The following is a 72,089-nucleotide window of genomic DNA, read 5'->3' on the forward strand; positions in this document are numbered from 1 at the left end:
ACAGGGCAGAATGTGTTTGCCCGAATGTGTCTGTCTAGTAAACTCCCTCCTGACATACTGGGTGATAATTATCTAAATAGACCTCCTCCAAATAAACCCAGGTTGCCGGAGGAAACACAGGCCCTCCCTAGCAAAGGAGACGCTGACTCACTCTCTCACTGTTCCTTTTCCTAAAGGATGTGGGGGCTTCTCCCTCACTCATTTCCTGGGTTAATGGGTATAATTGGAGCCAACTGTGGTTAGTCTACCTCGGGGTGGGGACCTTAAGGAATATTCCCTGAAACTCCGTCTTCTCTGGCCTGACATGGACTGCCTATTCCCCCTTGTTGGTGGGAAAACATGGCGTCTGCTCTTCTGTTGGAGTTGATGAGTTCTAGAACTGGGGATCCTTTCTCTGCCTTCTGGCAGCACTCGGCCTCCTCCTGTTTCTGCACCACCTTGGGTGCGGCCTGCATAACTGGCTTTGGTACCATCCTTGGTGCCTCAGGCACCATGGCTCCTTCTCCCCTCACTGTCAAGGAGCAAGAAGAGCACCCCCTGGACCTAACACCACCACCCACTCCAGATTTCCCCACTAGTATCTAAGGTAAAAATTGACAATGGGGAGGATCCAGGTGAAACATAATTCAGTATTTAAACTAAGTTCGTTGGTTTAATTTAAGATAGACATGTCTTTAAAGTTAACAGCTGTAAATGTGAAACTTATTCTATCAAGGTTTGCTGAGGGTCAAATAAGCTCATATTATCTCTGTTGAAATTTGTTAGCAAAAAGATGACTAAAATGATGGTTAATTGTCTGTCTTATCAAAGTTTTCATGGGTAATTGTTAAGCGAGCTTTCAAAGTCTTTGGTAACCTGAAACCTTAACGTTTTGCTTGGATGATAAATGGGATTGAATTTGTTGGATAATGTAAGTCTTTTCCAAATAGGATATAGTGCCTAAGCATTGATTACTCGATGTAGGTTTGTGCTTTTGATTTTTTTTTTAATTTTTTTTAAAGATTTTATTTATTTATTTGAGAGAGAGAATGAGAGATAGAGAGCACGAGAGGGAAGAGGGTCAGAGGGAGAAGCAGACTCCCCGCCGAGCAGGGAGCCCGATGTGGGACTCGATCCTGGGACTCCAGGATCATGACCTGAGCTGAAGGCAGTCGCTTAAACAACTGAGCCACCCAGGCGCCCGCTTTTGATTTTTTTTAAAAGATTTTATTTATTTATTTGAGAGAGACACAGTGAGACAGCGAACACAAGCAGAGGGAGAGGGAGAGGGAGAGGGAGAAGCAGGCTCCCGGCTGCGCAGGGAGCCCAATGCAGGGCTTGATCTCGGGACCCTGGGATCACGACCTGAGCCGAAGGCAGATGCTTAACAACTGAGCCACCCAGGTGCCCCTGTGCTTTTGACTTCTTATTGCAAAGAAACTAAGGATATTTGGGTCTGTTGGTAAACATGCTTTGTGCTTCATTGGTTCATAAAATTGCCATCTAAAGAATTCTGGTGTAACAGTTCACAATTGATTACTACTTAGTTTTCACTGGAGACTAAGGTGTTTCAAAGAGTAAAAAATTCTGCTAAATATAATTAAGATTGATGGAAATAAGAAAAACAACTCTGTATGTGTAAGAAAGATAAAAGGAATGGGAATGCATCTTTGTTGAAAGCAAAAGAAGGTAATTTTTAAAAAGATTTTATTTATTTATTTGTCAGAGAGAGAGAGAGAGAGAGCTAGAGAGGGCAAGCCGGGGGAGCAGGAGAGGGAGAAGCAGGTCCCCACTGAGCAAGGAGCCCGATGTGGGACTCGATCCCAGGACCCTGGGGTCAAGACCTGAGCTGAAGGCTGACGCTTAATGACTGAGCCACCCAGGAGCCCCAAAAGAAGGTGATTTTTGTCCTAAATAAGACTGGTTGTTTGGAGGAATGGTTTGGAACAAAATCTGAAAGCAAAGGAGACTTGCAGAAGGTTTGTGGTGGGAAATCTTTGGAAAGGATTTTTATGTATGGTCAGGACAGACTAAGATTGAAATGAATGGATTTTAAAGTTCACTGGTATAAGATTGAAAGTCTTTCTCTCAGTTAAAAAGACAAAGTTTCCTTGAATTGTTGGTCTGCTCTTGATAAGAAAATGTCAACAGTTGTTTTCTCTCTGTCTACCCAGAAAAAACAGTTTCTATGTTTTGCTTTTATTAGGTCCTTGTTGATCTGTAATCCTATTTAGACATGTTCCTTAAAACTTTCTAAGGTTTTAACAAACTTCCCAAACATTTAAATTTTTAAATGAAGTTTCGTTGACTAATTAGGCTTGTTTGTTTGGTATGTTACCTTCTGGTATAAGGTCATCACTGATGTGGGAAACAAAGGCAGAAGAAAAATTATTAAATTTCCTTACTACTTTACACTATCCCTAACCCCCTCTGAACTTAAAAATGTTACAGGATTTTTTTCTCCATCGGTACCCAAGGTTCTTGGTCACGCTGCTTCGAAGAATGAAGAGGTAGACCAGATAGAATGGTGGGAAGCAAAGCAAGGTTTGTTTGTTTGTTTTTAAAGATTTTATTTATTTGGCAGACAGCACAAGCAGGCAGAGCGGCAGGCAAAGGGAGAGGGAAAAGCAGGCTCCCTGCTGAGATCATGACCTGAGTGGAAGCAACCAGTTGAGCCACCCAGATACCAAGCAAGGTTTATTAATTGATAGCAAAGTAATAGTACAAAGCTCCAGAGGAGGGAGGGGACCCGAAAGGGTTGCCACCAGAGGGTCTAAGTCTAGGGTTTTTATGGGCTTGTTGACAGACTGTATTAATCTGATTAACCCTCCCTGTGCCGTCATCCAATCAGGTTTTTGTCACCTATCTATCATATGGGAAAGGGTGGAGGGCTCCTTCCAGGGTGGTGTAAAATCCTTTTAAGGGTGGTTTCCTCTTGGGGGGAGGGGGCGCTTGTCCCTGCCTGCCTGCCATCCAACTATCCTTAATAAAAAATACATAATGGGCCAGTCCTCATGACCCAGGACAGCTCCTTCTGCCCATAGGTCTTGTCCCTGTGCTTTAAATAAAATCACCTTTTTGCACCAAAGACGTCTCAAGAATTCTTTCTTGGCCATAGGCTTCGAACCCTAACATTCTTTCCTACATCAATCATCACCTGATGCTCTGATTATTTTTTTTTAAAGATTTTATTTATTTATTTGAGAGAGAGAGAATGAGAGAGAGCACGAGAGGGAAGAGGGTCAGAGGGAGAAGCAGACTCCCTGCTGAGCAGGAATCTCGATGTGGGACTCGATCCTGGGACTCCAGGATCATGACCTGAGCCGAAGGCAGTGTCGCTTAACCAACTGAGCCGCCCAGGCGCCCCTGATGCTCTGATTATTGAAGTGTTATGTGTCACAGAAATAACTGAATTTCCTTGTCAATTGCATTATAATGAACTCTCATATCGGATCATTAACAATGTCCATTTTTGAGTTTTTGTCATTGTTCTTATTGTCTTGCAAAATGAGCTTCATCTTCAAGGAGGTTCATATAAAGGACTTTTAGGACAAATACAGGTATTCAGTATCTTTAAAATCATAAACCTGAAATGGGTAAGAATTTCCAGAACTACTAAAAAAAAAGCTGCATTCAAATTAAACAAGAATAAGTAACATGGGACTAAATGAACTAAAAAGATGATTATAGTTTTGTGACTCTTGTTTGAAACATTCCTGTTTCTCTGCTGTTTGCCCTTCCAGATTAAGGAAACTTTCTCTTAAGGTATCTATCACTCACAGAAATGTGATAAAGTAATCATTTATGAACAAATTGAAGCATTTAACTTTTCTCTCTTCCTGAACCCTCTGAAATTCAAAAGGTCTTAGTAAGTATTCTTTCTTCCGTGGCCATCATAGTCATTTGCATAAGTTCAATAAGAATCTGTTCTCCTTGTAACAGGACACCATTGGAAACATTGGTTATTTTACCAAAGCCTCGACTGGAATGTCACATTTGAGAGACATGCGTAGACTCAGATATGACCAAACAGCTTTAAGGAACTAAGGTTTACTTTATAAACCGTGGAGCCATAAAGCCCCTTGGAAATGTTGCCCTGATACCTTGCTTACTGAATTCCCAGGAGCCTCCCCAGGTGAGTAGAGAGTGTCACTTCCTGGCAGGTGCAGGGACCTCAGGCTACTTTGGGAACCTCGAGAAGAGGAATTCGCCCACATCTACGGGTATTGCAGGCATGTCTGATGGCAAGCGCTTGGCTTGGCTTCTGGCCTGGAGAGGCTACTAAAAGTTCAATCTAGGTGCCTTATAAAAAGTTCCAGCAAAGCAGATTCTTGCTATCTCTGGAAACAAGGGTTATTTTAGAGAGAAAAATGATGTTTCAGTAACGATCTTTGTGGATGTTAAATCCTAGTTCTGATTGTCTAAATGTTTGTCGTTTCCCTAAAGCTAGACAACTTGAAGGAAACGTCAGAGAACTTGCCACAATAGCTTATATAGACAATCTTCATGCTTTTTATTCTGTGGGGATAATAACAGGAACCCATGGGCACATGTTTATTTAAACAACTGAAAAATGGGTTGATTCCCCCAACAACTGTATAACTCAGCTATCACCGTGACCAATTCTGTGTGGCTGGGATGACAAAATCGCTCCTTAAAAGCCAGAGCATACCCCACTCCATAGGGTTAACTAAGGACTTGTGGAGATAATGGATGACCCCACTTTCCTTATAACTGAACTGGATGATGTACTTGGGGAGGCTGTCATCTCTTGAGACAAGTCTTCTCCCACTTGCCAGTGATTTCTTATAATTAGGATACTGTTAAGGCTGGACCTTCAACAAAAAGAGCTTCTTCTTGTTTTTGATTGATTGATTGATTGATTGATTGATTGATTGATTTATCAGAGAGAGAGACAGAGAGAGAGAGGTAGCGAGAGAGGGAACACAAGCAAGGGGAGTGGGAGAGGGAGAAGCAGGCTTCCTGCAGAGCAGGAAGCCCAATGTGGGGCTCCATCCCAAGACCCTGGGATCATGACCCGAGCTGAAGGCAGATGCTTAACGACTGAGCCACCCAGGTACCCCTATCCTTGTTTTTCTGATAAAAAATAAAATAAAAGCTATGTGCAGAATTCAGCTGCTGCTACTCTCCCTTGCAGAGGCAGCCCTGCACAGCCGCTCAGATTGGTGTCTGAGAACTTTATTTCAGTGCGAGACGACCAAAACAATGGTGGATATGTTCTGTGTCTCAGTGGTATGACCGCCTAACACTTATTTTTGTTGATGGATGATGTTGTTTGGCACATGGAACGTCTTTTTTTTTTTTTTTTTTGAAGATTTTTATTTGAGAGAGAGAGAATGAGCAGTGGGGAGGGGCAGAGGGAGAGGGGGAGAGAGAGACGCAGACTCCCCACCGAGCAGGGAGCCCAATGTGGGGCTCGATCCCAGGACCCTGGGATCACGACCTGAGCCAAAGGCAGATGCCTAACTGACTAAGCTGCCCTGGCACCCCTGGAAGGTCTTAATAAGTACACAGTCAAAGCCCTAAATGATACTCTACAAAATAGAATGGCGTTAGATGTTTTAACTGCTACACAAGGTGGAACTCGTGCTAGCATAAAAGCAGAATGCTGTGTATACATTCCAGGTTACCACAAAATATTTCTGGGTTTCTGACATGGATACTCAAATTGGCACTTTAAATAATCCCTCTCTTTCCTTTAATGATTGGTTAAACTCCTGGACTGGAAGATTTCCTTCAACTATCAAAGGACTCTTATTTGGGCTTCTTTTTTTTGTTACACTAGTCATGTTTTGTTGTTTTCTGCCTTGTCTCTCCACTTGGTACCGAGACCCCCTCACTGCCATACTTCAAGCCAACAGATGATCCTTTCCACTCGGGATGATCCACACATGCAATCTCGCTTGGATTCAACTGCCTTTGCCTTTTGTAACTCCTATATCTATATAAGCCCCAACTGACCAATGTTGACCTATAGGTAGAGACCTCTCTATGCCCGTATTCAGCAGGATGACATTACAGGAGGTGAGACCTTCCACCCTTAGCAACCTTAAAGATTTAAGGGTCAAAATTGTTCAGGGAGGAATGATGTAGGAAACAAAGGCAGAAGAGAAATTATTAAATTTCCTTACTACTTATAGCCCATTGACAAGTCCTTGAAACAGGCAGAGTGACATTCCTCTAGGGACTCAGCTGCCTCAATGTTAATACTCTGCTAAGGGCAAAAAGCAATCTTAGCCCAATCTCCAGGATCCTTAAGTCTACTTTAACATATAAAAATTCCTTTGGGGGGGCTCCTGGGTGGCTCAGTCGTTAGGCGTCTGTCTTCGGCTCAGGTCATGGTCCCAGGGTCCTGGGATCGAAGCCCACATTGGGCTCCCTGCTCAGCAGGAAGCCTGCTTCCCCCTCTCCCACTCCCCCTGCTTGTGTTCCCTCTCTCACTGTCTCTCTGTCAAATAAATAAAAAATCTTAAAAATTCCTTTGGAAACTTCCTTTATCTCTAAATCCCCCCAAGATACATGTTGGCAATCATCCCCCAAGCATGTGACCCACCAAAACACATCTGAAGGGTCTCACAACTCAGGTTTTATTAGACAATAAATGCCCTTTCCCAACAATAGCTAGCCCCCTCAAGGTCCTGGAAACCTCACTTCCAAAATTCCCTAGAGACTTATGCTATTCCCTAACCCGCTTCCAACTTGAAAATATATCATGGGCCCCTCCTCATGGCCCCAGAGCAGCTCTTTCTGCCCCAGGGTCCTGTCCCTGTGCTTTAACAAAACCACTTTTTTGCAACAAAGATGTCTCAGGAATTCTTTCTTGGCTGTCGGCTTCGAACCCTAACGTATTTACTACATCAATGAAAGTTTTTATTATCCCATTATGGTTTTTTATATGCCTCATTAGAATATGTTATGGGCTTGTGTTTGCCCCCAAAATCTGAAGCTCTGACCCCCAGACCCTTAGAATGTGACTATATTTGCAGATAGGGCCTTGAATGAGGGGATTACTTTAAAATGAGGCCATTAGGGTGGGCCCTAATCCAATGTGACTTGTGTACTTATAAAAAGAGGAGATAAGGACATACACACACACACACAGAGACGACCATGTAAAAATACAGAATAGCCATCTGCAGGCCAAGGAGGGGCCTCAGAAGAAGCCAGCCCTTGGGTACCTTGACCTTGGACTTCCAGCCTCTAGGACTGTGAAGAAATAAATTTCTGTTTTTGTGCCACCTATGACTGTTATTTTGTTATGGAAGAAGCCCGAACAAACTAAGAGTATGTTAAGCATTTAATTATATATAGGCATACCTCATTTTATATTGCTTTGCTTTATTGCACTTTGTAGACACTATGTTTTTACAGATTGAAGTTCTGCGGCAACCCTGTGTTCAGCAAGTCTGTTGGTGCCATTTTTCTAACAGCATTTGGTCACTTCATGTCTCTATGCCACCTTTTGGTAATTTTCACAATATTTTAAACTTTTTCATTACTCTCACATTTGAATTGCTGCAATCTCATGATAAAATTTGAATGGATGAGGAGTTACTTCTTATGGATGAGCAAAGAGGGTGGTTTCTTGAGATGGAAGCTGCTCCTGGTGGGAAGATGCTGTGAAGACTGTTGAAGTAACAACAAAGGATTTAGAATATTACATAAACTTAGTTGCTAAAGCAGTACCAGGATTTGAGAAGATCCACTCCAATCTTGAAAGTCCTAATGTGCATAAAATGCTATCAAACAGCATTGCATGCTACGGAGAAATCATTCATGAGAGGAAGAGTCAATTGATGTGGCAAACTTCATTGTCTTATTCTAGTCAATTGCCACACCCACATCTACCTCCAGCAGTCACCACTCTGATCAGTCAGCAGCCATCAACATCCAGAAAAGACTCTCTGGCAGCAAAAAGATGACAACTTGTTGAAAGTTCAGATTATGGTTAGCATTTTTAGCAATAAGGTATTTTTAATTAAGGTATGTATACTGTTTTAGACATAATACTACTGCACACTTAACAGAGTACAGTGTAGTGTAAACATAAGTTGTAATATGTACTGGGAAACCAAAAAATTAATTTAACTCACCGTATTGCAATATTTGCTTTATTATGGTGGTCTGGAACTGAACGTGCAATAGCTTTGAGATATGTCTGAATAGTTATTTCCTAACTACTTCTGCTAGTAATAAGACATTAAAAACTTTTTCTTTTTTTTTTTAGTAAAGTCTATGCCCAATGTGGGGCTTGAATTCACAGCCTGAAATCAAGAGTCACATGCTCTATGGACTGAGCCAGCCATGTGCCCCCAAAATAAAAACTATTTTGAAAGGGCTCCCACTGGGAAGATTTGAAAAATTTTGAGTATCAAAATCAACAATGGAAGCAACAGCCTGTTGAATAATATAAGAAACCAGGAGCCAAAAACCAATAGGAATAAATAAAGAGGAAAAGGAAGGTCTTCTACACACCAGACAGCAAACTAAAGAATGGAAAAAAAAAATAATGGTGTTAGAAAAATCCCTTCATACATGTCATACTCATAATGGATTCAGGCAAGTGCCATCAACAAATATTGAAAATAGTTTGAAGGGGCGGCTGGGTGGCTCAGATGGTTAAGTGTCTGCCTTTGGCTCAGGTCATGATCCCAGGGTCCTGGGATTGAGTCCCGCATCGGGCTCCCTGCTCCTTGGGAGCCTGCTTCTCCCTCTGCCTCTCTCTCTCTCTCTCTCATGAATAAATAAATAAAATCTTAAAAAAAAAAGAAAAGAAAATAGTTTGAAGAGAGGAGCCTGGCTGGCTCAATCGATGGAACATGGGACTCTTTTTTTTTTTTAAAGATTTTATTTATTTATTTGAGAGAGAGAGAATGGGAGACAGCACGAGAGGGAAGAGGGTCAGAGGGAGAAGCAGACTCCCCGCTGAGCAGGGAGCCCGATGCGGGACTCGATCCCGGGACTCCAGGATCATGACCTGAGCCGAAGGCGGTCGCCTAACCGACTGAGCCACCCAGGCGCCCGGAACATGGGACTCTTGATCTCAGGGTTGTAAGTTGAAGCTCCATATTGGATGTAGAGACAACTTAAAAATAAAATCTTAAAAGAAAAAGTTTGAGGAAATAGGATTTTCATAGTCTCAACAAAGACAGGCTGAGAAACAAAGATGAAAATGATATTTTAAAAATAGAAATAAAAATGATCAAAGAGAAGGTAGTGGAAATGAAAGACAAGAAAAAATTTGCACATTATCAAAATTCCTGAGGAAGAAAAATAAACAATGGAACAGAGGTGATAGAATGCAAAAAGACTTTCCCAGAAATAGAAAAAGACATGAATCTGCAAATTGCAAAGGCCATTGGGTAAATTAACCTAGAGTGATCAATTCCAACACATAGCCAAGAAAAAACATTAGATTTCAAGGATAAATTTAAATCCCTAAGACTTTAGGCAGAAGGAGGAGGAGGAGAAGAAGGAGAAGGAGAAGAAGAAAGATCAAATAGCTTACTTACAAAAAGCAAAAGAGACTGAAATCAGGAGTTTCAAACTAACATATAAAAAAGGCAACGAGACACCATTTTTAAAAGAACAACTTAATGAAAATAAGTGTGAGCCAAGGATTCTATATCCAGCCACGCAGTCCTTCAAATACCAAGGCTACAAAAAAGCATTTCAGCCTACAAGAACTTAGGGAAATCTGCCCCCTTTGGCCCCTCTTGTGACCCACTAGAGCATGAACTTCATATAAGCAAGTGATATCTGAGAAAATTCAGCCAAGGCACTGATGGTGAGTATTTTAAAAATACATAAATATACCTCTAATAATAGAGCAAAGGTGGAAAGGGGGTAGAAGACTAGGTGCAAATGTTATGGATCATGACAAAGAAGAAAGAATGCAACTAAAATGTGAGAAAGGAGATGAGAAAAGGAAGTAACAGAACTCACTGATGCACAGGCAATAGGAAGACACTAAAGCATACAAAAGTAACCCTGATAAATCAGATAGTAAAAAGATAAAGAAAAAATACAGAATGAAGTGCTTTAAAAATGTATTAAGGGGCGCCTGGGTGGCTCAGTTGGTTAAGCGACTGCCTTTGGCTCAGGTCATGATCCTGGAGTCCCGGGATCGAGTCCCACATCGGGCTCCCTGCTCAGCAGGGAGTCTGCTTCTCCCTCTGACCCTCCTCCCTCTCATGTGCTCCCTCTCTCTCATTCTCGCTCTCTCAAATAAATAAATAAAATCTTTAAAAAAAATAAATAAAATAAAAATGTATTAAGTACAAAGACAACAGCCAGAACAAAAATTACAAACATTGTTAAATAGCAAAAAGGGAGTATTAATAAGAGAGCAAAGTATAGCTTTCTGGTAGAGGAAGACACATAGCAAATGATACAAAATATATGTAATTATAAGAAGTTATAATAGCCTAGAACCAATGGCACTCCAATAGCCATAAGCACACCCAGTGCCCAGATCTCGGTTTCTCAAACCATTCTCCAACAGAAAGAATCACGGCTCCCTGGAGAAATTACTGATTCTAGGACTGGGGCAAGAAATACATAAGATGAGGAGAACCTGGAGCAGCATGCACAGCCAGTAATTATAGAAGTGCCAAAAAACAAACAACAAACCACAAAGTTGGAGACATGTCAAAAAGATATGGGAAGCCAAACAAAAGGGGTCCCCACTGTCGACCTCTGAGAGTCAGGGACCTGGGGTGGCGAAGGAACTGAGACAAAGAGACAACAGTATAGCGAGGCACAGGGGACCCCGAGCAATCAGCCCAAGGCGCCGAGGTTTATTTTCCATACTCTTATATACCTTCTACAGCGATATAGATCTATAATGATTTACAGCAGGGGCATAGTAAGGCACATTCCTCCACGTACCCAGGATTAGTCAAGCACGTAAGAATCTTTAAAACAGAATAAAGGAACAAAGAGGGGGAGTGCCCAGTGTGCTGTTTACAGCTGGCTTCCTATCTACTAAACACCTTCTGCTGCGTACTTTAGAACTGACCACACACCACGTTCCAAGGGCATTTCACTCTGATCTTTTCAGGTTATTTTTAACACTGCAATCTCGAGTTTTCTCAGAGATCTCGGAGTCTGAGCGAACATGCACCAGTGGTGGTTGTGGTGTTCTGTTTCCCACAGCTCCACCTTTCTTTTTTCAAGTTAGCTGCTGTCTTAAGCACTCTGTGATGGAGATTTGGGGCACTCATTTGTTTTTTGAGGGTCATCTTCATCGCTGGTCCTGGGCCAGACTTTCCAAAGAGGTATCCAAATTGCTTGACTGGATCCATCTGAAATGACACAAGCATAACCAGGGCCTCGGGTAATTAATTTCCCGGGCAACCAATTATTTTCCTCATTTTTTATCCACACAGGTGCATCCTGAGTTGAGATTGAGGCTGGCGAGAAATGTTTGTCAGCTCTAGTATGTGGTTCTCCTTGGGGTAAGTTTAAAAGGTTTGTGCCATGACGTCTCAGGGGTGATTCCCCCTTTCGTTTTAGAAATAGTTTTAGGCAGTTATTTCTTAATGGTGGCATGCGCCCTTTCCACTACAGCTTGTCCCTGAGGATTATAAGGAATACCTGTGATATGCTGTGTTTGCCATTCTGTAAGGAATTCTCATACTTTTTTTGCTAGTATATGCTGGGCCATTATCTGTCTTGATACAAGTAGGTAACCCCATAATAGCGAAACATTCAAGCAAATGAGAAATAACATGCCCAGCCTTTTCTCCCAATGGAGTAGCATGAAGAAATCCTGAAAAGGTGTCTATTGTAACATGAATATACGAGAGACGTCCGAAAGGTGGGAAATGAGTAACGTCCGTTTGCCAAATACAATCAGGAGCTGTGCCTCTGGGATTGACGCCCGCCGGATGCTCAGTTAAATGTAGAGGTGGACAAACAGGACAGGAAGAGACAATCTGCCTGGCAGAGCGCAAGGGTATTTTATAGTGTGAATGAAGGCAGTTGGCGTTGGTATGAAGATGGGCATGTTCTCCCTGGAGTTTCAAAGATAGGAGTAGCCAGTAAATCAGCAGATTGATTCCCTTTTGTAAGAGGTCCAGGGAGGTTAGAATGAGAGTGGATATGAGTAATGAACAAAAGGTGAGTTTGAGATTGAACTGAAGCAAAGGGTTAATGATAGAATGAGTTGTGGAAATGAGAGCTGTTTCTAAAGGCGCAACAATGCTAACTACGTAGGCGGAATCAGATACGATATTTATAGGATGATGAACATTTTGTAATAAGAACAATAAAGGGGCAAGTTCGACTGTTGAGCAGAAGTGTAAGGGGTTTTTATGGAGCGCTGAATAGCAGGGCCCCAGACTCCGGCCATTCGAGAGGTTTGTCTTCTTGTGCTATGACAGCAGTCGGAGAATGAGGGGCAGGGAAAGTAAGAAGCAGGAGGAGAGAATCATCATACCTGTAAGCAAAGGCAGCTTTTAATCGCTCCTCAACAAACTGCAGTTCGGCCTCTGCCTCTGAGGATAAAGCGCGAGGACTATCTAAAGCAGAGTCACCTTGTAAAGTGTTAAATAAATTTTGTAATTTATAAGTTGGAATCCCCAGGAGAGGGCGAATCCAGTTAATGTCTCCTAGGATTTTTTGGAAACTGTTAAGACTTAAGGAGGGTATCCCTACGAATTTGCATTGTTTGAGATTTCACTGTGGTTCTATCTACCACAGGGCCTAGATACGAAGCCAGAGTAGTTGTTTGGATTTTCTCCAGGGCTATTATGAGACCGCCGGAAGTCAAATGTTGGGAAGTGGCCTGATACACATTTTGTAATTCGGTTTCAGTTTGTGACGCCAGCAAAATATCATCCATATAATGAATAATGTAGGACCAAGAATAATGCTTTCTAACAGGTCGGAGGACCTGGCCAACATAATACTGACATATGGTAGGAGAATTAGTCATACCCTGTGGCAAAACTGTCCAGTGATATCGTTTCATTGGTTCCTTGTTGTTAGTGCTTGGAACAGAAAAGGCAAATTCCTCCCTATCCTCAGAGTGAATGGCTATGGTATAGAAACAATCCTTAAGATCTATTATTATCAATGGTCATTGTTTGGGAATGGCTGTAGGAGTAGGTAACCCAGGCTGCAAGGCACCCAGAGGCTCCATGATGGCATTAACATTCTGAAGGTCCAGTAAGAGCCTCCACTTACCTGATTTTTTTCTGATAACAAAAACGGGAGAGTTCCAAGGAGATTGTGAAGGCTCTGTATGTCCTGCCTGCAATTGCTCTTGAACAATTTGCTCTAAGGCCTGCAATTTTTCTATGGGAAGGGGCCATTGAGGAGTCCAAACTGGGGAAGTTTTCCACGTTATTTTAATAGGGGCAGGCCTCTTTTCCTCAATGGCCCCTAGAAAAAAGGGTTGGCTCTAGGTTGGGGGGCTTTATGGCATTCCTTCTTGACATGTCCTATTTTCCCACAATTATAACATTTTATATCCTTTTGTTTTTGTAGGGCCATGAGTTGAAGGGAGGCTATTCAGGCTTGATGTGTAAATGTGCCAATATTTCTCCAGAGACAAAGATAATGGAGAATGTTTCCTGTTTCTCTATGTGGCCAGATGGCTGCTTGGCAGTCCTCATTAGCATTTTCAAAAGCAAGCTGTCTTAGCAAAGTGGTCTTTGGCAGGTTTACTATCGACTCGGCGGTCAATAGCCATTTCAAGCCGAGAAATAAAATCAGTATATGCTTCTGTAGGCCCTTGAGTAATTTTTATATAACTTTGCCCCACTTCCACTGAGGGGGTTAGCTTTTCTCAGGCTGCGAGGACCATTTCAGAGACCTGCGCCGTGGCTGCAGGCGGAGTGTTAACCAGCTGCTCTCAAACATCTGAAAAGGGGCCAGAGCCAGTGAGCATTTCAAAAGAAATATGATGCATGGCTGGGTTAACCCGATTCACCTGGGCTTTCATATAGCCGGCATCCGATAAACACATTTTCCATTGTAATAAATCCTGTGGCTTAAGGCAAGCCCGTGCAACTGTATGCCAATCATGAGGGATCTATTCCCCAGAATGTGCCCAAGCTTTCAAAATCTCTATAGTATAAGGGGCTGTGGGTCCATACAAGTGGCAAGCCTTCTTTAGTTCCCTTAAGGTATTTAAATCTAATCCCTCATAGACGGGACCAACAGCCTGTGTTCGGTCTATGGGGAAAGCCATAAACAAATCATTAGCCCCTTGCCATCGGAGTTCCTTTTCAAGAGGTGAGAGAGCTAGACAGGATCGTTTAAGAGGAAATAAATCTACTGTGGAGGGAGGTTGATCATCTTCAGTGGGGTCCTCCGTTAAAAGCGAAGGGGCCGTGGGTGATGGCTGGGACTGTGAAGCCACAATTTTTTTTTTACTTTCAGTCTTAGCCTTTTCTAAAGTCTCATCGTTTAGTTCATATGTATGTAAAGAGTTGGTGGTTTCCTTAGCGACCTCAGCCGGGGATAACTTATCCCCGGTTTCCACAGTATTGATCACCAGTCGTACTAAAGCCCAAATGGGCCAGAAATCAAGAGGAATCGTTTCACCCTGTCTCGTAGCCCTCAAGACGTTAGTTTTTACTCGGACCCAAGTCTCCTCATCTAAGGAGCCTTCTTCCGGAAACCAAGGATTATATTCAACTACTGTTTCCAAACACTTTTCTATGAGCTGCTTAGTAACTTCAGCTCCATGTTCTTTAAGAAAATGACGTATCAATGCAGCAAAACCTGATGTTTTTTAATTTGATTACCCCATAGCCCTGTAATAAACTTTCCTACTTAACCACCTTCTGTAGGGTTCCTAGCGCTGGCCGATCACTCCTCAACGGGGGCTTCAGGTCCCTGTTTGGGTGCCACTTGTCGACCTCTGAGACTTGGGGACTTGGGACGGTGAAGGAACTGAGAAAAAGAGACGACAGTATAGCGAGGCACAGGGGACCCGGAGCAATCAGCCCAAGGTGCCGAGGTTTATTTTCCATACTCTCATATACCTTCTAAAGCGATATAGATCTATAATGATTTACAGCAGGGGCGTAGTAAGGCACATTCCTCCACATACCCAGGATTAGTCAAGCATGTAAGAATCTTTAAAACAGAATAAAGGAACAAAGAGGGGGAGTGCCCAGTGTGCTGTTTACAGCTGGCTTCCTATCTACTAAACATCTTCTGCTGTGTATTTTAGAACTGACCACACACGTTCCAAGGGCATTTCACTCTGATCCTTTCAGGTTATTTTTAACCCTGCCATCTCGAGTTTTCCCAGAGATCTCGGAGTCTGAGCGAACACGCACCAGTGGTGGTTGTGGTGTTCTGTTTCCCACACCCCATAATCAAAGCTGGAAAAACTTGAGCAACAAAATACATAATGAAGCTTTGGATTATAACCCAAAGTATAAAATATCCATGAGTTCATATCAATATAACTAATTGCATAAATATATAAAGGGGTAAATAGGCAAAACTCCTATGCTGAAGAATTCAAGCAAACTCATTTAGATACTCAAGCCCTCAGCCACAACTCCCCACTCCGAAGTGAAGCCTAAGTGACTTGCTTCCAAAGAGTACAGGATGGAAGGGCTTAAAGTTTACAGTGGAGACACCTGACAAACATACCTCAGCCAGGTGACCAAGGTCAATGACCTTGATAAGTCATGTTGGTAGCATGTACTCTTGATATGCTAGGATGAAAATGGCTAAAACTTGACCTCTGTGGTCTTCCTCCCCAAACCCCATAACCCCACTCTAATCATGAAGAAAAATATCAGTCATATTCAGTAGAGGGACACTCTACAAGATAGGTATTTTGCCCAGTCCTCCTCAAAACAAGGCCATCAAAGACAAGAAAAGGAAAGTCACAGCCCAGAGGAACCTAGGGAGACATGATGACCAAATGTCATATGGGGTCTTAGATGGGGTTCTGGGACAGAAAAAGGACATCAGGTGGAAACTACGGAAGTATGAAAAAGCATGGACTTTAATTAATAATTATGTGTCAACACTGTTCATTGATTCTAACAAATGTGCCAAAATAAGATAAAATATTAATCATAGGACAAACTGGATATGGGGTATACGGGACAATTCAATAACATAATAGGGTTGGGCGCCTGGGTGGCTCAGATGGTTAAGCATCTGCCTTCGGCTCAGGTCATGATCCCGATGTCCTGGGATCGAGTCCCGCATCGGGCTCCCTGCTCCTTGGGAGCCTGCTTCTCCCTCTGCTTCTCTCTCTCTCTCTCTCTCCCCCCCTCTGTCTCTCATGAATAAATAAATAAAATCTTAAAAAAAAAATAACATAATAGGGTTACAAGCTTTCCCTGCATTTCCCCTGTGTTCCCACGGTCAGACACGCACATGTCTGTACTCTATCCAGACAGAGATCAGGACTATTGATCTAGCATGAAGACAACACAGACAAGTACACTGAAGTGCCTGCCAAATAAAGGGAAATTGATCCTGACTGTATCCACTAGCGGGATGAGCAGAAAGCATTTGCGAACCCAAAAGCCGTCCGTCAGACGCCAGGAGCCTGGTTCATCTGCACCAGCAAGGATGCCACATTTGAGCCACAGCTGTGATAAATAAACCAAACTGCATCTCTGAGTATCTGGATGGCGGTACTAATATCTGACACCCTCCATGAGGTGCTACTTCAGCTTTACAATCTCAAGGAGCAATTGTGGAAGTATCCCTTTGACCTTCCCCTAGTAATAAACCTCAAGGAATGAGTTAGGAAATCAAAGCTGCTATTTTCTAGTTAATATGTACATCTATTCCCATTATCCATTCTGGGCCCAAAGAACTAACCTATTCTCACATTTTTATTAGGCATTTGTAATTTATAATTTTTCTAACTTTCTGTGCATAACCGTTGCACATTTTATCAGATTTCTACATTTTGCACTTGATTTAGAAGAACTCTTAAAAATATTAATGATAGTGTCTTTTGTTACTAAAATATAATTAAAAACATTTCCCAGTTGGTATTTCTTTCATCTTCCACTATTAGACATTTTAACTTTTTTAAAAAATATTTTATGTATTTATTTGAGAGAGAGAGAGAGAGAAACAGCATGAGAGGGGAGAGGGTCAGAGGGAGAAGCGGACTCCCCGCTGAGCCGGGAGCCTGATGTGGGATTCGATCCCAGGATTCCGGGATCATGACCTGAGCCGAAGGCAGTCGCTTAACCAACTGAGCCACCCAGGCACCTCTTAACTTTTTATTTTTCAAATAATCATAATTTTATTTATATTTTTTCTTTGGATGTCATGAATTTCACTTCCTAAGTATAGAGAAATACTGGTTTTTCTTTTATTTATTTATTTTTAAAGATTTTATTTATTTGACAGAGAGGGACACAGCGAGAGAGGGAACACAAGCGGGGGGAGTGGGAGAGGGAGAAGCAGGCTTCCCACTGAGCAGGGAGCCCGACGCGGGGCTCGATCCCAGGACCCTGGGACCATGACCTGAGCTGAAGGCAGACGCTTAATGACTGAGCCACCCAGGCGCCCCTGGTGTTTTCTTTTAGGATTTTTGTTTTCTTATGTCTAAATTTTTAATCCATCTGAAACTTATTTGGCCCTCTTACTAGAAGAGAGGGCTATAAATTGAATCATCTCTTGCCATAAGTTATATATTTTATTATATATTTTTTAAAGATTTTATTCATTCATTTGAAAGAGAGAGAGCACGCACACAAGCAGGGCAGTTGCCAAGGGAGAGGGAGAAGCAGATTCCTCACTGAGCAGGGAGCCTGATGTGGAGCTCGATCCCAGGATCCTGGGATCATGACCTGAGCCGAAGGCAGAGGCTAAACTGACTGAGCCACCCAGGTGCCCCATATTTTCTTATATTCTTGAGTCTTTTTATACAGTTCCAAGGACTTCTCTGTTGCAGAATTTCCCAACATTGGCATTATTCACATTTTGGGTCAAATAATTCTTCGAGGGGGGGCCGATCCTGTGTATTTTAAGATGTTTACAGCATCCCTGGTGTCTACTTACTAGATACTTTTATCTCTCCCTCTTCCACATCCCCAGCAGTGACCCAAAAATGCCTCCAGATATTTCCATATGTCCCTGAGGGGCAAAATCAGCCCTGCTTGGGAACTATTGGTCTCTTATAATGGCAACAGACCATTTCAATTATTTGTACTTATTATTTTAATTGGTACATCTGATCAGAAAATTCTTCATTCTTCATTTACAATATTTGCCTAGCTACTCCTTGCACTACTTTTCAGAGATTATTTTTTTTAAGATTTTATTTATTTATTTATTTGAGAGAGAGAGAGAGAGAATGAGCCAGGGGGAGGGGCAGAAGGAGAGGGAGAAGCAGGCTCCCCGCGGAGCAGGGAGCCCGATGAAGGACTTGACCCCAGGACCCCAGGATCATGACCTACGCCAAAGGCAGAGGCTTAACCGACTGAGCCACCTAATTTCCCATACTTTCCAGAGATTCTTTTAGAATTATTTTATTATGAAGCACAGAGAAGTCCCTGATGAAAATTTCATTGGAAATTTCTCTAAATTTTATGGCTGTGTTTAGAGAGATGTGCGTCTTTGCATTGAGAAGTCTTCAATCCCAAAGTTGCTTCTGTATCATGAAAACGACACCTCTGTCACTTCATCAGGAAACACTTGTAATTGTTCTTACACAGATCCTGCATGTGGTGTTAAGCCTGTTCCTCAATATTTTATACATACATATGTGTGTATATATCATGAAAATGCAATTTTAGTCCAATAACACATCATCTATTGTAAATAATGTTATCTACTAAATTGACTTTTTAAAATTTTACTTATTTGAGGGCGCCTGGGTGGCTCAGATGGTTAAGCGTCTGCTTTCGGCTCAGGTCATGATCCCAGGGTCCTGGGATCGAGTCCCGCATCGGGCTCCCTGCTCCTTGGGAGCCTGCTTCTCCCTCTGCCACTCTCTCTCTCTCTCTCATGAATAAATAAATAAAATCTTTAAAAAAAATAAAATTTTACTTGAGAGACAGAGTGAGAGAGAGACCACGAGCAGGGGGAGGGGCAGGGGGAGAAGCAGGCTCTGGATTGAGCAAGGAGCCCAATATGGGACTCAATCCCAGGATCCCTGGATCATGACCCTAGTGGAAGGCAGATGCTTCACCAGCTGAGCCACCCAGACATCCCTACTAAATTGACTCTTTCATCAGTTCTAACAGTTTTATAGCTGTTTGAAAACGTCTTTAGTTTCCTCAAGAAAGCAAAGCTATCCCCTCTAACCTCCACACCTGCTTCGGTCCTGTTGTTTATATTGATCATCCCTATGGATGCAGAGGCTTGGGAACTGAGGCGCCGCTACACAGACTGTCCACAAGGCCACCGAGGGGACAAAGAATATAAATGGAACGTTGGCAGGAAAAACCCTGATCACGTATTAAAATGGCAGAAATGAAATCTTAAAGCAGCAAATCAGATTCAGATGTTTTAAGTGTAGTTAATACAAATGTTTAAAAACCAACAGGTTTTGGGGCGCCTGGGCGGCTCAGTCCGTTAAGCGTCTGCCTTCGGCTCAGGTCATGACCTCAGGGTCCTGGGATCGAGCCCCACATCCGGCTCCCTGCTCAGCGGGGAGTCTGCTTCTCCCTCTGCCGCTCCCCCTGCTGTGCTCTCTCTCTCTCTGGCAAAAAAATAAATCTTTTAAAAATAAATAAATAAATAAATAAATAAATAAATAAAAACCAACAGATTTCGAGATCAAACTAGCACAACTGTGTTCCCCCTGAAAATTCGGCTCTGAAACGAGTTTTCAGGGTAGGCGCCGATATACTAGCAGTGGTGTCCCCCAAGGCCGCGGGGCCGACCCCTGACTCCGGAGACCCCGAGCCCTCCAGTCCCGTCCCGCTCCGGGCAGCGGGCGCTCAGGACCTCCCGGCCCAGGAGGACGACGCGGGCGGGGCGCCGCGCTGCGGACAGACGCCCGGCGCAAAGCGGGGCGAGCGGGCTCGGCTCGGAGCGCGGACCGAGGCAAGGAGGCCAGGCAGGGAGAGGGCCGAGGGGCAGAAGAGTGGTTCCGTCCAGCTCGGCCACGTGACCTCCACCCCGCCCGCCACTCAGACTGCGGGGCGGTGCAGACAGGAAAATCGACCAATCAGAGGCGCCGCGGCCAGGGGCAATGTCGAATCCGGAGCCGCGGGAGAGGGCGTGCCCGGAGCACAGTCCAATCAGCACTGTCCAATCGCGCCCGCGTGGGACGTCGCTCCCCGCGCGCCGCGGGCTCCTGCGCAGCCGCCCCGCGCGGCCCCAGGTGGCCGGTGCACGCCGTTCTGCCTCGTCCGAGCCGCCGAGGCGCGGGCGGGGCGCCTGGGAGCCTGGGTCGGGGCCGCGAGATGGTGAGTGTGTGGGGCCCGGCCGCGATCCGGAGGGGCGGGCGCGAACCGGTTGGAGGCGGCCCGAGTCCGCCCCCGGCCGGGGGGTGGGGTCCCGGGTCCGGCACACTCCGTACCTAGGAGGCGTCTCGTGAGAGGGATGGATGCTGGTGCCCACGGACTGAGTTTCTCCCGTGGGGAAAGCGAGGATCAGGGGCAGCACTTGAAGTTCAAGGACAGAGAATGAGTCGGGATCGCATCGACTGTGTGGGTGAATTCGAGGTGGGAGTCACATCCTTCCCGAATTGCGCTTTCCGGTCCACGGACTTGGTATGTCTCTTTGGATTGAGAAGCAGAACCTCTGTTGGGGTTATTACCATGCATCCAGTATTGGTGCTGATTTAAATGGTATCTTTTAAAATACTGTTACTGGTATATATAGAAGCAAATTCACGTTTGAGCCATATTCGTTTAACCAGTGTCCCTGTGAACTGCAGGTGGAGATGTTACGTATTAACCATCTGTAAATTATTTGAATCTTATATGCAGTATCTTACCTGCACATGGTGATAGTTCAGTCTTTTTCTTCTATCATTTTGCCTTTCATTTCTTGTTCTTTACTGATTCACCAGGGCTTCCATCCAGTTCGGTGTCCAATAAGGAACGCCGTGTGGCTTGCCTTCTTGACAAGGGAACTGTTTTTACTACTTCAGAATTTTCACTCAACATTGCAGTAGGTGTTTTGATGCACCAGCTTTCACAATTAGCCATGTTCCTTCTAGTTCCAGGGTATTAAATGCTGCTATACATTAATAACAGTAATATAGCGCTCATTGCTTAAGATGTAAGGACATGAATTTTGATTTTTCTATATTTTCTATTAATGGAGTAAAATGCACTAAATTGAGGGGTCAATTTTTAGACATTCTTGCATTCCTGAAATAAAATGAGTTTGCAGCTTGGTTTTGATTTATTATGCACATTATTCATTACTCTATTTAGGATAGTAATGTGTGGTTTGTTGTTTTTTTATAAACTTTTGCCCTTATATTTGTTAATGTTAATATTTACCTCCCCTCCCCCAGTTATATTGCTCTGCTCTTGGCATATCTCTGAAAAATGAATTATTTTCTAGAGGTAGAATTATTAATCCCTTTAGTATTTAGTACAACTGGCCTGTAAAACAATTTGGGATTTTTGTTTTCTTTCTGTGAATATTTTAATACACTCTTTTAGGGGCGCCAGGTGGCTGAGTCATTAGGCATCTGCCTTTGGCTCAGGTCATGATCCCAGTGTCCTGGGATTGAGCCCCACATCAGGGTCCCTGCTCAGCGGGGAGCCTGCTTCTCCCTCTCCAGCTCCCCTTGTTGTGTTCCCTCTCTCGCTGTCTCTGTCAAATAAATAAATAAAATCTTTAAAAAAATAAAATAAAAAATAAAACACTCTTATTTTCTTTAAGCTACTTTAACTTTCAACATCTGAATATCACAGAAGTACTCAGAATTTTGTTTATTTATTTTTAGAGATTTTACTCATTTATTCACATATTTATTTGAAAGAGAGAGAGCCTGCGAGCAGGAAGAGGAGCAGAGAGAGGGCGCCTGGGTGGCTCAGTCGGTTAAGCGACTGCCTTCGGCTCAGGTCATGATCCTGGAGTCCCGGGATCGAGTCCCACATCGGGCTCCCTGCTTGGCGGGGAGTCTGCTTCTCCCTCTGACCCTCTTCCCTCTCGTGCTCTCTATCTCTCATTCTCTCTCTCTTTCAAATAAATAAATAAAATCTTTAAAAAAAAAAAAGAGGAGCAGAGAGAGAGGGACAAGCAGACTCTGCGCTGAGCGTGGAGCCCGACATGGGGCTGGATCCCACAACCCTGAGATCATGACCTGAGCCAAAATCAAGATTTGGACACTTAACCGACTGAGCCACCCAAGGTGCCCCCTTGCAGTACTCAGAATTTTAAAATGTTAGATCATTCCCCTCTTTTTTTTTTTTAAAGTAAAATGTACTAATTGATGGATCAATTTTTAGACATTCTTGCGTTCCTGAAATAAAATGAGTTTGCAGCTCGGTTTTATTTATTATGCACATTATTCATTACTCTAATTAGGGTAGTAATGTGTGTATATATATTTTTTGAATTCCAGCTTTTTTTATTTTTCCCCTTCAAAATGATTCCATGATGGTTTAACCCAGGAAGCCAACAGTAAGAAAGTCACTATCAGATAGGTGAGCAGCAGGCTGTGGACTTGCAGTCCCACCCAAGCAACTGCAGCAAGAGAAACAATCATGGTCATGAAGTACATTTTAGGCTTTTCTTCCTGTAGTGTAAAGAGGTGTTTCCACCAGCCCACAGCTCTGCGTGGAGTTTTACCAGATTGCTACAGATTTCATGGAATCTTTGCTGTTGCTCAGGATTCATTTATTGGAGCCAAAAATTCTAGGAGCCAGAATGGGAACAAGGTAGTCAGCCAAGCACAAAAACATAACAAAACAGGAAACACTGGACAGAACAGACGGATCTAGATATTAGAGAAACACCAAAGAAACCACACCTACGATGCAGGTGGAAACCAGGCTCTTTCCCATCTGAGGACTTTATCAGCCATCAGCATCGCTTCTCCCCATCCCTGCGGCTGCTCGTCCAGACTTGCAGTCTCTGCAGCCTGCTGGATGGTGTTGCGATTATCTCCTTCCACCATCGTCCCTGAGGTGCTGCCCTAGTGAGTGCAAGCCACCCGCCAAAGGAGCTTTCCACCGAAACCCACCCACACAGCGACCCTAGCACCTCAGGAGATACATTTTTAGCCTCCTTTTTATATCTTTAATTTTGCCCTTGACATTTCTTTCTACTCTTTCTTCTTTTATGCAGTTGCTCTTTTTTCAAACCCTTCAGCTCATTTGTAGCCCATTGATACGGATGATCTTTCTGCTCTTGGCTCAGGGCACTTTGATTCCAGTGCCCCCTGGACCAGACTTATTTGATTCCAATGTCTCTCTGTTGGGACATGGTGAAGTTGACCAGCACTTGAAATCTTTCCTGAGACTTTGTGAAATTGTGACATTCAGTTTCTAATTCTTAGAGTTGAAAAATTTAGTGGTATTTAAAAACAAATCAAGCCAAAAAACAACAGTCAAGTCAAGGTCTCAATTTTTAGTGTTACTTAGATGGTTATTTTATTGTTTTGGGTTTTTTGTTTTGTGTTGTTGTTGTTTTTAAAGGTTTTTACTTATTTGAGAGAGAGAGTTAGTGAACAGAGAGAGCACAAGGGGGGGGGAGGCAGAGGAAACAGACATCCCTCTCAGCAGGGAGTCCAGTGTGGGGCCCGATCCCAGGACCCCAGGATCACGACCTGAGCTGAAGGCAGACACTTCACTGACTGAACCACCAGGCACCCGTTGTTGTTGTTTTTTAAAAATTCTATCTATCTATCTATCTATCTATCTATCTATCTATCTATCTATTTATTTGAGAGAGAGAATGAGCGGTGGGGAGGGACAGAGGGAGAGAGAAAAGCAGACTCCCTCCTAAGCAGAGAGCCTGATGTGGGGCTCAATCCCAGGATCCGGAGATCACGACCTGAGCTGAAGGCAGACATTTAACCGTCTGAGCCACCCAGGCACCCCATCGGTTTTTTGTTTTGTTTGTTTGAGGTTTACCACATAGTGATTCCACAAGTCTATATGTTATGCTGCGCATTATGTTATGTTCACAAGTGTAGCCACCATCTGTCACCGTATGAAGCTATTACAATACCAGTGACGATATTTCCATGCTGTACCTTCTAACCCCATGAGTATTCTAGAAGCCTCTACCTCCCACTCCTCTTCACCCATCTTCCTACCCCCTTCCCCTCTGGCAGCCATGAGTTTGTTTTCTGGATTTATGGATCTGTTGTTACTTTTACTGTTTTGATTTTACCCTGCCCCAGTTTGACTCACTTACCTTCTCATTCCATATGCCTTCACTGTCTGTATTTTATTTACAGCAGTTACCCTTCACCTAGATTATAGCAGATTTCCTTATTTTCCTCCCCCATGAGAATTTAAGACAGAAGTGGTTCAGAATTTTCCTCTTTTTTAAAAGCACTGTACTTTTATAGCTGCATGTAGTAGGAATTACCACCTAAACAAAGGCATAGCTGAGCATGTTGCAACAGAAACCACATGGCTGGAAAAGCCTAAATGATGTACTATCTGACCTTTGTATACAGCTTGCTGACCTCCGTTGTAGGTCGTTACGCATGTTGAATAACAGACATAATCATATCGTAAGGTGTATGTATGTCCAGAAATGCAGCTACTAGGACTTTAGGCTTTGAAGGCAAGCCGACTTACAACATTCAAATTGGGTAACGTTGAGTGTGTTCTTTTTTTTTTTTTAACATTTTATTTATTTATTTGAGAGAGAGAGAACAGCAGGGAGAGCAGCAGAGGGAGAAGCAGGCTCTCTGCTGAGCAGGGAGCCCGATGCGGGGCTCGATCCCAGGACCCTGGGATCATGACCTGAGCCGAAAGCAGACGCTTAACAACTGAGCCACCCAGGCACCCCCACATTGAGTGTGTTCTTGACTGTCCTTTTAGCTTTCCCCTGTTATATACTGATTATAATACCTACTTGGCAGATTTTTATTTTTATTTTTAAGATTTTATTTATTTGAGAGAGAGAATGAGAGAGAGAGAGAGAGCACATGAGGGGGGAGGGTCAGAGGGAGAAGCAGACTCCTGCTGAGCAGGGAGCCTGATGAGGGATTCGATCCCGGGACTCGATCCCAGGACTCCAGGATCATGACCTGAGCCGAAGGCAGTCGCTTAACCAGCTGAGCCACCCAGGCGCCCTTGGCAGATTTTTATGAGAAACAAATAAGCTAATAGTTGGAAATCTCTGTGTAAAGTATTTCACACATCAGGGATGCTCACTAGTACACTGTATTGTTAAGATTGACTTGAGGCTGTTGTGGGCTTTGATGGCTTTAAAATATCACCTGACACACAGCAGTGGAAGAGTTGATTGAATTTGTCTGTGGATAAAAATTTGTTGTGAGACAACATGAGACACTAGTGTACTGAGTAACTAGGAGACCCAATGCAGCTTTACTTACTGACCTCACAAGAAGTGTGTTCCCATTCTGGAGCCTTCTAGTTGTGCTGCTGTTTATTATTCAGGCAAATTGTAGCACCTGTATGGCAGTGAGGTAGCCTATATTCACAGCTGTGCACGCGGAAGCCAGTGAAATGATGCACTTTCTCAAAGGCCAGGCTTCCTGGGGATCCTGCAGGCCAATGGAATCCATGTTCACGGGCTGGGCAGTTATGCTTGTCTGCATGCCAAAGGGTGTGGAATGCTTATTGTGTGTAGAGACCCAAGAGGCTGTTGTATAAAGCAGTGCCTCTGGATTTTCAGACAGTGGGAACAAATGTTCTGGAGGAAGGTGCTGCCTGATCCTTTATGAATTTTATGATCTCAGCAAATTCACAGGCAAACCCTTCTGGACTTCACTTAATTCACTTCTACATGGAACTCATAACTGCCTCTTCACAGGCAGAAAGAACCAGGGCACACTTTTCTGGGACAGACAAGGGTGTTCTGGCATCTTGGGATGTCAGTCTGTGTGTTGAGGAAGAGCCATCACCCAGAACTGGTGGTTGTCAGCACCCACACCATGAATGCAGGCCCTATGGTGAGGTCTGAACTGCCTAGCTCGTTTGTCAATACACTGCCTGTCTCCTAGAGAGAATGTAGAAAGGGAAGCATTGCTGTTTCATAGAAAAACAGGAGACAGATAAGTAAATATTAATGCCTCTCATAAAAAATATTATTCCACGAGGTGGACCTGCCAGTTTATAGTGCATTGGAGTTTAAGGAAGTATATCTATCAGGGCCTGGGTTGAAGGTTGGGCATAACCAGGCCCCTTAAGAATCAAATTGTTGGTGAGCAGAAAAGCAGGAAATGCTCCCAGGCCCTCAACATGTTTTCATTCATTAAAACCTCATCTAGGCCCAACGTTGGCTTCATGTGCTGAGGCCTGTAGTGGACAGTGAAGAAAGAGAAGAAATTCTTTTCATCACAGGAACTGATGTTTTTAAAGAGGAAATCCTTGTTTTATTTGTATAGTATTTCTTTCATATCTCCAATATATTGTGGACTGTTCTGGACCCTTCGGATGGAGGGGAAGAGTGAAAATAGTCACAAACTGTGGCAGGATGAGATCATTAGAGATGCTGTAAAATCTGTAAGGCCAGCTGGCATCCCTGAGGATGTGAGTGTTTAATACAGGGGAGGAGATAGGATGACAAAGCCCGAGAGTGGATGGGGGGCCACAGAACCATGCGTCAGCTTGCTGTGAATCAAGCTGTGCTTCCCCAGTTAGCCTCCTCCTTCCTCCTGCACACACTGGTGGAGAATGGTACTTGTTGAACCAGAATTTGTGGGATGTTTCAGGACTCAGTGGTTTTTGAGGATGTGGTTGTGGACTTCACCCCGGAGGAGTGGGCTTTGCTGGATCGTGGTCAGAGGAGGCTCTACAGAGATGTGATGCTGGAGACCTGCAGGAACCTGGCCTCACTGGGTAAGCATGGCTCCACCCCTTCACTTGCTCTCTAGAGTATAAGTACCTGAGCTCGTTCCAAAACTTGAGCTGAACAATGGGAATTAATTGCTAAGGAAGACAGACAGACATAGTCACAGTACTAGAGCATATAGTCTAATAACTTTCTAATGTACATATTTGAACCTGCTACTTTCTTTCTTAAATGTTTTTAGCCTCTGTAAGGATTATAACTCTGTGCCTGAAGAGGAACAAGCATTACAATTGGAAATATTAATTAAAAAATACATTACTCTTCTTCCTGAGGAAGTTGGATTTTGTCAGATACCCTAGCGTCTTTTTTTTTTTTTTTTTACTTTTCATCCATCCTCACAAAGGTCCTTGTTCACACTGAAAAACCTCCCATACTTTCTCTTTTAAAGTTAGTATTGAGCATGTGCGTTTTGTCCAGTTCCTTCCCATGTTGCTTTCCTGACAATAGGGCATTTATGTCACCATAAGTCTCAATCTTCATGGAAGTATTTCCAGTAAATTGCCCACCATTTTGGTCTCTTGTCCTTATTGTTGTCAATGTCCTGACATAGCCAAAACTCTTCAAATTTTGTTGTGTTTTTTTGTTCAAAAGTACATTCTTCCTTATAATATTTGTTTAATTTTTGGATCACTATTTGAAAAGAAATGAATGTTTCCAATTTATTTTTTCGACTTCATCTCACCAGTTCTTTCCAAAGAAAGTAAGTAAATTTTGTTGCTATTTTTCATATTATGACACTGAAAATCAGTAAGTCGAATCCTCTATAGCATGTTTAAGGAAGAAATATGACATGAATGGAATATAGTAAGATTCAGAAGAAATATTCCTGGTTCTTCATTGTAGGTGAAAACTGGAAATGCCCTGGCATTGAACATCAGCACAAGAACAAGGGGACATGTATGAGGTGAGTGGCATAGACTTGAGAGAAAGCAGGTCTCAGGAGAGAGTCTGAGTTTGCCATGATAGTAATGTATGTGTGTGTGTGTACATGTGTAAGTATACATCAGATGTTAGGTATTCAGAAAATTTTTACCAATTTTATAAAAGTGGTGCACATGTTGATTATTTGAGACAGTTCCACTGTAAACAGCTATCAGGAAACAAAATCCAGTATGTAAAAAACACTGAAATGGTACAAGGGATTGAGCCCTCAGTCAGAGCATTCAGCTTATATACCACTTTAGAACAGTTCTGACAGGGCAGAAAATGTACACATTCACTGAAAATGGTAAAAATGTAATCCTAGTAATCATTAAAAGCCATCAGTGAATTGTTAGCTAATCATTGGTAACATGATGCCTATTTTTAACAGGTGTCATGCGGTGGAGATGCCCTCAGAAAATAATGGAAGTAATCAATGTGGAGAAACCAATCAGATTTCAAATTTTATTGTGCATAAGAGACTTTCTACTGGAGTAAAATCCTGTGAATACATTAAGTTTGAAAAAGCCATCATGGATACTACATCCCTAAAGAGTCCCATAACATCATCTCAACATGGACAGAAACCCCATCAATGTAAGGAATGTGGGAGAACTTTTATTTGTTACTCATCATTTAGGGCACACATAAAAGCTCACACTGAAGAGAAACCCTATACATGTAAAGAATGTGGAAAAGCCTTTATATACTTCTCCAAACTTAGGGTCCATATAAGAATCCACACTGGAGAGAAGCCTTATGAATGTGAAAAGTGTGGGAAAACCTTCAGATCTCCCTCAAACCTCTGGACACATAGGGAGACTCATACTGTTGAGAAACTCTATGCCTGTAGAGAATGTGAGAAATCCTTCTCTTCTCCCTCGTCTCTTAGAAAACATGCGAAGGTTCACAGTGCAGAGAAAGCCTATGAATGTAAGGAATGTGGGAAAGCCTTTCTTCATTCTTTTTACTTGATCATACATGCAAGAATGCACACTGGAGAGAAAGCGTATAAATGTGTGGAATGTGGGAAGGCCTACAGTTGGCCCTCTGACCTTAGGATTCACATGAGAACACACTCTGGAGAAAAGCCTTATGAATGTAAACAGTGCCAGAAATCCTTCAGTTCCCCCTCATCCTTTAAGGGACATTTGCGAACTCACACAGGAGAAAAACCGTATGCATGTAATGAATGTGGGAAAGCCTTCAGTAGTCTCTCATACTTTAGAACACATGTGAGAATCCACACTGGAGAGAAACCCTATATATGTAAGCAATGTGGGAAGGCTTTCAGTTGGTCATCATCATTTCGAGGACATTTGAGAACTCATAGTAGAGAGAAACCCTGTAAGTGTAAGGAATGTGGTAAAGTCTTCAGTAGACTCTCATCCCTACAAAGACATATGAGAAATCACAGTGGGGAGAAACTCTAAATGTAAGCAGTGTGGGAAAGACTTCTGTAGTCCCCTATCCTTAAAAAAAAGACAGGAACTCCCACAGGAGGGAAACCCTATGTCAGTAAATGTGGCAAAACCATGTAAATTAACATCACTTATTGTGTACAAAAAATTGCATACTATTAGACAATTTTTATAAGCATCTTATATTGTTGGCTTTATTAGTGCCTTATACTTAAAGTAGGCTCCTATCACATTATTTACAATTTTTTTTTAAGATTTTATTTATTTGACAGAGAGCACAAGAAGGGGGAGCAGGAGAGGGAGAAGCAGGCTCCCCACTGAGCAGGGAGCCTGATGCGGGACTTGATCCCAGCACCCTGGGATCATGCTCTGAGCTGAAGGCAGACACTTAACCAACTGAGCCACCCAGGTGCCCCACATTATTTACAATTTTTCTGAGAAATACATTTAGGAGATAAATATTCCTTTAAGTATTACTTTGCCAAGGCAGCCCCAACAAATTGCCACAAAGTTGATAAACAGAAATTTATTCTCTTCCAGATCTGGAGGCTAGAAGTTGGAAATCAAGGTGTCATTAAGATTGGTTCCTTCTGGGGCTCCTGGGTGGCTAAGCTGGTTAAGCGTCTGACTCTTGATTTTGGCTCAGGTCATGATCTCAAGAGTTGTGAGATTGAGCCCCATGTGGAGCTCCATGCTAGGTGTGGAGCCTGCTTAAGATTCCTTAAGATTCTCTCCCTCTCCCTCTGTTTCCCTACCCCTCCTCCCGCTCATGCTCTCTCTCTATTAAAAAATATATATAGGGGTACTTGGGTGGCTCAGTCATTAAACATCTGCCTTTGTCTCAGGTCATGGTTCCAGGGTCCTGAGATCAAGCCCCAATCGGGCTCCCTGCTCAGCAGGAAGCCTGCTTCTCCCTCTCCCACTCCCCCTGCTTGTGTTCCCTCTCTCGCTGTGTCTGTGAAATAAATAAATAAATAATAAGTAAATAAATCATCATATATATATATGTATTTCCTTCTGAGGGTTCTGAGGAGGAACTTGATCCATGGCCACTTTACAAGCTTCTGGTGGCTACCACAACACTTAGTATTCCTTGGCTTACGGACATTCCAATTTCTGCCCTGCCTTGACATCACCATTTCTACCTGCTTTATCCCTTTTTCTTGTAAGGACATGTGTCATAGAATTCAGTGCCCACCCTAATCCAGGATGATCTCATCTTGAGATCCTTATTACCTCTGCAAGGACTCTTCAAGTAAAGTCACATTCATGGATTCAGAGTGGACATATCTTTTGGGGGGCCACCATTTTACCCACTATATACCCTCTCAGCCAAGTTACATACCTTTTGATATGTAGTGTTTTAATTATGAATTGTTTACATAGAAATTATTTATCCTATAAGTCTTTTGGACCAGATCTTTTGAAGTGTATTTTTAAATATGTAATCTTTGGGATTTTAGATCCATTTTATATCTAATTTTCATTGGGTTTCAAGCATGTGGTTATTATGATAATGATACTTTGGTGTCATTGGAATTTTGTTTCTTGCACATACTGGGACTTATATACCAGACATCTATTCTCTCTTTCCTCCTTTCTAAGAAAAACAGTATTTTTGAGGTTCTCAGTCTTTTGTATTAAAAAAAAAAAATGTATGTTTGGCATTTCTTCTAGTTAGTGGACACAATATTTTATTTTCTGGCAGAGATTCCTCAGTGTAAAGCTGTTGAATGAAGACACCATCATCTGATTTACTTTCCTCTTTTGCTCATTTTTGCTCACCCTAGCTCTTGGCGGGAATTGGATACAGAGCTTTGAATTAAAAAGAGAGACCTTGTTACTTGAATATGATAAAAGCTAGAGTAGCTATTTTGTGATAGATTGTGATGTATCAATATGGGTAAGCCTGGGAACATTTCCCAGAATCTTTTCCCCATATTGTCCCAGATTAGAGATGGTAAAGAGGCAAACTTTGCGTGAGATCAGGAAGGCAGAAATGAACAATATGTCATACTTAGTTTTGTGAACTATTGTACAGTAAAATATATGCATCAGAGCCTCGTGAGCACCAATTTCCAGCAGATTTTCCTGCCTTCTGGGCCCATTAATCAGGAGTGTCTGCAAACCAAATAGCAGTTATTTGACTTCATCAGAGTTGGTGTCATCCACAGGCATCTTCCATAGCTCTCCTGTCATGGATCCACTTCCATTCTCACATATCCATAATTTAGATCTTTCCTGCAAGCTCCAATACGTCCACCCAGGCCACTGATTTGTTTTTTGGTTGGTGACCTTTCCTGACACTCCCTCATTTCTCCAATTTTACCATATTTGTGTTAGGTTGAATTTGTGTTGTAAATATCTTCCTATAATATGTCCAGTGGCCCTGTGTACCTGACTCCACAGGAACTTCTGAAATTTATAATTGTGTCAGAAAACACAAAGGACTTTGTTTCCTGATTGCATTGTCAAGTGGTTGCATTTACCCTGTACTTTTTGTTTCTGGACAATTCTATATGAGAAATAGGTACCTTGTAAATACACGAAGCAGACTGTGGGAATTTTTTGCTAACAGCTGAATGCGATCTCTAAATTATAATATGTGTTCAATTACAGTTTTTATGTTTGCAAAATAATTTGTGCTTTTTGGTCAAACAATATTTTGGTACTTAATTCTTGGAAGAATCCTAGTGAAACTGATTTTATATTTTCTGTATATTTAAAACATTATCTTTCATGTAATGAAAGGGTATGTTACCATATTCCAATACAATTATGGATTGTCAAAACAATACTGTAAATTTGTCTTTTTAAACATACATTCTGAGGCCATAAGACACATTTTAGTTTTTTGTTTTTTTTAAAAAAGATTATTTATTTGCCAGGGAGAGAGAACAAGCAGGGGGAGGGGCAGGAAGAGGGCGAGGGAGAAGCAGGCTTCCCGCTGAGCAAGGAGCCCAATGCAGACTTGATTCCAGGACTCTGGGATCATGACCTGAGCCGAAGGCAGATGCTAAACCAACTGAGCCACCCAGGCGTCCCCATATTTTAGTTTTTTTATGTGAATTTTCATATTCTTACAATTTTAAGCAATTTCCCCTTTAAAACTACTTAATCCATTTGTAAGAATAAAAACTTATATATTGGCTAGGTCACTGCCCACCAGCCAGCACTCATGAGAAACATGTGCAGTTGAACAAAATTCCTGCAGTTGGGTGACCGCTTAGCATGAGAAACAATAGAACATCTCAGAAATTGCATAGTAGAAAGAACTTAGAGGAAGTGGATTTATTTCAATTGATTTGGGGGAGGGCATCACAGAAGCAGGCTTTGCACTGGGTTGGACATTGTCAGGAAGTGTACAGTAGAATGTTAATTCAGCAGGCTTTGGTTACTCAAATTCTGCACTTTACAAAGAAAACACTAGCCCTTGACCAGCAAATTCTGAGTCCTTGGAATATTCTGCCTAATAAGGGTGTTTTGTATGTCTACATTCTTGGATCACACTGTATCAGTTTGGGTAGTTTATGCTAACAATGTGACTTATAGTGAATGCCTGCTTTTGTAGGCAAAAGATAGATGATGCTGTACCAGTTTGACCTCTGAGGATGGGAGCTGGAGGTTAAGTAGCTAAGCTCAGCTATGTGGATGTTACATGGCTACATGACTGACCCCCAATAAAAGCCCTGGAGACCAAGGTCAGGTGAGCTCTGATTGTCGACACTTCACATGTGTAGTCATACATCATTGCTGAGGGTGCTATGTCACTGCTGAGAGAGGACAACTTAAAAGTTTGCACCTGATTTCTCCTAGGCTTCATTCACCAAATGTGCTATTTCCCTTTGCTTATTTTAATCTATCCTTTTACCATAATTATGGTATAATGGCTCTTCTGAATCCTGTTGGTCCTTCGAGAGAATCATGAAGCCTGACAAGGCTCTTGGAGACTTATGATACAAGAAGTGAATGTAATTGTATGATTGAGAATTTCAACAGTCCGCAGAGTCCACACGTATCTGGGCTAGAGAATGTGGCCGTTTATAATCCTTTTCAAAGAATTATAGGGGCGCCTGGGTGGCTCAGTCAGTTAAGTGTCTGCCTTCAGCGCAGGTCATGATCGCAGGGTCCTGGGACTGAGCCCCATGTCGCGCTCCCTGCTCAGTGGGGAGTCTGCTTCTCCCTCTCCCTCTGCCTGCCGCTCCTCCCTGCTTGTACTTTCTCTCTTTCTCTGTCAAATAAGTAAAATCTAAAAAAGAAAAAGAATTGTAAATTGCATTATATGTTTGGCATTATCATTTTGATGCTATTACAGTCCAAATAACAGAACTTGTATCCTGGAAATCATAAGAGTTGTCCCTAGTTTGAAAAAGGGATAGGATCATCTGCATAGTTTTACCCCAGCATATGTCCTTTCCTATAAGCAGAATGATATCTATGCAAGCTTTTGGTGATCCATTAGATGCAAGGAAAACAACTGTAGCTGGCGAGGTGATTTTTCCTAGGAAAAATGAAGGTGAGCAGCAAATACAGTATGTCCTTTTGAGTACTATCTTCCCCCAACCCCTGCTCGCTCTCACTCTCTCCTAAATAAATAAATAAATAAATAAGATCTTAAAAAAGAAAACAAACACCAGAATCTTAATTTTTAGGTAAGCAAAACGATTCTGTCCACCTCCTGGACAATGTTACAAAGAATGGCAGATAAAGGAAAGAAGGAATCTTGAGCCATCAGGCCTTTCTTGGAATCCAGTTGGAAAATAGTTACACCCCCCTGGGCCATGCTTGCCCTCACCTCAGGTACTTAGCCAGAGGGAGGTGATGGCAGAAAAAGGTGCAAAGGCCAGACTTTGCTGTGTCTCAGAGTCTCCAAGCAGGATTCTTTAGGCATAAAGACCGTAACACTCCTACGCCTCCCTCAAGGACTTCCTTCAATGTTTTACCACTATAGCTTTGCTCTGGTTATTGTAACTTCACACTGATACCTGTAAACCGCACCCCCTGACACCCGGAAGATATGTTAGCAGTCATCCTTCAAATATATGACCCACTAAAATACATCTGAAATGTCTCATGACTCATGTTTTATTAGACAGTAGTAAATAACCTTATCGTAACAGCAGCTAGCCCCTCGAGGTCCTGGAAGCCTTGCTTCCAAATTCCTTAGAGACTTATGCTATCCTTAAACCCCACTAACTAAAAAGTACATAGTCAGTCACTCCTCACAATCCCAGTGCAGCTTTCTGCCCACAGGTACTGTCCCCGTGCTTAATAAAAAAACTCCTTTATGCACTGAAAATTCATGCAGATTCTCAAGAATTCTTTCTTGACTGTCCACTCCATGGCCCCACATCATAAAGGGCCTGGCATTGGTCCTACAGAGTCCTGGGACTCTGAGCTCTGGGGGAACCGTGGGTCTGAGACAAAGGCAGACCTAGTATTCTCAAGGAGGGCCCTCCTGGGCAGGACTCCAATCTTTGGCCATCTACATCATAATCCAGGGCCTGCCTTGAGGCCACTGCAGCTCTGGCATCCCCATCCCAAACCCAGTTCTGTGCTTTTTACTGTAAGAGTTCACTAAGAGATCCATCTCTCTCCCCACCTAGGAAACACTTCCCTGGAGCAGCACCACATAGCAATGAGGTTAGAGGGAGTAGAAAAGGGTCAGTGAAAGCTGACCCCTTTCTCCACACCCCTTGGTGGGAGAAACCGCTCTCCAGCACCAGCAGCTCAGCAGCACGACGCCCAGTTGCCACCCCCACTTGACGGTCTCACCCCGCCTCACCCCTCCGCGCAGATGCGCAGATGCGCACCTGCGCAGTCACGGCCCTGGGCAGGAGACTCAGGGCCGCACACGTGCAATCCACGCGCACATGCGCAGTCACGGCCCTGGGCCGCAGCCCGCAGGAGACTCAGGGCCGCACACGTGCAATCCACGCGCACATGCGCAGTCACGGCCCTGGGCCGCAGCCCGCAGGAGACTCAGGGCCGCACACGTGCAATCCACGTCCGGAACCACCGCACTGGCATCTGGTTCCCTAGTCGTGTCCAGACTCCCGGCCAGGTCCGCAGAGCGCGCTCCTTAGTGCCCCTGGTCTCTCACTTCCCGAGACACAGCCCCGGGATCCCAAGCCCCTTAGGAAAAGCAGTTCAAAGAAAGACGGGCCTCCGAGGCCAGGATGTGCCCCTCGGGTTGCTCCCGGCACACACGGCGCCCGCTCCAGACCAGCCCTCCCCGGAGGCAGCTGCGGGTCAGACCTTGGCCGAGTGTTTCCGCGCGGGGGGATCTCCTTTCCGTTGTGGACGCGGCTCCCGCGGGTCTCCCGGAAGAGACGGAGGGCAGGAAGTGGCAGAAAGCCCCGCCCCGGGGGACTCGCCGCCGCTTCCGGTCGGTGCCCGGCAAGGGCTCCGGGCCGTTTCTCAGCTTCAACCTTCTCCCCTTCTCTGACTGGCTGCCTGGGGGAGGCCGCTGAAGAGGGCCAAGCCCGCCAGGTGCGAAGGGAACCACAGCAAGTGCTGGACTCAGACCTAGAGGAGGACATGATGGCTGAAGAGGCGACAGACTCCGCAGCCTGCCGGCGGTTGCTACTAAAAACAAAAGGCACGTCCAAAACTGTCAGATGGTGAGCGGCGCCTCCGTGGAAGAAACTTAACACAGCGTGACCGGCTGGAGCGTTCCTCACAAGGGATACTGGCCCCTGACTCTCGGACCTCGGGCTCCTGTCATGTAGTGCTGATGCCCCTTGACAGTTTCTTAGGGATGGGGCAGGTTCAGTCAAGTTTCATGCACGATGGGAACTCAGTGGTGTGCGGTCCCTTCCCACCAGGTCGGCTAAGAGACACTCACTTGTGATTTGTCTCGGGCGCCGCGGGAGGGGGGCGCACCACGTAGCTACATGGGAAGGGGGTGAGAACTGTCCACTTTTATTTTTTTTTAATTTTTTAAAAAGATTTTATTTATTTGAGAGAGAGAGAGAGAGAGAGCACATGAGAGGGGGTAGGGTCAGAGGGCGAAGCAGACTCCCCGCTGAGCAGGGAGCCCGATGCGGGACTCGATCCCGGGACTCCAGGATCATGACCTGAGCCGAAGGCAGTCGCTTAACCAACTGAGCCACCCAGGCGTCCTGAGAACTGTCCACTTTTAAAGTGCAAGTAGATATGCATCTTCTATGAGGTTTGAACAAAAACCCCATTGTGTGTGAATGTGTAAGTATCCCAAACCTGATCATCTAACAAGCATTTCTCGATCACCTGTGTGCCAGATCCTGGGCTATGGGCTGGAGATGCATCAATGAATACACACACACACACACACACACACACACACACACACCCCTAAGTCATAGGGATGTACTGTACACCATGATGACTATAGTTAATAATACTGTACTGTAAATTTAAAAGTTGCTGAGAGTAGATCTTTTTTTTTTTAAAGATTTTATTTATTTATTTGAGAAAGAGAGAGAATGAGAGATAGAGAGCACGAGAGGGAAGAGGGTCAGAGGGAGAAGCAGACTCCCCACTGAGCAGGGAGTCCGATGCGGGACTCGATCCCGGGACTCCAGGATCACGACCTGAGCCGAAGGCAGTCGCTCAACCGACTGAGCCACCCAGGCGCCCACTGAGAGTAGATCTTAAAAGTTCTCATCACAAGAAAAAATGTTTAATTCCAATCTATGTGTGGAGATGGATGTTAATTAGACATATTTTAGTGACTTCATATACATATATAAAATCGTTGTACACCTAAACAAATACAATGTTACACATCAATTATATTTCAATAAAATAAAGAATAATACCACGATGTTCACTATAATTACTTCTATTGAATGGGTATTGAAAGTTCTAGACAGTGTAATATAAGAGAAAGAAATTACAGACATAAGCTCTTTAAAAGAAGAAATGAAATTTATTGCAGGTGATATCATGATTTAGATTGAAAACACAAAAATTCTACAGACAAGGGACTTGTCCTATCAAATATCAGCAATTATACAAAATCATAATCATTAAGACAATGCGCATGGATACAGTACGGGTGCAAGGATGGTTATATCAAATAGGCATTGGCTAGTGGACTAGAATAATAAGCCCCAAATCAAACCTACATGTGTATATAACTTTGGTATTTCACAGTTTATATAAAAATCAACTCCAAAAACATGGTATTGTTGGAGGAGGTCATCAAGAGAATGTGACCACTGGTTGATCCTCAAGCTGGACCTGGGCAACTTGACAACTGGCAATGTAAAGGACACAGCCTTGAGAGAATAAGATGTTGTTGAGACCCTCTGGACTGAGTATGTAACTGAGCCCAGTTAAGGCCTCTATAAAGACTTTTAAGGATGGATGTGGAGACCTACTTATTTTGTGGCCACCCAAGACAAGCCTCACATGTAAGTTCCCTTGTTTATTTAACCTGACAACCAATCTAGAGTGATCTGCCTCTTTCTTTGGTCTCTCCTTGCCCTCTGTATGGGGCCCAGTTTTTTTTTTTTTTTAAAGCTTTTTTTTTTTTTTTAAAGATTTTATTTATTTATTTGAGAGAGAGAGAGAATGAGAGATAGAGAGCATGAGAGGGAAGAGGGTCAGAGGGAGAAGCAGACTCCCTGCCGAGCAGGGAGTCCGATGCGGGACTCGATCCCGGGACTCCAGGATCATGACCTGAGCCGAAGGCAGTCGCTTAACCAACTGAGCCACCCAGGCGCCCGGGGCCCAGTTTTAAATTTCACCTGGGGAATGCTCAAGGTTTCAAGTAACGGAATAAAATAGAGTATCATTCAGCCTTTAAAAGAAAGGCAATGCTGGCACATGCTATAACAAGGATGAACCTTAAGGATATTGTGATAAATAAGCCAGTTGCGGGGTGCCTGGTGGCTCAGTTGGTTAAGTGTCTGCCTTCAGATCAGGTCATGATCTCAGGGTCCTGGAATCAAGCCCCACATTGAGCTCCCTGCTCAGTGGAGAGTCTTGATTCTTCCTCTCCCTCTGCCTCTGCCCCCCACTTGTGCTTGTGCTTTCTCTCTCTCTCTCTCAAATCAACCAATCTTTAAAAAAAAAAAATAAGCCAGTCACAAAAGGACAAATGTTGTAAGATACTATATATACATTTTTTAAAAATTGCTATCATCTCTAGTAACAATATTTGCTTCTTCCTTCCAATTATATTGATTGTTGTGTTTTCTGACATCACATCATGGATTAATGTATTGATAAATATTTGGGGTAAAAATAAAAATAGTTGGTTTTCCATTGATTTGGTTTGGTTCTTCCTTTCAATGGGAAGTCTCTCAGGCCCTGGTTTGAGTACTTAAGCTGGCCCAGCAGTCACTATGTCTCAAAGTGGCCAAAGGACTTTTAAGATCTGAAAATGACTTTTAAAAAAGAAACCAATTGGTGGCACCTGCTTAAGATTTCATCCAAAGGTAAAGCACAATCTATTCCCCAGTTGGGACTTTACTATAGTGAATGGGTAAGAATAAAGTTGTTTCTCTTTTTGACAAAGCCCTGGATGGGCTCTGATTCCTAATGCACTTCCCTCAATGCAGGGGGATTCAACAACAATGTTCTGGCCTTCGTGTCTGCCATTGAGGAGATCAATAGGAATCCCCTTTGGTTAAACCACACAATTTTAGGATATCATGACTACAATGCCTACCACGGTAATCAAAGCAACTTGGAGAGCACCCTGATGTGGCTTACAGGAAGGGGAAAGACTGTACCCAATTTTATCTATGAGAAACAGAATAGGTTCATGGCCATCACTTTAGGAACAGCATAAGCCATTTTTGCACAGATTTGGGGTAGGTGGAGGAAAGACACTATTGGAATTGTACAAATCCCCACAGGTTCACTTGAAGGTAGGTTGGAGAGAGGAAGGGATGAAGTGTTTCCTCAGTACTATGCTCTTGCAGCTTAACAGTGTATGTAGGAACTAGACCTATGCAACTTTTCCCAGGGAACAACTAGAAAACACTGTATTCTTGATGTGGGGAGCCCTTTATGTAAGCTAGAGATGAGATGTTAGGGGATAAAACAGAAAAACCAAGCATTACTGATTTAAATAAGTAACAATGACTTCCGGGAAACTGCTTTCCTGGAGTTACCTGGAGTTACCTGAGTTTTTTAGGTAACTCTTAGAAGAAAAACAGATAATGAAATAGGAACATTTTCTCCCTTAATTCTTTTTGCTAATCACCTTCCTGAAATTCTATACATTTTTCCTGGAGTTCTTATAGGTGATTGTCTGGTGATGTTACTACCTACAATGTTCCCCACTGCATTATTAACAGTAGTTGAAAAATGGACCCTGCTTTTCCCTTTTCATTCAGATCACCTGTGATTTTTGTCACTTTCTGATTGCCAAAGGTCAGTTTTCATCTCTGTATTTGATGGCTTTCACGGATGTTTCTTTGGCCCTGGGCATGATGGCATTATCACTGCATTTTAGCTGTACCTGGCTGGGCCGTTTGCCTCAGATGTTATGAAAGATGAGCAGGTTCTCTTGATTTAAGGGAGGAAATGCTTAGGAGCAATATCTGTACAGCTTTACCAGACATGCCTGAATTACTGAGTGATTCCAATTATTGTTACAATGAACTTCACTTCCAGAGTCATAGATTCACCAACCAATGTTGGTTGTTTATGGGGACATTAGTACACTAATAGGCTCCATACAGCCGCACTGAACACTATAACAATATGAGAGGTGTAGATTATGACTGCATTGTGGGATTTCCCTACCAGCAAGAAAGAGTTCATGCCATTTTCGAAGGGACTCTTTTTCATGTCTGAACCATGACACTCCTGGTTTAAACATTTCTATAGACAGCTGATCCTTCTAAATACACAGATTTTTTTCCTTGGGGGAATTACGGCCTTTCTGTTTCCAGTGCTATTTTTTTTCTGGTTTTGACCGTGAAGCTTTAGAGCGATGTTCACTGGCTGCTTCCTTGAGGATTATGCCTTTGTACCCTTTACACAGGACCATTGTGGATGCCAGTTACATGGTCTACAATGTCCTTCATTAGATGCTCCTCATTGAAACAGAAGTAGAATATGTGGAGAATGCTGAGAGTTTACAGTTTGTTCCCTGATAGGTAATGATTCCTATTATTTTCTGTAGCCCCAAGTCTGTAATTTATGGGGTACATGATCCTCACTGTGAAGTCCTGAAAAGTTCAAAGAGCTCAGGTAAAAATAGGTTGATGTCCTCTCTCCAGTGTTACAGTTGTATCCACACATGTTTTACAATGTAAAAAGTTCCCAAGAACATGAGTAGCTTTAACTTAATTTCATTTATGTTGGAATTTTCATCAAACAGAAGGTATCACTGGTTGGAGCAATTTTTGTAATGGAGGAGTCGCTGCCCAGTGTAGCCAAAACTTCTTTTCCCAATGTCATTAATTTCCCAATCCTACTATGATGTCTTTAAATGACTCTACAAAAAAATTGAGTCCTTTGAACTCTTCTGTGGAAACAACTCTGTGGACCAATTTCCATACTTTACCTCACTATACCATCAGTGACAGTTATGGCCTTCTCCAGTTATAGATGATGAAACTGAAACTAAAAGAAGTAATTCAACTAACTCAGGACCATAGGCCCAAGTCACAGGTTTGCCTGGGTTTCAAATACAGGTTTTTAATGAAGCCACTCTACATTCATAGATTACACATGGTCCTGGAGCATTAGAGTACGTGGCATTTCAGTTAACACATAGATATAAATTTAATGTCTCATTTTCATGTGTTGATATGTACCATTTTAGTTTACCATGCATTTATTATGTTGTCTCATTTGACTTTCACAAAATTGTAATGGAAATTGTAGATATTATGGATATTAGATATTTTTACACTTCAGTTTGCTGGAAGTAAGTGAACATGAATTGGTGTATCAAATAAAATATTACAAAGCTATGTCTCAATCTTAAATGTTTTGCTTTCCTCAGTTCATTTTCCTCTACAAATTATGCATTTCTTTTTAGCTCCACTTCCTCTGAGGAAGAACTATTTTAATAACAGCACTGGTCACCTGGCTCCTTAGAAGAAAAACGTATATGGAACAGTAGGATATTCTGAACGATAAGAATTTTCCTGCTGGACTGACTTGTTTACTGAAAGTAGGACAGTTTGTACTCCAGGCTCTTCATAGGCAAGATTTTGTATTCCAGGGGGGAGGACAGAGTGAGCTGTTGGGTTTACTGGAGTTGGATACCATTTTAACATTTAAATGATATTTTACATAGGTACTGGAACAGAGTTTTGCCATTAAGTATAATTTTATTCCCTTTTGCCACATTCCAAGGTCCACAATTTTGCCTCTGTGGGCTTCAACCTTGACATTTTCTTCTATGCTATCTTACATTCATTCATTCATTTATTTATTTATTATTTATTTATTTGACAGAGAGAGACACAGCGAGAGAGGGAACACAAGCAGGGGGAGTGGGAGAGGGAGAAGCAGACTCCCCGCTGAGCAGGGAGCCCGATGCGGGGCTCGATCCCAGGACCCTGGGATCATGACCCGAGCCGAAGGCAGATGCTTAACCACTGAGCCACCCAGGCGCCCCTATCTTACTTTCCACTAAGTCTCTCTTCAGGTGTATGTAAATTGCTGGTACTTCATCCTTGGAGTTCTTAATTTTGCTGATATATTCAGTCATGTTTTCCATTTGTTCCTTTTAACTTTTTATATAAATGCAACAAGCATACAGAAAAATGAACATATTATAAAACAGCTCACTGAACTGTTGTAAAGTTAATGCACCCACATAATCAGCACCAGATCAAGAAACAGAAAATTGCCAGCACCTGAAGTTCCATTTGTGCTCCCTTCTGGTCACTATCCTCAAAAGATAAAAGCATGAATGAGTTTCACCTAGTTTGTATTTTCTTTTTTTAAAATTTTTATTATTTATTAATTTTTTAAATTTAAATTCAATGAATTAACATATAAAGTATTATTTGTTTCAGGAGGTCTGTGATTCATCAGTCTTATATAATACCCACTGCTCATTACAACACATACCCTCTCCAATGTCCATCACCCAGTTACCCCACATCCCACCCCCCTCCCCTCCAGCAACCCTAAGTTTCCTAAAATTAAGAGTCTCTTATGGTTTGTCTCCCTCTCTGATTTCATCTTGTTTCATTTTTTCCTCTCTTCCCCTATGATCCTCTGCCTTGTTTCTTAAATTCCACTATCAGTGAGATCATAAATGCCAACATCTGTCATTTCCTGACTTGTTAATTTTAGCCATTCTGACGGGTGTGAGGTGGTATCTCATTGTGGTTTTGATTGGTATTTCCCTGATGCCGAGTGATGTGGAGCACTTTATCATATGTCTGTTGGCCATTTGTGTGTCTTCTCTGCAGAAATGTCTGTTCATGTCTTCTGCCCATTTCTTGATTGGATTATTTGTTCTTTGGGTGTTGAGTTTAATAAGTTCTTTATAGATTTTGGACACTAACCCTTTATCTGATACGTCATTTACAAATATCTTCTTCTCCCATTCTGTCGGTTGTCTTTTGGTTTTGTTGACTACTTCCTTTGCTGTTCAAGAGCTTTTTATCTTGATGAAGTCCCAATAGTTCATTTTTGCCTTTGTTTCCCTTGCCTTTGGAGACGTGTCTAGCAAGAAGCTGCTGTGACCAAGGTCGAAGAGGTTGCTGCTTGTGTTCTCCTCAAGGATTTTGATGGATTCCTGTCTCACATTTAGGTCTTTCATCCATTTGAGTATAGTTTTGTGTATGGTGTAAGGAAATGGTCCAGTTTCATTCTTCTGCATGTGGCTAGTTTGTATTTTCTTTAATTAGAATTGCACAACATGTATTTTTGTGTATCTGGGTTTCCAAGCAACACTGTAAGTCAGTCTCTGGTTGTTTTTTTTGTTTGTTTGTTTTGATTCTCATTCTGTTATTACCCCACAATATCCATTCTATTGTTGATGGATATCTGAGTAGTTCCCAATTTAGGGCTATTATAAATAGTAATGCATTGGCCATTCTAGCAAGCACCTTTTTGGTAAAAGTATATATGCATTTCTATTTGAGATATATACCTATATATACACATGGGACATAGGGAATGCATATTCTCAGTATTAGTAGATAGTGGAAACACTCTTCCAAAGTGGTTATATCAACTTACACTCCACAAGTGTAAGTTGCTTTACATCTTCACTGGCATTCCCCTACCTGTATTTTATATATATTCATGTTATCAACTCTGGTTGGGATGTACTAGTATCTCACCGTGCTTTTAATTTGCATTTTCCTGATGACTAACCAAATTGAACATCCTTATTCTAGTTACACATCTATATTATTATTATCATTAATTATAGGTTAGTTAAATCTATATTAGCTATTTGAATATCTTCCTTTGTGAATGATTCATTTTCTTTTGCATTGCCTGTACTTTTCCTATTAACTTGTAGGGGTATGTAATATATTCCAGGTACAAGTCCTTTGCCAGATATATAAATTAAAAGTTCCTCTTTCCATTCTATGGTATGCTCTTTTATTCTACTAATGTTGTCTTTTTTATATATATATATATACTTCTTACCTTAGCACAGTATATTCTCCACGATTATTTTTGTGTTCTGTTTAAGAAATTGTTGCCTATTCCAAATTCATGAAGATGATCTCTTATGGTTTCTTCTTCAATTGCTTAAGTTTTCACATTTATCTTTCGTTTGGAAAGAAGTTATATGTAGGACATTATATGGCAATTTAGATATATTTCACTTCCACATAAAATTCCTAAGGGACAGAGATAAACACACGACCTAGCAGACCCAGGTTTATGGCTAGGAATGCTCTCAGAAAAAGGGAATGACACCACCAAGTTGACTTGGCTCAGGTCCACATACAGACAGGAATGTAAAAGTGGGAAAACTGCTGTGATCCTAAAGCCAGATGGCACAAAATAGTAGCTTGTTGTCCAAAAGAGCATTAGGCAAACTAGCAGCCATTTGGTAGAACCCAAGGGTAATAGGTAGAGGCTTTTGTAGGGGCACACAAGTCCCTTATGTATGCAAAGGGGAGGTGTTTCTCAGCAGCGGCCTTGGCCTAAGCAGCATCCTAAAGCCTCCAAAAACATATGCTGCCTGGAGATACCTGAACTGGCTTCATCCTCTACTGAAATCTGACTGATGCTCTCTGCCATCTAGGAGTACTGATAACACATATCCTCAAACCCCAGAAAATGAAACTAAAGAAACACTGTTTTATAAGATAGGAAAAGACAACGAATGGTGATTTTCAGAGTCCAACCAATGATAATAACCTTGTCTTTTATGACTTGGTTTTGATTTTCTTTCAGAATAAAGACCAGATTTACCAATGGTGAACTAAAAAGGGCACTTTTGCTAAAAGGGATAAAAATTGATACTGTAATGTTTTATGTGTCAACACTGCTATTTGCTGTAAAGTTCCCTATGATCTCCAGGATAGAGATGGTAGGAACTGTAAAAACTAGTTGGCCAAAAGTATACTCCAACTACTTCTAGTGTGGTGGTGAAGTGGAGCAGGTCAATACCCAGTCCTGGTCAAATAGCAGATTTGTTAGCAAAATAAATGTTTTTTAACCTGTAGGTTTTAAAGTAATATTATGCAGCAGCAGATAACAAATACTCTAGCATAAGATGACATGCCCTTTCCTCCATTCCAGAGGAGTCTATTATTGTATGAAGCATGAATTCGGTTCTTAAGTTCAGATACTTATGTATTTTTAAAATTGGGGTAAAATACACAACATAAAATTTACTATCTTAACCATTTTTAAGGGTGCAGTTCAGGGTCACCAAGTACATTCACATTGTTGTGCAACTATCAGCACCATCCACCTCCAGAACTGTTTTCATCTTGCAAAACTGAGACTCTATACCCATTTAGCAGGAACTCCCCATTGTCCCCCCATCACCACCCCATCACTGGCACCCACTATGCACACAGTCTTTTTATGACTGGCTTATTTCACTTAGCATAATGTTTTCAAGACGTATCCATTTTGTGGCATGTATTAGAATTTCCTTCCTTAAGGCTGAATAATATTCCATAGTATATATACACCACATTTCATTTATCCATCCATCCATTGAGGGACACCTGGGTTGCTTCCATCCTTTAGCTATTATGAATGCTGCTCTAAACATGGATGTATAAATATCTCTCTTAGTCTCTGCTTTCAGTTCTTTTGGGTATATACTCAGAAATACAATTGCTGCATCTTATGGTAATTCTATTTTTAATATTTTGAGGACAGCCATACTACTTTCCTTAGCAACTGCACATCACCTTCCTACACACAGTGCACAAGACTTCCAATTTCTCCACATCTTCACTTGTTATTTTGTTTTTTTTTTAAAGTAGCCTCCTAATGGGTGTTGGGTGGTTGAGACAGTTGTATTTTTAATTACTGTAAACTTTTCTCCATCAACAAAATGAAAAGGGAACCAACAGAATGGGAGAAAATAATTGCAACTCGTGTATCTGATAAAGAACTCATACAACTCAATAGCATAAACAAACAATCTAATTTAAAAAATGGGGAGAAGAATTGAATACTTTTTCCAAAGAAGAAATCTAAATGGCCAACATTAGGTTATTACACGCAGAATGCGAAACATGCACAGAGACGAAGAACTGTTTTCATCAAAGTAATGCAAGAGACTCACAGACACTCTTGCCTGAACACAACTCCGCTACACAGACAATCCCACCCATATCCCATGTGGCCCCCGAGACAGACACAATCACCTAGATTTTGAAACCTGGGATAAACGTACATACGCTCAGAAATAACGAACCCTAACTGACCTCCAAGAGACACCACACAGCCCAGACCCTCTGCACCCTTCCCCTACTTTCTTTTTCCCTTTAGAACTTATCACCGTTCCATACACCTGGTATTTCACGTAGGTGTCCTTAGAATTTCAGCTCCAAGTGGGAAGAGATAATCCCTCTGTCTCAATCACTTTGAAATCAACAGCACCCAGTTCAAAGCCTAAATGCTTACTGAAAGGTCAGGTTCACGCAGACACACACACTTTCCCCAGGGGGCTTTTACAATTTATCCCAACACGCAGGGGCTCACATCCACTGGATCTGCCCGGAGTGAAGGGTTATGTTCCCCATGCCAAATAGAACAGGGTTCCGCTGGTCCCCAAGGGAATTCCCAAAGGATCCTTCGGCTGACCTGCTGGAAAAAGGCGATCACACTGCAGAACCCTCACAGCGCACAAAGCCCGCCTGCACCCACCCTAGCTGGTCTCCACGACCTGTGGCGGGGGGTGGTGTCGTCAGCCTCTGGTACCCAAGAGCCTGCGACCCCGACACTCAAGAGCCGACAACCTCCAGGGCCTCGCTGTGCTGTAGATTTCTGCGAGGACTTCCGCGCTGCATGTTGGGAACTCTGCGGAGGCTCTTACTCTAAACTACATTTCCGCCAAGGACGTGGGATCCGCGGTGGCTCGCGGTCGGGAAGTGACTCCGGTGTGCAGCGAGAAGGGTTCTGCAGATTCGACCTGGAGCCGTTGAGGCGTTTGGAACCGAGGAAGCCCGCGGCATTGACAGCGCATGCACGACGCTGCCCGCCTAGTACGTGGGAACAGTGGGTGTGAGTGGGTGCGCATGCGCATGGCTGTGGGCGTCGCGCTCTCCCGAGTACATCGCACACGTGGTGGGTGTCGAGGCTGTGATCGATTCGAAGTCGAGGTTGCCTGGCTGGCAGTAGTGTGCTGAGTTCACTGGGGAGCCGTTGCTCTGGACAATGAATGTGAGTCACCGTGTCACACTTTCCCCGGACTCTCATTGCAGCCATGTGGAATTTCTGCGGGGCAGTGAATGGTGGAGCACGTCCAGTGTACATCAGTAGCGAAGATTTGCGGCAGTGCGGATCAGAGTTGGGTTTGACCCCGAGTTGTCAGGTAGCCTGAACTGAGTTGCAGATGGCCTCAGGACAGGACTGAACGTGTATGCCCACCCCGCCCCCACCCCGAGGATCCCCTTGAGAATGCTCTGGAATTACTTTTAAATCTTAAGCCACAGCATTCCCAGAGTTCTGGCCCCAGGAACATGGTGTAAACCTAGAAACACATTGCTGGTTCCCTCTCACTTCCCTCAGGTAATGTGACTGAGGTGTGGACAGCTGTGACCCTGCAGTGTTTGCTAACTTCACATGAGTTCCAAGAAAGGCCTGATGGGTCGCAAGTCTCTAGGAGGTGGAAAGCACTATTGTTACTCACCTAAAAATCAAGGTGTGGATGAGTTTAATTTCCCTTTAGTTCATAAGGTATTTTTGTTTCTTTGTTTTCTAATAATTTATTTTTAAGAGTGAAACTGGCCATTGTAAGTATACTTCTGTGAGTTGTCAAATTCATACTTGTACTACCATAGTCAAAATACAGAACACTCCATCCTCCCAAGAAAACAACCTCTTAGTGGCCATTTGTAGACAAACTCCCCCCACGCTTAATCTATTCTACTTCCTTATACCTTTACTTTTCCCAGAATGTCATAAAAACGTAGTCTCTTGAATACTGTCTTTATTTTTTAAAAGATTTTATTTATTTTGAGAGGGAGAGAGGAGCAGGGGGAGGGACAGAGGGAGAGGGAGAAACAGACTCCTTCCCGAGCAGGGAGCCCAAGGTGGGGCTTGATCCCAGGACTCTGGGATCATGACCTGAGACAAGCCAGATGCTTAACCAACTGAGTTACCTAGGTGCCCCTTGAATACTGTGTTTAAAATTTAATGTTACATCTTGAAAATTGTGTAATTATACTTGTCCTCCAAAATTGTTGTGAGATTTCAAATTTCCAACAGTGCCCAGTACAGGTGATGGCACACATTAGGCCCTCAAAATAGAGAGGCTCCATTATCACTATGCACTATTATTGGGTGCATAAGCTTACACAGGACCCTGCTTCCATGCCTAACTTCTGTCACTTGTACAATTGGAAGGATGTTGAGAGAAGTGATCAAATGAAGTAATAAGGATCATGAAATAACACTAATCTCTGCTGTGCTGTGAAAACAAGAGTAAACATGGAGAAACCGATGAAGACCAGACTTCATTTGCTTTTTAATTAAACACAATACTATTTTTCTTTCCTAATATGTATTGGAAGTCTAAGCATGTGGAAAGAATACCTGTAACAAGCCAAACGGACATTTTGGGCTTTGTGGATTATTAAAACAAAAGCTTACACATTCTCCTGCTATAAATAGTTATTAAAATTTTCCCTAGGGGCACCTGGGTGGCTCAGTCAGTTAAGCGTCTGCCTTCGGCTCAGATCATGAGCTCAGCAACCTGGAATGGAGCCCTTCATCAGGCTCCCTGCTCAGCGGGGAGTCTACTTCCTCCTCCCCCTGCTCTTGGCCTATGGGCTCTCTCTCCCCCTCTCAAATAAATAAATAAAATCTTTAAAAAATTTCCCTATGTGAGGTTGTCTAATAAATTGGGATGTCACACAAAAGAATGTCCATAGTCTGCACTTACTTCACTTATTCCTTGGGTAGTTCTCCCTTTTACCACCCATACCTCTTCTCTTTGCTTTTATTAGGAAATCATAGTCGACTTGCATAGATATCACTCTGCTCATCGAGGGGTTAGAACTGTGTGAATAATCGGGGTGCCTGGGTGGCTCAGTCATTGTCTGCCTTCGGCTCAGGTCATGATCCCAGGGTTCTGGGATCCAGGCCTGCATCGGACTCCCTACTTGGCAGGAAGCCTGCTTTTCCCTCTCCCACTCCCCCTGCTTGTGTTCCCTCTCTTGCTGTGTCTCTCTCTGTCAAATAAATAAATAAAAATCTTAAAAAAATATATGTGTGGATAACCATAAAGCTTTCTATCACTTCTTGGCCTTTTGGCGAAGATCAAGTGTAGTATCTGTTCTTATCAGCTTAATATCTGATATGTGCTCTGAGGACAATATATTAAGTTGGATTTTTGGAACAGGGAGATGGAATAGGAGCTTGCTCCTTCCACTCCACGTATCGACCTGGTATTGCGGTACTTCTAGGAAGTAGAAGTAGTAGTAGGTGCATCCCAGCCTAATTAAAGGTTCAAAAAAGAAAGAGAGAGAGAAAGAGAAAAAAGAGGAAGGGAGGGAGGGAGGGAGGGAGGAAGGAAGGAAAGAAAGGAAAAGAAAGAAAAGAAACACCACCATAAAGTTTCCTTAAACTATGAGGAACTCTGGCTTTCTGCAGAACAAATCTTGGTCAATGGGTAGGAGCCCCAAAATGATAATGCCAAATACATGGGGACATTTCAAATTATTTCACGAGGATGTTAAATACAAACACCTAAACAATGTGCTCCGAATTCATATGAATGGTCTGATCCCAAATATCCATGTCCAGTCTCATAAACATATATGACATGCCCTAAAATTTTAACCATTGCAAAAATGTGGCTGAACTATATCTTCACTTTTATGGGAAATAATACTGTTAATTCCATGAGTGGAGGAATGTTTCTGTATCACCACCCGCTATTCACTAACACTTTTGAACAGTTCCAGAAAGTATCTAAGGCATCCATGAATGGATGATATCCTCATTCACTGAGGCCTTTTTCATTCTTCATCCCCTTTTATCTCTCTTGTCATAGTTTATATTTTACTTCACTCGCTTTTATATTATCCAATGAAGTTTAAAATATTTTCTCATCAGAATCTTTTTATATCATTTGAGGGACTTATTTACTACTTAATTAAATTGCTAAAACTATTGTTTTTACTATTATGAATAAGAAGTTATATTAACAAAATTGTAACAATATACAAAATAAAGTTTACTAGCATTAAAAATGCCTCAATTTGTATGCACCTGGTAATATTGCCTCAGAATGTATAATTCTTACATTCACAGTTACAAAGTTGATTTGACAGCTCAAAGTTGCAATATTATAATATCTTTTTAGTAAATTAAATAGATTGACATTTATTAGTATACATTTGAAAACACAGTTAATAGGATATTTCTCAGAAACATTTTATACATTTATAAAGTACATAACTCATATGAAAACAGTTAATAGAATATTTCTCAGAAACACAGCACTTGTTCAACCAAAAATATATACACTGTCTAACCACACATACTCAATCTTAATAACAACATATCCTGAGGGATTGTATTCAGTGCTGAATAACAGAATACCCACAGTCTGCCCAATATGTCGGTAATGCTTATTTATTTCACAGAAATACTGACGGCAGGTGCTCAATGATGCTGCAGGGAAACAGTCCCATATGTTATGGATGCACCATTGCCTCTGTTCTAGTGGAATTAGAAACACAGAAGCATGAGAAATAATAAGAGAATGAGGTGTTCACCATACAAATCAGACGTTATTTGAGTATGTTAAGATCTAGAGAAAAGGGGTCAGAGCACTAGATAATATCAACAGCCATGACATCCTAATCAGTGGCCTGGTGGACGGTATAGGGCTTTCAGGAAAATGTAAGCTGTGGACATGTAACCATGGAGGTACATCCATGATGGGAAAGCTGGTAGGATGTCTGTGAAAGCCCACCCCTCTGAGAAAATGGAAGTCATGCAGTTGGTATTTGTTTTGAGGATACTTTTGATCAGCAAGACTAGCAATCAGGAAAATAAGCTGGAGATGGTGCCCACAAAGTCCCTATGCATCTATCTCCTTATATAGCGGTGGCTCAATAAACTGAAAATTGCTTCTTCTAGATCTCTCGCAAGCTGGGCTCTTACAGAATTCTATCATGGAACCATATAGAGAAGGCATCCTGGGAAATGTAGTTCTTAGCCTTACCTATGTTGGTAGAACACAATCCAACAGAACCATCTCCACCTCTAGATTTCATTCTCTCTTTTTAATTCAAATGTCCACTTCCTAACCAGAAGCCAGGACAAAGAGCATAGAGCAACAAATGGAAATGATAGTTCATATGAAACTATACTCTTTCAAGACCATTGCATACCTACAAATTTCTGCCAACTTACATACTTACAAAACTGCAAGTGAGCAAAATGGAATAATGAAACTCTGGCCAAAAAAAAGGTGTTAAGAATACATACCTTATGTAAGCAAAGAAGTGCCAACTTTAAAAGTCGTAGGTTCTCTCAGGAAGATAACAAGATGGACTATGTGTAATGGGAAAGTGATACTCAGTTTGCAACACACTGGGCCAGTAAGAAAATCTAAACTAATACCAATGTTACATTAGTCTAAAGTCCCCATACTTATAAAAAAACTATATAAAATTAAACCTGATGCATATTCAAAACACACATCAAATCACCCATGGCTGTATCACACTTCAAAATGGAAACAGAAATATTACCTGAATTCATAAGGGAAAAAAACCCATATCAAAATTCATGTACTATATATATGTACTTAGAATACTTGAGAATTTTCATGTCGATGTTTAGTTGAAAAAGATGGAAATTCACTGGCTAGAAGTCCCATTAAGGATGAGATACTGAGCAATACCATCTTTGTAACTTTTGTAAGATTTCTCTTCTGGTGTGGATTTTCCAAACTGTTTTAGATGAGTTAATTTGCATCAGGTTTTCTCACATTACTTATATTTATAAGTTTTCTTTTGACTATGAGTTCTCACATGACTATGTAAGGATTTGGGACAACTGAAAGTTTTCCCACATTTTTCACATGTATGAGGTTTCTCTCTAGTCTGCATCCTTATTGTTTTGTAAGGATGAGCGCCATTTGAAGGCTTTCCCGCATTGCTTACAATTACAGGCTTCTCTCCACTGTGTTTTTTGACATGTTTGTGTAAGGATGAGGACCAACCGAATGCTTTCCCACATTTTTCACACTTATAAGATTTTTCTCTAGTCTGCATTCTTACATTTTTGGAAGCATGAGGGCCAACTGAAAGTTTTCCTACATTGCTTGCATTTATGGGTTTCTCTCCAGTGTGCTTTCTGTTATGTTTGTGTAAGGATGAAGACCAACCAAATGTTTTCCCACACTTTTCACACTTATAGGGTTTCTCTCCAGTCTGCATTCTTACATTTTTGGAAGGATGAGGGCCAACTGAAAGTTTTCCCACATTGCTTACATTTATGGGTTTCTCTTCAGTGTGCATTCTGACATGTTTATGTAAGGATGAGGGCCAACCAAATGCTTTCCCACATTTTTCACATTTATAGGGTTTCTCTCCATTGTGAATTCTCACATGTCTCTGAAAGGATGTGAGCCAACAGTAGGCTTTCCCACACTGCTTACATTCATAAGGTTTCTCTCCAGTGTGCATTATCATATGTACTCGAAAGGATTTGGGACAGCTAAAGCCTTTTCCACACTGCTTACATTCATAGGGTTTCCCACCATTATGCATCATCACATGTACTCGAAAGGATTTAGGACAACTGAAGGCTTTCCCACATTGCTTACACTCATAGGGTTTCTCTCCAGTGTGACTCCTTATATGTCCAGTGAGGGAATGGGAACGAATAAATGTTTTCCCACAAAGTTTACATGCATAGGGTTTCTCTCCACTGTGAGTTTTCACATGATTCCTTAGGTATGAAGAACAACTGAAGGCTTTCCCACATTCCTCACACTGATATAGTTTGCGACCAGTGTGACTCCTTTTGTGCCTCTTAAGGGATGAACGATGCCTGAAGACTTTTCCACACTGACTGCATTCATACAGTTTTACTCCACTAGGAGTTTTCTTGTACAGCTTAATATTTGGAATACGGCTGACAGTTTCTCCACATGTATTACCTTTGCTACTTTCACAGAGTCTCTCCACTATATGACTTCTGCAAAAAAAGGGGGGGGAGCACAATATTAATGGTTTGTGTATTCATAATTTATTAATATTTGTTAATGAGTGCTAGGATTATATTTCTACCATTTTCTGTATAAATGTAGGCTTTCTTTTTCTGAAGATTTTATTGATTTATTTGAGAGAGAGAGAGAACCATAGTGGGGAGGGGCAGAGAGAGAAAGAGAAGCAGACTCCCTGCTGAGCAGGGAGCCTGATGTGAGGCTCGATGCCAGGACCCCGGGATTATGATCTGAGCCAAAGGCAGATGCTTAACCAACTGAGCCACCCAGGTGCCCCATAAATGTAGGTTTTCTGTCCTGTTTGAATTATTTCAAAGTGTAATAAACTAGCTGCTTTGGGAATGGGCTTAAAGCATAGCTCATTACTACAACAGTGTTTCTCATATAGAGTTCCCTGATCATTGTTTCCCACTGAACAATCTTTCAAATGCTCAATGTCTGAGTCACATGAAGGAAAAAAAGGGGGAAATGATTTGTGAATAAACAAATCTGGAACAAGGTTTATCAGTTTTTTGTTTTTTAATTTCATGAAGTAGTAAGATTCTCTACTGGGATACTGTGTTTTCTCCTAAGTGCAACTCACCTCAAATGTCTCCACTCATTGTTGTGCTTATCTTCAATGCACTGGTCTTCCCAATTTTCTCCAAAAAGGGAGGTCCAGAAATCATTTTTTGTGAACCTTGCTATTTTCTGTTCAGTGGATAATTTTTCTCCAAAAATATCCTGCTGAGAAATGGACTCATTGGTTTTAAGTTGAGTCTCATCATCTAAAACAAAACAGTGAATAAATCTTATAAGGAAAGCACCTGTGAGCAAAGAAATACATTAGTTCAGCTGTTTTAAAACTTCTTTATTAAGAGGCACAAGAGGTCAAAATGGAGGCGATTTTTTTAAAGATTTTATTTATTTATTTGACAGAGAGAGAGTGCACACGTGCACAAACGGGGGAGCAGCAGGCAGAGGGAGAGGGAGAAGCAGGCCCCTTGTGGATCAGGGAGCCCAGTGCAGGGACTTGATCCCAGGACCATATCATGACCTGAGCCAAAGGCAGACACAACCAACTGAGCTGCCCAGATGTGATTTAATATGCACAGAAAAACCACAAGATTTCAAACAACAAACTTCTCCATGCCCACAAAGTGACCCATGGATATATACCCAGACTGATGACACTGAAGGACCCTAAGTATTTTAAAGAAGACAGAAAGAAAAACACAGGTTGATATATAGACTTTTACTGTCACAGAGAAACTGTTAGATTCTAGATCCATGACAGCTGTGATCATGCCTGTTTTATTTATCAGTGTGTTTTCCTTCTTATTCCAAATCTTGAAATAGGCTTAATGAATAAGAAACACTTATTCTCTAAATAACTAAGTGAAGGATTGCTGCCTCCTTACCTACTGAGACCAGGTTCCTGAAGGTTTCCAGCATCACATCTTTGTAGAGCTTCCTCTGAGCAGGATTCAGCAGGGCCCACTCCTCTTGGGTGAAGTCCACAACCACATCCTCGAAGACCACTGAGTCCTAAAACAAACATCATTGTAGGAGAGTGGGCGACACTGACAACACAGGGAAAGTGGACTCAAATTCACAGGAAGTTCAAACAACATTCCTTGGTCTCTTCACATCTAAACTATGTCCACACTCATTTTCTGTATCATTGTCTTTTTTAAAGATTTTATTTATCATTTGAGAGAGTGTGTGCACGAGAGAAAGCACGAGCAGGGGGAGGGAGAAGCAGACTCCCTACGGAGCAAGGAGCCTGATGTGGGGCTTGATCCCAGGACCCTGAGATCATGGCCTGAGCCAAAAGCAGACACTTAACCAACCTGGACCACCCAGGTGCCCTCTGTATCATAGTCTTAACACATTAACACATTGAAATTATCTCTCTCTCCATTTTTACTGTGGCCCTTCCTGTATAATCCCTGCCTTTTCACAGAGTCTAGAATAGTCCAAAACACTTGGAGAAATTAGAGAAATGCTATATAAATGAAACAAATACTGCTGTTTTATGAGTATCAATTCCTTATGACAAAAATGATTTCATCTCTTTCCTTATTGCCCGCCACATCTCTCAGCACTGCATAAACCACAAGTTCAAATCTTTTTTTCCCCCCAGGGGTGTAAATCATGGAAAAGGCCGGTGTTGCTGCTGCACCATAGAGTTTTTATTTGATGCTGAGTTATGCTGCACATTATGGTTGCCTGAAGAATTTGGACTGAGCTTTTTTTTAAAAAAAGGACAGCTAACGTTTTATAATCCTTAACAATGAAAGTGTAATAGACAGTTACACTAGTTCAGGGTATTTGGAAGGGTGGGGGCTTGGGGGATGGGTGGGTGGAGAGGTTGTCACTTGTATTTATTGTGACGCTAAATCATTGATAATAAACGTAAAAGGTTGACCACCCCAAACCGGAATAGAAGTTCCAATAAACAGAGGCTGGAATCAATGGCTATGTTTGTGTCACGAGGAAGTTTTAGAATCTGACGGAAAATAAAGAAATGGACAATGTCTTGGCTGTATTTTTCTTTTGTCCCCTCGGCCCTGGTTTCCCTGCATTTTTTTGTCCCAGCTTTGGGACAGCTTGGAGACTGGGGAAGCTGTAGCAGGGTGACCCCTTGTTAATGGGGAAACAATGAGACACCTGCTTCTTGGGCTTCTTCCCACTTCCAAAAGTGGGTGGAGTACCTCCCCAAACTGGGCACTGTGGCTTTGCTTCTGGGCCTCCCATCTTCACCAGAACCTGTGGCTTTGTGGCCTACTTATCCACAGCTGAGAGAGTGAGGTGAGAAGCCAGTGGGTTTTGCCCATCCACTAGCTCTTAACCCCTTCCAGCCTCCACCCCGGAGTGCTAAGTTTTTCTCGGCCAATTTTCAGACTTGGCATCTGCATTGGGTGTCCTTGCTACAGGAGGTATTACAGATGCGGGTTCTAGCACAGATGGAGCTGCCCTGCCAGCTCTGAAATGAACAATTACAAGTTCAAATCTTGATGAGATTCTGATAAACAAAAACACACTGAAGGAGCTTTTCCTTCATTTCCTCTCACCAACAGTGAGAGGCCCAAGGTAGAAACCCAACTCACAATGTGGGCCAACTGACCCTTTGTGTTGATGTACTCCATTCGAAATACACAAATCCAACTGGGTGCCCAAAGACATTTTTCTGGAGAAATGCTAATTTTAACTTATATGTGTATTATTTACATATATTATTTATCACAGAATCAGTTGCTACTCTTTCTTACTTTATGTCCCCTTAATTTGAGACAGAAGTGGTATTGAGAAAGAGGAGAGAAGAGGAAGACATGAGAATTCAGAAGGCGGGAAGAAGACATTAGAACTTAGGCCTTTCCATAATATCCACATTCATAAACCTTGGTGTTGGTGTGCATTAATTTTGAGTTCACCCACATACACACTGAGGTTATAAGATGCCAAAACAGCTCATTCCATCCAAGGCATGCTGTTGCCTTGATCTTGGACTTCCCAGCCTCCGTATCTGTGAGAAATAAATTTCTGTTGTTTATAGGCCACTCTTTGGTATTTTATTATAGCAGCCTGAATGGGCTAAGACACATTGCCAGAGGCTGGAGCAAATTCAGATGGGGAATAACAGTCAAGGATGGTGGAGAGTGATGGGAGGTGGAGCATATCATCTTGTGGGGAACTAGTCAGATTTGACCCTGTGAGAAATGCAGAACTACTTCAGGCTTTTGCACAGAGGAGTGATGTCCTCTGATAGCTTTAATGACCCATCACTTGTGTTGAGACTAGACTGCAGGGGATGGATGGAATACCTGATAGGAAAATAAAGCCATCGGGGTGCCTGGGTGGCTCAGTCGTTAAGCATCCACCTTCAGCTCAGGTCATGATCCCAGGGTCCTGGGATCGAGCCCTGCATCGGGCTCCCTGCTCAGCAGGAAGCCTGCTTCTCCCTCTCCCACTCCCCCTGCTTGTGTTCCCTCTCTCGCTGTGTCTCTGTCAAATAAATAAAAACTTAAAAAGAATAATGTTTTTAGGAGCACTGGTCATAATGGCAAAAATTTGACAACACCCAAATCACCACTAGTAATAGAGTTAATAAATAATAATTGTATAACCTTACAAGTGAATACAAGAGAGCAGTAAAGTTTAATTAATTATTATTACTCCATAGAAGACCATGAAATAACTTTAAACAAAAGAAGTCCAACATAAAATAGCATATACACTGTGGTTCCATTTACATGCATTATAAAACATCCAAAGTTAGAGTGTCTTTATTTAATGATGCATACACAGGCAGTAAAAGCATGGATAGGACCATCACAGGATTCAAGATATTGGCTACATCTGGAGAGGAGGGAATCACTTCCAGTGGAGTGTCTGAGGTCAAGAACTGTTCTAGATCTAGGGCTGGATTTATTTCATAGGTGTTTATTTTTTATGATTTCCATGAACTGTCCAATATGTCTTACGTACTTTTCTGCATGTATGTTATACTTTACAATGAAACTCTATAATCAACTAATTTACCTGAAATCATCTTAAGAATTATAGAAAGTGATATAGAAAACACATGAAAAAAACTCATACTGTAGGGGAATCAATGGTAAGAAGCATAGCCCAATGAAGGGTACAGTTAAAAAAGAACATACAAATGGAGAGAAGTTCATTATTTTCTATCAAAAAGAGTACAAAACTAGCTTCCCATTGCCTCACTCCTAGTCAACACTATATTAGAGACCCAATCCAGTGCCACCCGAAAATAAACAAATATGCAGAATTACAAAAGAATAGAAAGATCATTGTTATCCTTAGCACTAACAAGCATATGCATAGGACCAAAACAGAACAAAAAGAACCAAAAAGATTTAGCAAGATTCTAAAATAAAAACACAAGATGAAAATAAAACTCATTACCTTTCCATTTAATAACAACACTAAGTTGGAAAACTCACATTAAAAACTGAACATGACTGTATGGCAATATGAGGTACCCTGTGGACCTGCTCCCCAGTGAAACTGGTGAGATTACTTTTAAAACCATCATTTCAAGCCTCTGGAAATAGTCCTGAGGGCATAGAGCTGAGGAACCAGTTATTCAAGAAACTCTATGAGTGTTCCTTAAGAAAAGTTGACAGTCTGGTATTTGAACCAAGACTACTCTCTCTCCCTAGACTTCTTTTTCAGACTGTAGCCAAAAGCACGGGCTCCCCGTCCGCACGGCTCCTAGCCAGACAAGGAGGATGTCAGCATTTCTCATCCTGCCCCAGTTAGTTGTTACTGAGTTTAAGCTCTAAGCAAGAGCAATTGACAGGTGAGGGCTCTCTACTTACACCAGCCCCCACTTGTGGAATGTGGGGTCTACAGCAGGTATAGGGCTGATGAGAATACTGGGGACCTGACTGCTCTTGTTATGCCTCATAAGGCAGAGGTTCCACATCCAAGAGAGGCAAGCTGAGAAGACATCAGGCACCTGCCCTTCCTCCACTTAATGCTCAGCTCTTAAAGTGGGGTGTCACTCAGAAAGAAGTATACCGTTGTCCCCATCTCACTGCAGTTCCCTGGCTCAGAGATTTTGACAAGGAGGAAAAGCAGGCTGTAAAAGAGATAGCTCCTGGCCTTTTGCCAAAGAACTGACTTCATTTACAACAGAAGATGCAGAATCTTAAGCCCAAGGGTGCTCTCAAAAACAGTGCAAGTTGTAGTGAAAGGCAACAAGGAAGAGATTCAGGACACAGGCAAAATTGTAGTCCACCTTGTTTGCAGGGGAGAAGCAGGGAAAGAGGAGGGTGGGAGGAAACCTCCAAGGGTCTGAACAACTAACAAACATTGACCTGTGAAACTATTCCTTCAAAGGAGTCCAAATTTGACTGGATTAGTCTATAGAGCAATGTATGCACCACAGCAGGTTCAAAACAATAAAGCAGTCGGCCGACAATTAGTGGAGCTTAAGAGCACTGAAGGGGTTGGGAGGAGAATGAAATAGATTTGACTAAAATAATCCAGCCAGTCACCAAGCAGACATAAACAACAGTCACAGGCCCCAGAGGATAGGGGCTAGTACCCAAAGTTGCTAAAATATATTACCTATAGTATCCAGTTTCCAACAAAAAATTACAAGGCATGAAAAAAAAGGACATTGTGATCCTTACAGCAGAAAAATAAGCAGGCAACAGAAACTGAGAGCAAATAGATATTGGATTCAACAGAAGAAGGCTTCAAAGTAACTATTATAAATATGTTCAAAGAACTAAAGGAAATCATGATTAAAGATGTAAAGTAATATATGATGACAATGATACACCAAATAATGTCAACAAAGAGAAGTTATTCTAATGAACCAAGTGAAAATTCTGGAGTCAAAAAAGCACAATAACTGAAAAAATTCCCTAGAGGGACTCAACCATAGATTCGAACTTGTAGGAGAAAGAATTACAAAGTATGTTACTCCATTCTCATGAAATGTCCAGAATAAGAAATTCTCAAGAGGCAAAAAGTACATTAGTGGTTATTTATGGCTGGAAGCAGGATATGGAGGGTGATAGATAAAGGGTATGGGGTTTCTTTCCAGGTGATGAAAATGAACTAAAGTTGATTCTGGTGATGGTTGCATATATCTGTTAAACAGAAAGCACTGAATTGTGCACTTTAAACTGGTGAATTGTACAGTATGTAAATTATACCTCAATAAAGCTTTTTTTTAAAAAAAAGCTAACACATAATAAAGAATTCTAATGAAGGGTATAAAAAGATTCTAATGGACCAAAACCTCAACTTCATTGGATAATATCAAAGTAGAATTAAATAAATAGAAAGTTGGGACATGTTCTTAGAAAGAACTCAATGTCACCAAGATGTCAGCTCCCCAAAAAGAAACTTGTAGTCTTTATAAAATTCCAGTAAATCCTCAGACCTGATTTTCCAGGCCTTCACAAAAACAACTTCTCCAAACCTAATAGAAAGAACAAATGTCCAAAAAAGACAAAAATTTTTTAAGAACAAAGTAAGGGGGCTCTTCAAATACATCAAGGAATTTGAAACCACAGCAATCTGAGCAATATGTTCTTAATATAGGGATAAAACAAATAGATTCATGGAAAGGAAAAGACTCCTGAAGAGGCCCCCATGTATATGGAAAATTGATAAATGACAGAACAAGCATCACAGAGCAGTGGCAGAAATGATGTACACTGTAATGTATGGGGCAGGGAGAAATTGGTATCCAACTGGGAAAAATGCACTATATTCCCATCTAATCCACAAACAATAACCACTTTATTCTATATTTAAATGTGAAAGACAGGAGCGCCTGGGTGGTGCAGTTGGTTAAGCGCCCAAGTCTTGGTTTCAGCACAGGTCATAATCTCAGGTTTGTGAGATGGAGCCAGGGTCGGGCTCTGTGGTGAGCGGGGAGTCTGCTTGAGATTCTCTCTCTCTCCCTCTCCCTCTGACCCTACCTTCACTCTCTCTCTCTCTCAAATAAATAAATAAATAAATATTTCACTCATTTATTTGAGAGAGAGCACAAGCAGGGGGAGAGGCAGAAGGAGAAGCAGACTCCCCACTGGGCAGGGAGTCTGACATTGGGCTCAATCCCAGGACCCCGAAATCATGACCCCAGTCAAAACCAAGAGTCAGATGCTTAACTGACTCAGCCACCCAGGCACCCCTCAAATAAATAAATCAATCTTTAAAAAAATAAAATTAAGAAACCAAAAGGGTAAACAACAATTTGAGATAAAGATATTTGCAACACATACAAATATAAAAATATGTGTGCAGAGTAAAAATGAACGGTCAAACAAATGAATAAAAAATAGGAAAATGACTAAAACATGTATCACAAAAGATATAAGACCACATATGAAAAAAGAGTCAAGCTCATTGGTAATGAGCAAATAGAAAAATAAAATCTCAAACAGATCCTATTTCAAACCAACAAGGTCAAAAATTACTAAATTAGATAATCTCAGGTGTTGATGGTCACATGGAACACATAAGCAGTTATGCACAGATGTTTGGAGAATCAATTGGTACACTTCATTGGAATTGTCTCATAAATTTGAACTTGGCCATGATCTATAATCTAAAGATTTTCCTCCAATATGTGGGCAAATGTACTACACATCTGACCTTGGACACTGAAACAAGACTCATAGGAGTGGCACTTTTCGCAAAAGCAAAAAAACAAACTTGAAAAACCCAAACCCCATAAGCACTGAAATGGAAGAGTTTAATGACTGCAGCTTTCAGATAGTAGCATATACGAAACACACTACAGCAAAGAACCATAGGAAAGCCTTTTCAGTGTAATTCCATTAATATTTATTTATTGAACGTCCCAAAGAAGTAAAACAAAGCAGAACACTGCTTAGTAAAAAAAAAAAAAAAAAAAACCCAAAAAACAAACAAACAAAAACCCCATAAAAGGTAAAGGTATGAAGATTAAGCAAAGAAGCAAACAGTGGTCATCAATGAGACAAGACAGTGGTGAGTTCAGGGAGGATCATGTCAGGAGACTCTTACAGCTACCCAAGGCCCATTTATGAATCTAGGTGGTGAATTCACAGATGTTTATATCATGATTAGTTTTTAGATGTCCAATAAAACTTTGCATGCATTCTAAATATGATAGATTTCACCACAAAAGTTAAAGCATTAATCAAGGTTGGAAAATAACACTTTTCTTATGTTTGCTTACTGTGTAATATGAAAAAGTCAGTTTTGATTAACAAACCTTGATAGAAAAATATTAGATGCAGATCAAGTGCCTAATTAAAGAGAACTGGTTGCATAAACTTGAAAATCAAATTGACATTATATGAAAAGGTCCGCAGGACTATCATTAGAACAAATAAGAAAAGTATGTTGCCCTGTGTATATCATGTTACCTTTCCTGTAACAAAAGAAAAACTTTAGCCTTTTGTTTCTTTTTACAGACAGAAACACTGATAAAAATGCACAAGAAATTATTAAAACTGGTTGTCTGAGGGTGGCTGGGGTAGGACTGGCATGGACCAGAACATGCTGGCAGGGAGTTGTTTTATGTTAGATTTTTGATGTTTTGCAGGATTTTTAAAACTTTGCATACATTATTTACTTTACATAAAGAGAAATCTATATAAGTTATGTTTTGCTTTTTTAAAAAGATTTATTTATTTATTTTAGAGAGAGGGGGAGAGCACTCAAGAGGGGTGGAGAGGGAGAGGGAGAGAGAGAATCTCAAACTGACTTCACACTGAGCACAGAGCCCAACACAGGGCTCAATCCCACAACCCTGAGATCATGACCTGAGCCGAAACCAAGAGTCTGATGTTTAACTGAGCCACCCAGGCACCCCTATATTTTGCTTTTTAATAGTCTTTATTTTTATTTGGAAACCACTTTTCCACACAGGAAATCATTTTAAGATTTAATCCTGTGAAAATTAATAAAGGTAAGCTTCACTAAAATGGAGTTGGAAGAAAAAATAATAATAATAAATGAAAAAAGAGAAAAGGAAAGAAAAACCTCAAAAGAAAAAAAAATCAGATGGAGTTGGGAGGCCAGAAGGGGGAGCATTCCACCTTGATTACAAGAACTGCCCATTACAAACTCCAACAGAAGAATCTCTACAGGAAAGAACCGTCAATTACAGGCCCTGACAGGAAGAGATGTCCACAGCATCTCTTATAAGAAATTGACTATCCCTAGGGCATCTGGCTAGCTCAGTCAGTACAGTATAAGACTCTTGATCTCAGAGTTGTGAGTTCAAGCCCTGTACTGGACATAGAGCCTACTTACAAAAATTTTAAAAATAAAATAAAAAATAAGAATGGAGAATTCTTAAAAAAAAAGGAGAGAGAAGAAATTGACTATACCTATAATTCAGCAAGAAAAACTGTCATCAAAACTCAGAGAAATTCTCATCCCCCTGAACTCTTCCCTTTGTCCAATGGACTTTTGTCCAAAACAAGCCCTCCCAACTTCCTCCTTCTCCAAAAATTAATGTTCCCCTCCTTTGTTTGTTGGATATGTCTATGGTTTTGCTGTAGCTTGCATGTCCCAAACTGCAATTCTCTGCTATTCCCGAATAACTCCATTTTTGCCGGTAAAGTAACCGACATTAATTTTTAAGGTTCACAATTCCCTGAAAACTAAAGTTTATGAAAGTGTAAACCATGAAAAATAAAATATCTCAAACCTCTTTACAACTAAAATGACAGGTGACATCATCATTGTTTCCACTCAAACTGGGGAGGTTTTTTTTTTTTTTAAGATTTATTTATTTGAGAGAGAGTGAATGGGAGGAGCAGCAGAGGGGGATTGAGAAAATCTCAAGCAGATTCCATGCTGAGCTCAGAGCCTGACTTAGAGCCGGATGCAGGGCTCAGTCTCACAACCCTGAGATCATGACCTGAGCTGCCACCAAGAGTCAGACACTTAACCGACTGTACCCCCAAGAGCCCTTCAAACTGGGGAATATTTTCAAAAAATGAGTAGAATACTTCACACGTTAGGGGTTTGGACCTAACCCATTCAATGCACTATGATTTTCAAGGATATGCATATCCAAAGGTAATTTTTCTCATATCAGTTAAAATAAGAATTGTTTTAGGAATAGCACATTTTAAATTTCATAACTCTATAGAGACAATCACGGATATAAAAAATTATTGAAAAAGTGAAACATTAACTTGAGAGTTTAAATACACCCATCTCCTATCTGGACGTTCTCTTGTCAAAAAAGGAAGAAAAATGTTGTATGCTTCCAGAAATCTCTTCTCTTATATTTTATCTCTCAATCCATTTCTACTCACCCAAGAAAATAAAAGTCTTACACACTCAAATGGGGAAATGAAAAGGCCAAACCTTTAGGGAGACTGGAGTTATACAGCAGCGACATTAGATATAGAAATCAGAAGGGAAGAAAACCAAATATTTCCATTGGCTCAGATAAAGCCACTCACTTATCCACTGTTTGCAAAGAAAACCCACCATGTTCAGAAGGTGACACATTCACAGGCTTGGGGTCCAGAACCTCACTGCAGAAATGCCAGCCTTCTGCTGGTCAGTCTCCAGTGATGGAGGGCAGGGAGACCTGAGCAGACACAGGGATGAACTCTGGAGCCCCACACACCCACCTCTCCCGACCTTGCAGTGTGGGAATGCTCCCTCTCCAGGCTTCAATTCTCAGTAGCCAGGAAATTCTTGGCTGGAGCCAGTTTAAGGCTCTACCCCAAATGAACTCCCACATTCATAACTCTTTCTCTAGGAGACAGACACCAAAAGAGTCTTTCCCTAAGTCTGACCTTGATAGACTTTCTCAGTGTGCACAAACTACGCCCTGGGTGCACCACCTCTGTGCGTGCCCACCCCAAATGTATTATTTAGAAACATCCCCAAGGCAGTGGCAAGCATAAGCTCAGAAAGGGCATCACCACCAGCCATACACATTTTTGAGTGCCCTGCAGCTTTTCTAGGCACACACATGCCTTCTCCAGATGGTGTGGGCAGCCCAGGACACAGGCCCAGAAGAGACTCTCCAGAAAGAAACCATTTCATTCCCTCCCTCTGCTGTCACTTGGCTGGCCTTACTTAGCTTGGAGTCGCTGGGCAGGGCCCCTATCCCCACTCCAGGTAGTCAGGATTTAGCATGAATCTCTGAAGTCCAATAATACCAGACAGAATAGAATTATCTGCAGTCATAAATTCCCCACCCTGTAAAAGAATAACTGACATTTTTGGTGAGTCTTTGTAATTCACCAACTAATATGCCAAACGTTTTGTGTGTGGAAATGCATTCATTTGTATGCATTCATAATGGGACAGAGGGTTTCTCTATTTCCCCTAGATTCTTTTCCCCAGTAGCATCCTCCGGGCTAAGCTCTGGAATTCCATTTGTCATCACCAAAAAGAAAACAACAGATGTGAGAAACTTAACCACACATGCTCCAGGAGAGAAAAAAGACACAAAAGAATTTTTAACAAATGCAAGACTAGATCCTCTTTTTCCCCCTGAAATTGACCCCTCCCTTCTTTCTTGGCAAATATTTTATCTAATCTTTCAAAGTCTGTTAGTTAAATGTATTTACATTTACTGAAAAATCTGAGGCTCCAATAGCCAAATAAATCTTTTCAAGGTGACAAACCCGGGGAGGGGCAGTGCAGAACTGGAACACAGACATAGATGACTCAGGGGTCAAGCACGGCCATCCTACCACGTGGGACATCCACCCCCCACCACCTGTTCTCTGAAGCGCTCCCGGAACACCCTCCCAAAGTGCACAGGCTCCCGTCCCACCGTAGGTCTCCAGCGCATTTTGCTTTGCAGGTTGCCGCACTAGCTCACTGGGTGGGTTTTCTCTGTTCTTCCGTTTTGCTTCCTTCACTGTGAGAACCCAGAGGGCAGGAACCATTTCTCTTCCCTCAATAGCAGCATCTGCCGGCTGACGACCAAAGTCCTCCAGGAAACGAGAACTGGGGTCACTTAGGGATCAAGGACCTACCAGGGAATCTCTCCGAGCCCAGGGCCCTAAGCAGGTCCCCCGGGACTCCTCGCCCGCCCCCCAAGGCTGTCCTCCGGGAGGAGCCGACCCGGGACTGAGATTCCCCCAGCCCCGGGTGGACAGCAGTCGCGCTCACCTGGTCACCCCAGGAAGTTCTGAGAACCCAGACCCACGCGCGGACGGGACAGGACGCCGAAACCCCACCCCGCAGCCAAGAGCGGAAACGCGGGTCAGAACCTGGACAGGGGTTGCGGGGGAGGAACCCGGGCCGCGGGCACCTCCAGCCTGTACCGGCCTGTTCGAACCAGCCCCTCCCGGTGTCCGCCCGACCCCGCGCACTCACCATCTCTCAGCCCCGCTCCTGGCTCTCCTGGCGTCCTCGCGGTGACTCCGCGGCCCGTGCAGGTGAGAGCGATGCGGATTCAAGACAGCCGCTCCGCAAGGGGCAGGTGCACACTGGTGCTTCAGGCCGTCTGAGAGTCTAGGCCCCTAGGCTAGGAGCGCGTCCGCCCCCGGCCCTGATTGGACGGTGCTCCGAGCCCCCGGATCCTGATTGGATAGTGCTCCGAACCCCGCCCCAGCCCTCCTAATTGGACAGCCCAGATGTTTGGCGGTTGTCAGTGTTGAAGCCTCATCTATGCTGCCCCACCCCACTCACCTGCTGCTTTAGATCAGGAAAGTCCAGCCAACTAGTGCCGGTGCTAGCCGGAAATTTGAACCCTGCAGCTTGAACCTGGGCACAGGAAATGTTCTCAGAACAACCACAAGTTACCAGATGTGTTTATTAAAATTCTCAGGTTCACGTTTTACACTAAAGGGAAATTAATTGCAGATCCATGTTTTACTATATACCTAGAGACTTTGAAATGTGAATGGCTATGATATCCCTCAGGCCCCTGACAGAAGAAAACAGCAAAATCTTAAATAAATTTGGAATGGACCCAGAAATTTAATATGCTTAACAGATTGAGTCAAAATTCCTAGTGCATTTAATATGCTTCCCTGTGCGGAAAATACTTCCCAGCTTAAGAGCCAGTGGAAGGAAAATCTATTGCTTATTTTATTTACAAAGTTGAAAGAAATCATGTTTTATGGTTTTTAAAAAGTATTGTCCATTCTCATAAAAATTAGTGCTCAGAGACGTAGCATGTAGAAAACAGGTTCTCATTAAAAATATACTACTCAGGAGGCCCCTGAGTGGCTCAGTCATTAAGCGTCTGCCTTCGGCTCAGGTCTTGGTCCCGGGGTCCTGGGATTGAGCCCTGCGTCCGGCTCCCTGCTCCGCGGGAAGCCTGCTTCTCCCTCTCCCACTCCCCCTGCTTGTGTTCCCTCTCTCGCTGTCTCTCTGTATCAAATAAATAAACAAAAATCTTTAAAAAATATATGTATATATGTATTATATGTGTATATATATATATAAAACTCGGGGCGCCTGGGTAGCTCAGTCAGTTAAGCGTCTGCCTTTGGCTCAGGTTATGATCTCAGGGTCTTGGGATCGAGGCCCGCATCGGGCTCCCTGCTCAGTGGGGAGTCTGCTTCTCCCTCTCCCTATGCCTGTTGCTTCCCCTGCTTGTGCTCTCTCAGATAAATAAATAAAATTTTAAAAATACATATATTACTCATTTGATTTATAAAGTATTAAAAATATGGTTAATTTACTTTTGTTTATTGTTATAAATGAACACCAAGTTTTTAAAAGATTTATTTATTTATTTATTTGAGAAAGAGAGAGCTCAAGGTGGGGAGGGGCAGAGGGAGAAGGAGAGAGAATCTCAAGCGGACTCCACACGAGTCTGGGGAGGGGCTTAATCTCAGGACCCTGAGATCATGACCTAAGCTGAAACCAAGAATCCCACACTGCACCACCCAGGTGCTCCTAAATGAACACCAGGTTTTAAAGAATCAGCCTGAGATTTAGAAATCTCCCTTAAAACTCTCTCCTAGCACACCCTCTAGCATTCATGTCCCTTTGCCCCTCCAAATTTCAATTTTACTAGTTTTTGTACTGTTTCTTTATATAAAGAGAAGCAATTTCAACCACATTTTTTCTTCCCTTAGACATACTAATGTAACATGGTTTACACACTGATATATGCTTCGATTCTATTCAATTGGAAATAAATTCCTGCAGCTTTTTTCATAGCAAGGTGCATACGATGGATAATTTTGTGTAACCAGTTCTTTTTAGAAACTGGCCCCACACCCAATCTTTTGCTATTCAAATGAATACAAAGGCAAGTTAAATGGACCCAGTTAAAAGACTTGTGAATACTTCCAAAGTAACTGAAACCAAAACTAGATATGTGGTTAGATAACAGGATAAAACAAATATTTTTAAAATTGTACTTTTTTCACATGTAAATAATTCTTTAAATTTTTATAGTGTGGTATCTCATACTTCAAAAACTTTGCATAAATGTCTTACATTAAGCTTAAATATTAATACTGCATGCACCCTGTAGGTTGGACACAATCCTCACCAGACTTTGGGCAGATATTAGACTCCCAATATGTCCACCTTTCTTCATTTCCTTCCTACTCCCTAATGGGACCACTATGGGGAATTTCATAGTTATTCTTCATAGCTTTGTCATCTATTATTCATTACTAAGTAGTGTTTGTTTACTTTGCCGTTTTTTGTGGGGTTTTTTGAGCTTTTCATGAAAGGGTAATAATAGAATTACCAGGAACATGGTCATCACTGGTTTCTTTGCCTCGGTCTTTTTTCACATGTGCAGGCATCTGAAGCTGGGGGTCACCCAATTTACTTATCCATTCCAGTGTTTATAGTTTTGGGGCTGTTTCACGATTGTTTTCCTCTTGTGAAAAACGCTGCTCCTATCATTCCCGTTTCAATTTTCAAATGACCATGCATAACAAATTCTCTATACATTGGAGAAAAATTACTGAGCTGGAGACTATGGATAATTTCAAATTTATAGGAAATGCCAATGAAATGTGTGAGTTGAGGGGCGCCTGGGTGGCACAGCCGGTTAAGCGGCTGCCTTCGGCCCAGGTTGTGATTCCAGGATCCTGGGATCGAGTCCCACATCAGGGAACCTGCTTCTCCCTCTCCCTCTACCTGCTGCTCCCCCTGCTTGTACTCTAATAAAAAAATAAAAAATCTTTAAAAAAAATTCTAAAAAAAAATGTGTGAATTGACTCTCCCACTATTCTTGCATGTTTATTTATTACACAATTGACAACACTGCAATTGCTGAATATTTGCCTCTATAATACATGCGAAACAGGATTGCCTTGTGATTACATCTTTTTTTAAGGTTTTATTTATTTATTTGAGAGAGAGAGAGGTATTGAGAGCAGGAACACAAGCAGGGGGAGTGGGAGAGGGAGAAGCAGGCTTCCCACTGAGCAGGGAGCCCAATGCGGGGCTCGATCCCAGGACCCTGGGACCATGACCTGAGCTGAAGGCAGACGCTTCACTGACTGAGCCACCCAGGCACCCTGATTACATCTTGCTTTTTACTGATTACCAATGATATTGAGCACTTTTTGTCTTTCATCTATGAAATATTTATCATTTTCTTTTAATTTATTAAAATTACTTTGTATGTTTATTGGTTTCTTCTGATATCTTTATATACTCTAGACATGAATCTTTTTCATTTGTATGTATTGCAAATATTTTCTTCCAGACTGTGTTTATCTTTGTGCTCCCTTTATTCTACATTTGAGTGGTCTGTAGGTTTGAATTTAATTTCTCATTCTCTTCCTTTGTAGCTTACTCTTTTCTCCTATATAAAAAAAACTCTCCATATTCTGAAGTCATCAAATCTTGCTGTAACTTCTAAGAGTGTTCTAGCTTCTTCCTTCACATGTAAATCTTCAATAAGTTAATTATCATACATGGAGTTGACAGAAGATTCATTATTCCCTTGTAGACAACCACTGGTTACTGTCCATGTGTTAATGTACCCATAATTTCTACCACTGTGCAGCAATGCCTGCTGCATCTTCTTGGTAAAATATGATGATATTTGTATTTTATAACATGCAAACATTTTTTAAAAAGATTTTATTTATTTATTTGACTGAGAGAGACACAGCAAGAGAGGGAACACAAGTAGGGGGAGTGGGAGAGGGAGAAGCAGGCTCCCAGCAGGGAGCCTGATGCAGGGCTCGATCCCAGGACCCTGAGCCCAACGCAGACGCTTAACGACTGAGCCATCCAGGCGCTCATTTTTATCCCTGAAATGAGCTCCAGTCCTTGATAGGTATCTAATAAGTTGGGAATTATACTGTCCAATATTCCATTTATGACTTATTCCTCATTCAAAACTGAGTTTTCTTTTTTAAGATTTTATTTATTTATTTGAGAGAGAGAAAGAGAGAAAGAGAAGGGGGAGGGCCAGAGGGAGAAGCGGACTCCCCCGGAGCAGGGAGCCCGATGTGGGACTCGATCCCGGCACTCCAGGATCATGACCTGAGCTGAAAGCAGTCGTTCAAACAACTGAGTCACCCAGGTGCCCCAAAACTGAGTTTTCTAGTTCATTATTATGATCACAGTCATGGTTTCATGGACACATATACGTATCAAAACTTATATCTGAATTTTATTGTATTTCAGGTATTACTCAATAAACTTAAAAAGTTAGCTTGATCCCAACCTTTCTATTTCATGTAGTATCAAAATCACACAAACTTAATAAAAATAATTGGGAAGCTTTCTAGTTTTTCCACGTATAAGATAATAAAATAATTATGTAGCTCTTAGAGGTTAGATAGAACGCACTTGTAAATCTGAACCTGACAGGCCATTATATTTCATTACACACAGACTGGGCAGACTGGGAAGCACTTACAAAGACACAAAAACGGTACGGCCATGCAGTGAACCTCCGACACTCCTGCCTGGAAACAGGAACCATCATCATTAGGACCCATGGAACCTCTCAGACACACAAATGTGGCTCGCCAGACATGCAGAATCGTCACTGGGAAATACAGATGGGCACACCCAAGCACACACCACAGGCACATCCTCAGAGATAACGGTCCCAGAGGAAGTAACGGACTCTCCCCCTGGCACACAGAGCTCAGGTCCTCAGCACACCCCTGCCCCCAGCTTTGTCTTGTGTTCTCAGGAGTCACCGGCATCCACACAGTGCGGGTTCTACTTACCTCCTTTCTATGTTGTGTGTCCTAGAATGTCAGCTTCAAGGGAATTGTGATATTTTGTCTGTTCTGGTCACTACAGAACTTAGAATATGATGTTACACAGAAACAATCAAGAAAGACTCATCGAGGGCGCCTGGGTGGCTCAGTTGGTTAAGCGACTGCCTTCGGCTCAGGTCATGATCCTGGAGTCCTGGGATCGAGTCCCGCATCGGGCTCCCTGCTCGGCGGGGAGTCGGCTTCTCCCTCTGACCCTCCCCCCTCTCATGTGCTCTCTCTCTCAAATAAATACTTAAAAAAGAAAGAAAGAAGAAAGAAAGAAGAAAGGAAGGAAGGAAGAAAGGAAGAAAGGGGGCGCCTGGGTGGCTCAGTTGGTTAAGCGACTGCCTTCGGCTCAGGTCATGATCCTGGAGTCCCGGGATCGAGTCCCGCATCGGGCTCCCTGCTCAGCAGGGAGTCTGCTTCTCCCTCCGACCCTCTTCCTTCTCGTGCTTTCTATCTCTCATTCTCTCTCTCAAATAAATAAATAAAATCTTAAAAAAAAAAAAGAAAGGAAGAAAGAAAGAAAGACTCATCGAATGTCCAGGCTCAACAGACACACGAATGCGGTGCTTTGTGCACAACCGTCATGGAGCGCTTCATCCACCAGAACCGGGGTAAATGAGCTGTTTTCACGCCCACCCCACGTGGCGGAAGCCCCCAAACCCAAACGCAGGGCCGTAGGCCATCCTGGTGCAGAGGGGTGTTCCTGAGCCATCACTGGCCACCTAAGAACTAAAGAATGGCGATTCCGAGCCCCCGGTGAGGCCCCAGTGGTCAGACACGACTGCAGCGACGTCAGGCCCCTCACAGACGCCGCGAGTCTTCCAGAAACAGGCCCTTGGTTCCAGACGCAGACAGCTCAGTCGGGGCATCACTGGTGCCTGACCCTCGTTCAGCCACCATGTCCTCCACTGTGGTCACCTCCGGAGCCATCGCCTCCGCGGCAGCCTCCTCATCCCCCCGTCGTGGAGGCTCCGTGGGACCCTCAGGAGCCTTCCCCGTCAGTCAACGCTGCCTGAGCACAGGAGGAGAGGGGAGGACGGAAGCCTCGGGCGCTAGGGCCAGCAGGCGAACCGCCACCAACTCCCGACATCCGGCCACTCAGCGTGCCAAATGTTGGACTTGGGGAAGAAGGGGAGGGCCCCCCACCACTTCCGTCTCCGCTCCCGCCTCGAACGCCTTTGGCGGTCTCCACCTCTGAGGGGTGCGCCTGCGCACTTCAACGAAGACGAATTCCCAGGGGTCTCCAGGACACAGCTGCTTTGTACGCAGGCCCGTGCTGCATGCTGGGAAAAGTCTGAGTGGCGGGACTCCCTACATGGGAGGGGGGGGCTCTTTTTGGAA

At 42.4% G+C, this 72,089-nt stretch overlaps 1 protein-coding gene, 1 non-coding gene and 2 pseudogenes across 3 annotated transcripts; 2 read left to right on the forward strand and 2 right to left on the reverse strand.

The window, feature by feature from the left end:
• Positions 1-492: 492 nt before the first annotated feature.
• On the forward strand, positions 493-29,362 carry LOC114226113 (uncharacterized). Its single transcript, XM_028126022.1, has 6 exons — positions 493-577; positions 2,431-2,506; positions 19,892-20,369; positions 26,786-26,912; positions 27,769-27,829; positions 28,238-29,362. Exons 1-6 carry the CDS (start codon positions 493-495, stop codon positions 29,277-29,279), a joined length of 1,869 nt encoding a protein of 622 aa, XP_027981823.1. The 3' UTR covers positions 29,280-29,362.
• On the reverse strand, positions 22,417-23,047 carry LOC114226276 (ADP-ribosylation factor-like protein 6-interacting protein 1 pseudogene; annotated as a pseudogene).
• A 19,769-nt stretch (positions 29,363-49,131) lies between the features above and the next one.
• Positions 49,132-49,317, forward strand: LOC114226355 (U2 spliceosomal RNA). Its single transcript, XR_003612737.1, has one exon. It is a non-coding gene; the product is annotated as a U2 spliceosomal RNA (small nuclear RNA).
• Positions 49,318-50,346: 1,029 nt separating this feature from the next.
• Positions 50,347-66,031, reverse strand: LOC114226182 (uncharacterized; annotated as a pseudogene). The gene is made up of 4 exons (XR_015766787.1): positions 65,911-66,031; positions 54,486-54,612; positions 53,669-53,852; positions 50,347-53,057 (listed from the first exon to the last, which is right to left on the reverse strand). The product of XR_015766787.1 is annotated as an uncharacterized LOC114226182 (transcript).
• Between the last annotated feature and the right edge of the window lie 6,058 nt (positions 66,032-72,089).

Source organism: Eumetopias jubatus, unplaced genomic scaffold (genome assembly GCF_037043125.1).
Source record: "Eumetopias jubatus isolate StellerSeaLion01/CBP00866 unplaced genomic scaffold, mEumJub1_p1.0 scaffold_1, whole genome shotgun sequence".
In the NCBI taxonomy this organism is placed as follows: domain Eukaryota; kingdom Metazoa; phylum Chordata; class Mammalia; order Carnivora; family Otariidae; genus Eumetopias; species Eumetopias jubatus.

Coding starts and splice junctions, on each gene's coding strand:
- LOC114226113 (XM_028126022.1), top strand. CDS start 493: ATGGCTCCTTCTCCCCTCACTGTCAAGGAGCAAGAAGAGCACCCCCTG. Junction 578..2,430: donor CACTCCAGATTTCCCCACTA/GTATCTAAGGTA, acceptor AAAATGTTACAG/GATTTTTTTCTCCATCGGTA. Junction 26,913..27,768: donor CAGGAACCTGGCCTCACTGG/GTAAGCATGGCT, acceptor TCTTCATTGTAG/GTGAAAACTGGAAATGCCCT.